Source organism: Lepisosteus platostomus, chromosome 17 (assembly GCF_059453375.1).
Source record: "Lepisosteus platostomus isolate fLepPlt1 chromosome 17, fLepPlt1.hap1, whole genome shotgun sequence".
Lineage (NCBI taxonomy): Eukaryota > Metazoa > Chordata > Actinopteri > Semionotiformes > Lepisosteidae > Lepisosteus > Lepisosteus platostomus.
Window position 1 is genome coordinate 13,178,857 of NC_142627.1, and position 70,822 is coordinate 13,249,678.

At 36.5% G+C, this 70,822-nt stretch overlaps 1 long non-coding RNA gene across 1 annotated transcript; it reads right to left on the reverse strand.

Annotated features, from left to right (window-relative positions):
- Positions 1-667: 667 nt before the first annotated feature.
- Positions 668-37,226, reverse strand: LOC148646174 (uncharacterized). The gene is made up of 4 exons (XR_015927908.1): positions 36,963-37,226; positions 28,731-28,778; positions 4,691-4,795; positions 668-1,234 (listed from the first exon to the last, which is right to left on the reverse strand). It is a non-coding gene; the product is annotated as an uncharacterized LOC148646174 (long non-coding RNA).
- Between the last annotated feature and the right edge of the window lie 33,596 nt (positions 37,227-70,822).

A 70,822-nucleotide genomic window follows, 5' to 3' on the forward strand; every position in this document is an offset into this window, starting at 1 on the left:
GTTTGGTTAATTGTTACAAGGCACGTCTCCCAAACGATACTATGTCTCTAATTAATGGTTATTAATAATAGTCTAAAACGACAAGAGTTATAAAAATAAAATGATTACATGATCAAATAAAAATTCCCTAATATTTTAAACTCAAGCCTTGTTTATTAAGCCATTTATTAAGTCATAAAGAAACAGTCAAGTGATAACAAATAATAAGTGAAATATAGGAATATTAGAAAGTACATGTATTCCGTGTTGTTTCCATTGGAAGTATTGCAAATGTCTGAATTATAAAGCATTTACACCAATAAAGTGTGGCAGTAGAATGAGAGTATGCCCGTCCTGGGTGTTTCAGAGCCAGTACTTGTGCCAGTGCTGCCTCCAGGCAGCTCAATAGAATGTTTGATCTACACAACTAAAGTGGATTATGGGATGCTGGACTGGCTAAGAGAAAGCTCGTGGGTCTGTTTATTTTACACTTTTCTTGCCTTAGGGAAGTCTTTATCCTGGTGGAAATGTGTCCTAAGAGCCCCTGTGCACAGGACTGAGATTAATGCTCAGTTTGTCACAGATGCAGGGCGGGAAAGATAATCAATATCCTTTGATAGCTACTATTAGGATTTTAACAAGCTTTTTCCTCACGCTGCTGTGCTTCACAGAAGAGAGAATGTCAAAGTTCCCCTTGCAGTGTTTAATTCTGTGTTACACAATTATTTTTATACTGTTCTGCTACACTCATTCACACAAGTGCATTTCTTTTTCTAAAGAAAGAAATAATCCGCAAACACTTTCATAACTAGCCACAAACACCCCAGTGAGACCTCTCCTGTTTTTATTTTTAATAACATCTGTGTTTTTGTGCTCTGAGTAAAATAGTGGAAATTGCTAACTACTGGAAAACCTAGAGGGAATGCTAATTTACATGGTAATTATCTAGGCAAATTAAAACAAATTAACTATCTTTTTTAGAAAAGCATTGACATTTTTTTAAAAATCACTTAATTTACCAAAGTTGTTTTCTAATTAAACGGGATTGCATGTCCAACAGATTTGCTTCTACTGTAAGTCTAAATGGTGCTCTGAAGCTAATAAAGTGATTCAGATAATTTAGCATTTGATCACGCACCCTGTTTTCAGCACATAAAAAAATAAAAAAAAATAAAATAAATCTCTGCGAACCAATAAGGAAGAAAAGGGCTGCCTTTCCCAGATGTTAGAGTTTCTTGTCCCTCATTTTCACCACCTATGGATAAGAAAGCAGCAGTGAGGACAGTAGCCAAATGACTGGCAGCTTTGGTAAGTGATTAATTCCAGCTGATTTTGCCACCAGCAGATGAAAAATCTTGACAGCTAACCTGTTCTTCACAGATTCGCTGGTACAGGAGGTATGACGTTCCATACCCATAAGCAAAACACAGATGACAAGTATATTTTGAATGCACAATTCCCTCCCAACAATAAGTTACTGTGTGTGAAAGTCTGGAAATAATTTGTGGTGCTGATTCAGTTTTATTCAGTAGCAAAGTTATTGTAACTCTACTTTCGCCAGCTGTGATGTCATGCAGTAAGGTAACAGAAGCCTGAGCACATCAGTTCAGTTCATTTCGTGCTACAAATACAAATGTATCAGTGAGATTTTCTAGACTTGAATTTTATTTTTAGATCATATCAGTTTCCTCCATGACCTTGTGGCCCACAGATCATACAGGACACTTAATGACTAAATAGCCTCTCTCTTCAGAAAAGCTTTTTGCAACAGTTTACGTCTTTTTAAAACATTTTGTTCTGTAAGATGTGTAGAATTGTGCTTGGGTAGTATCTTTTCTATACTTTCTGTATAGCTCACCTACTTCTCACACGCTATAAGATGTGAACTTGTGAAATGTGTTTTTTTTCTTTTTTGTTAATTTAAACACAGTGCATAAGTTAGCAGCTTCCAGAGTTAAGGAACCACCGCTAAATGTTTTCACGCAGCAACCAGTAGGGGAGCTATGAACTAAATCTAATTTGCAGCATATGCGTTTGTCAGATCATTAAAATAATTGTTCCCATTTTGGCTGTTTCCCTGCTGTTTTTCCGTCAATTTCCACTACCAAATGATTTGCTCGTCTGAAAGCTCATCTGTGCTCTTCTTAAATTATGCACTCACTTAGAACACATGATGCTAATGACAATAATTAACCCAAAATGGTGCCTAAATAATTACACATTGAATGGGACTGCTCATTCGCAGTGTGATAAATTCATCGTTTGGTTATAGCTGATCAAGGTGTATTGTGTTTTAATTCCAAGACGTTTCTCCATCATTTATAAGGAAATTATAGTAGATAGCCCTTTATAGCTGTGAGGGCACACTCATATGTGGAAAACAAATTTATGCTGAACTATTCTGTTTGGCCTTGCATATGGGTTGCCTACCTACAGTTGCTTTGTTCTAAGTTGGCACTGACATCCTGGTTGCTCCACTCTTTTTTTAAGTGAACACAGGGCAATTTTTTGCAATGTGGAAACATTTCTGAATCTTATAGAACACTTCATTATTTTTTCTTTCACTTGGCCTTGTTTTCATCATGACAGTTCAAAAGGAGGATACTGCACGCACTACATATTAATTATCCAGAATGTACCTTTAGAAGTTTAAATTCACATTACGTAATCATACAGTATTTATCAATGAAATCCCAACATTGCCAAGAGATGGGGACAAATTGTTCATCAGCAGGTTTGGCTACACTCAATACAACAAGTCAGTCCTGTAACCTTTTTTGCAAAGCAAGAAATTGACAGTTGTTTACATCCTTTCTTTTGCTTATCAAATATTAAATATGGCCCCAAGGCAGTCTACTTTTAACCTTCAGAATGGAAATATCACAACATGTACAATAGATTCTTAACACATTGCATCTGTAGAGAAATAACTGTAAATGCGTTAATATACAACTCATGTTATATTGAAAACAACACTGTCGTGATCATTATAAAAGAGCAAATGTAAATGTATTTTGTGAAAATATTTTTAATGGTACTGACAATATAGATGAATACATATATAAGGAGACAGTTGAGGAGATATGAACATTTTTATCACCTCTCATGTTTTATTAGCTCAGGTGGACTTTTTTCTTGATATCTGCTAGGTTTTTTCAGCCTTTTTCTACTTTCTAGTACAAACCATAAAAAACAGACTTGAAATGAAAACCTACTGTATGTCAGAGTTTAATGTAATGCATGACCATTCACATTATTTTGAGTTAGATCTTATCTTTCATATTAATACAATGAGTACTGCATAATATCCTTGTGTATTTAATTTAGAAACAAAATTTAAAGGGTAGAAAATGTAGTTGAGCAGCAGTAAATGGATTTCACTGGTAGTATTTTGAGAAAGAGCAGATACAAAGCAGTGTGCACAAGCAATAAAACAACATTAGTGGGCACAATGTACAGCCAGTGCACTCAGTACCAAGTAACTATCAAAGTTATCTCTATACTACCAAACTTTCATTCACATCCCATTGGTTTCCATTCTCCATCACATTATCAATTGTCCACTGAGCTCTCAAAGTGGCCAACACAATTGGAGAGGCAGCATGACTGTGAAAAAGAGGACAAGAAACAGTCCTTTTCTGACCTATCCACCTGCCCAGGGAACAGGGGCTCTTCTGAAATTGGCGAAGCATGATAAAAAATGTCCATGCTGGTATGAACAAGTGAAATGAAACATGTACTGTATGATTGGAATTAGCGATGGGAATAATAGAAATGAGACTGCAAAATCCGGAGCCATCTCTTAAACCTGTGTCCGTTTGTCCTCACTATCTAATTCTGGTGTTGTGCGTTATGTGCACAGTCAGACATTCTATGCTTTTGGCTGTTCTCTTCAATATGTTATATATATCTACAACACCGTGTACATGATGGAGCATGACCCAGAGAAGTGCTACACTTGCAGATGACTGAAACTAAGTTATGACAGTAGGGGTGGCATTCTCATATCACATAATAAGCTGCAGTAGCACCTATGTAAGGTAAACAGTATTACTCCACACAAAAGCCTTAGAGGAAATTAGATTATGATGTAGTTGCCTGTATGACATTTTACTTGTGATGTTTACCTAACACACACATGCAGTGTGACCCGGATTCTCTGTCTACTACGGTTTTGCTTTACTCTACAAATGCCTAATCATTCTCCAGTGGAACTCACGTTTTTTTCCCTGTAGCAGCATGAACTAAGTATGTTTTGCCCTCTTTAATACGGGAAAAAAAAGCATTGTAGCCTTATAATTCTAATGATTGTTTTCTGGAAGAGAAACCCTATTGTATAAAACAAGGGATAATGTTTCCTCTGCAGGTTTAACCAACAGCAACACAAGGGGAAAAAATATCAAAGGGAAAAATAAAGTAATGAGAGACAGCTGCTGGGAAATGGCTGATGTAGTGCAGGTTTCTCAGCCTTGAAAACCTGTGCTGTGCTTTGACAAAAATAAAATAAAATAGTTCCCATGCCTTTGCCATAATTCATTAGCCCACGCAGATACCACCCTTAAGCAGGAAAAAAAAATCTGACTGTATCTTATTTGAGAGCAAGACATTGAAATAACTTCGAGTATCTTACCTCTATCAGTTAACATCTCAAAAAACAAATGCTACTAATAATAAAACATTTGTAAGTGCTGTGTTTAATGTGCCTATTCACCTTTAAGAAGCAGTCCCAGAAAGGCCGTTCCGGTGCTGTGTGGTGACAGATCACATGGAGGAAACAGACGCACAGGAGGGCTGAAGACTTGGCAGCTCTTTGTCTCTGTGGGGAGCAGAATGTGTTCAAAGCTTATTGTCATGTATCCGAGAGGCACTGAGCAATACTCCAAGGTGGAGCTGTTTACCAGTACTGCAAATATCTCCCTGGCTGCAAGTGGTGCTGTGGCTAATTAAGAGAACAATTAAGACCAAGGCAATCAGTCAAGTACACTCATAGTTGCCGTTTTCTGCACTTTGAGAAGTAGAGCCAGCTCCCAGAGGGCTAAGCCTTATTCACTCATTCAGAAAATGACAGGAAGAAGCTATTAAATATCTGAAGACCATAAAAATGCAATCATACTGTTCTAGAGCTGAGCAGTCCACCAGAGACCCAACACAAGGCAACTACAGAAACGTGTAGGTCTCTTAGTACATACTGTAGGCTTAGAAGATTAATCAGTGGTGCAGATGAACATTTATACTGTAGCACTGTATATAAGTCTTTATCACCTGTATTTCACATACATGTATATGTATATACTGTAAGTTCAGTGCATACCAAATACAGATACATGCAAATACATAAATATCTAAGTAACACAAATCTTTTTCCTTTGTGGAGGTGCCCTCTAATATCCCCACACATTGAGCGAATGAGATGAGTAATCCTGCTATGCAGTCTGCCCCTGTTCCAGGAATAGTGCCTGACCAATCACCAAACACGAAACCAATGTAGCACGCACTGCAGGGTTATCCCTGACAAATCCTCCGAGAGAGCTTCCCAGGAAATCTATGTCCCAGGATAGGGAGGAGACCAAATTGTCTGCTATAATTTCATATCGCTTACACCCAAATACAATTTTCCAGCATAATACAAATGATATGAGAAATGATATAGAAAGGGGGCATTTCTGAATTCCTAAAACAAAATGCATGTAAGTGTGAGAATGTACAGTAAAATAGTCACGTCTACATGCCTGCAAAGGATCCAACAGAGGTTAAGTCCAAGCTGAATAAAAGAAACAAGAAAAATTGCAAAACATGATACAGCTGTGAAGCTTTTTTTGGGGGGTTGTAAATATAATTGACATGACTTGTAATTACATGTAATATATACAAGGGGAGCTGTTTTAACAGCATACTATTTCCAAAGAAGATAGCAGTCCAAAATCTGAGCTCAATGTATTCTGATTAATAATCAAAATTCAATTTCCTTCAATCTACTTCACACAATAGCAGGTGATCTCAGAAGACAAATGAATTCCCAATAGGAAACCAGATGCACTCTTCATTGATGAAAGAAGTGGTGGAAAGGAAAAACGTACATACTATAGATAGTTCAGGTGGGTAGCTGCATCAGCATGTGTAGGCTGCAAAGGAACAAGTAATAGGTTTATTCCATGCTGAAAAGAGAAGAAAGAAAACACACTGTTTCTTTGGGTGTGAGGTGTTTTCTTTCTTCTCTTTTCAGCATGGAATAATGCTATTACTTGTTCCTTTGCATACTACAGATATGTTTTTATTTTAAAAAATTGTAGCACATCCTTTTAACTTGGCGTAACGTCTTTTATTCAGGTTTTGAATAAAACAATAACGTCCTTAAAACAGAAATTTCAAAGCTGCTTTTTAATGTTGGCTTAACGATATGCAGGATTCAAAAAGTGCCCACAAACACACATGGAAGAAAAACATCATTAAGAAGTAAAAATTCATCTCCATCTGCCCACCTTCACATTCCTCATGCAAGTTCAGTATGTGTGCTCCTTAAAAAAAGAACTCTGAGCTACGCTTCATTGAGTATAACCAAGCAGAAGTAATTCTGGCCTACTTTCCAAGCCTGGATGCAGTCAACACTTTGGCAAAAAATGTCCAATTTGCATGATTGCATGAATGCACTGTACATTAAGAGTGGAGGCTGAAACTAGTTCCAACTGTAATGGCTCAGAATTACTACAGTACATAATTAGCACTGGGGGAAGAAAAGTAAGTCTTTGCAGAAAATATTTTGAATAAATTATTTAATCATTGTTTCCAAAAAAATTGTTTGGAAGTCTACCTGGGAAGTTGCCACTAACATCTGGAGATTGGATTGTCTGTCATAAAAAGTGCCAAGACTGTCTTGAGAATCTGTCTATAATGGAAAACAGTGACACTGACTGCATTGAATATTTTGGACATACATTAAGCGGCACACTTTCAAAAAAGATGTATTGTGTTACTTATGGTGTGATCAGATATTTAAATTGCTTTAAGAAAGTACTGATGGATACAGGATTTTCAAACCTGGAATGATAGCACGGCTGATTTTTTTTAAATTAATGAAAGATTTTGTTGGACAAATTGAATGTTTATTCATAATTTTTACATTTTACGATTTTTACATTTTATGGAATAATATACGAGATGTACATTTAACAAAATAAATAGCAATTTAAAAGGTAACTAGATTATTTAAAGAAAGTCAATAATTTTACATTGCGCAGACTATTGATACAAAACAAAATCATTTTCATTCATGTTAGCTTTTCAAATTCTGTTTTGATCAATGCTTTTGATAATTCCACATATTTCACAGAAATGGCATTGAAGATTGCTGTATAGTACAAATTTGCCTTACACATTACACACATCTTGCTTTATTACAGCATTGTATCTGTACATTTCCCCTAATAATGACTATTATAATTGCATAGATGATACTAAATGTCCTATGAGACAGCATTCTCAACTCTTGTATGAGATATCTAATTCTATTCATTTAGAAGTAAAAGCAGAAGATGTCCAAAATGGCCTAACCCTTTGGTTACTTTAATATCTCCAAGTGTCACTTATTCTAAGCATCTGATGGCTTGTAATGGGCTGGACAGGATAAATGGATTGATCAACAATTTTTCAGGTAGCACTTAGGCCAAAACCAATGTCACAGATGAACTGTCCTTCTACAGACAGGTCATTAGTTTAGTACTTTAGTGTAGATGGCTCATTTGAGAGCTGCAAGATCTTCATCATGCCCTGTCACAGAGTATGATGGACCCATTGACAGATCACTTTTTATTTTGTGCTTCATCAGTTTAATGGAGGGACTGTTGGTGTCAAGAAATTGGATGACCCAGCTTTGACTGATTGGGGCCCTTTCATTAGTACTTTGGTGAACAGCTAAGATTCATTTTTTACCAGAGCTGGGGTTCTGCTTTGCATTAAAGAAAAGGTCCACTGGGAAGCGACTAAGAATCATTGTAAAAGCGCCAGCCCTTCATACAGCTTTGATAAAACCTTTGAATAAAACTTTACTAATGTTTTGACTCAAACTTTAAAGAAGCAATGTTTTGCCTTTTTCTTAGTAAGCATGGTGTCTCCAATCATAGACCAAATACAGACCCGTTCACGAATCCATTTTGCAGAGTATTAGAAAGGACATTTTAGAAGCGGCACCTGTAACACCTCTTCTGTGAAGTCTAATGGCAAAGTGTCACATTCCACATTGTCACCATTCAAAAGGAGAAGCCTAACGCTTAATTGAGTTATCCTTTTCTAACACCTCATTGTCTGGAATGTTTTTGTTTGGCTCAAACTCCCGGGAGCACCGGAGCAATGTACTAATCACTGTACAACAGATCTCAGTGCCATAGAACAGACAAGTGCAAAACATCCTTCAGTCACAATCAATTTTTCATTATTTGGCACTGCATACTATTCACAATGTCTCATCCTATGGTACAACAAAGGGAGTACCTTAAATTCATTCATTATGCAGAATCTGTTCATTTCTTTTTTTTCTGCAGTGAAGTGTCCTTCTTGCATGTTGTTTAGCTTGTCATTTATTTAAAACACATGGGTGAAAAGGCTGCGAGTTAGTGTTCTGACAGTATCCTCAGCCCTTTTGGTATAGCAGTCACAAGACTTCATCTATGGTTTCACCATGTTATAAAATAGCTTACTTTATGTCACAAAATGTTGCAACGTTGAAAAGTGTTTTTTTTCTGTAACCAAATTTTGTCTAATTTTTTACAAATCCTTGTGATGCAAATAAAATTGAGTCCAAGAATCCAATTCCTTATTGCAATCAATGTTAATTCTGTAAAAAAGAAGATATTTCCTTGTTAAAGAGAAAAGACCATTGACAGATTCTAAAGACAATCTGACTGTTACTCACATAACCGAATTACCTCTCTAAGAATGTAGGTATAATGAGAATCATATCAATATATTGTGACAAAACAACTTTGTGAAACTCAATTTAGTTTATTACTAAACATTTATAAGACAGTGTGCTCAAATTAACTTTGCTCTATGTGTTAAATATTTAGTGCAATAGTCTAAATTTGCTGAAATGTATTTCAAAAATCTTTGTGCTCTTAATTGTGATAAAAGCTTTGCATCATCTTAGTCATGGAAAATAACGTTTTTACCACATGTACAGCGATATTATTTTATCCTGCAACAGTTGAAAACTAAAGAAAAAAACAGTCTTATGCAGGAATTTAATAAGATAATTACTCTGGCTCTATTATTTCTTTTATTAGCTGTGCTAAACTGCAATTGTTTATAATTGTACCCACTGGATTAACTGCTATGCTCCAGGCTTATTTGTGTTTATTTAGACAGTTTCTGGTTGAAAGCTCTGAAGAATTTTTCTTCATGCAATATAATTTAATAGTTTTCCATTGTTAATTATTTACTGTAATCCATGTTTTTGTAGTCTCCCTTCCATATTCCTCTTAGCACTAATCACAATACACTTCCAACAGTTCTACTTGAGAATGCCTGATTGATTTTAATACTCACTCTCAGCGCTTGCCAGGTGTAGCAAACTTATCAATGTGACTTCTTCATTAAAATAATTTGCAAACCAAAAGTGACTTCAAAAAGAAAATCCCTGTTTTAATCCTGTTTAATTACTTAATTATTGTATACTTTCGAACAATGCTTGGGTTTTTATTAAAGTTTTAATAACAATACTGATAAACAAGCTTTGCAAGTATGGGATTTGATCCAAGCATGCACCAGGTTTAATATATCATATATACATTGGACTAACAAACTCACTTAAGTACTTCTGCTTTAAGGATTACACAGGAGACTAACTGACAGCTCACAACCATTTCAGGCCTGCAGTGCCAGGGAATAGCGCTATATAATCACAGAATTACACAGGAGGAAAAATGTAATTATCATTTTTACCTCTGCTGCATCTTTGGGGGAATGGCCTTGCAACCTTTTATATAGAGAACAAATTTTATTCTAAACTAATAATGCGTAGAAATTGACGTTACAAAAAAAAAGAAAAAAGTTCAGGCATCCACGGATTATGCCTGAGCAAAGCATAGTCAAGTGAAAACCCTTCTGTATTAATATGCATAATAATATTTCACATTTTAATGCAGGAGACAAAGGGAGGTCTGAAGCTCATTGGGGGTTCCGTCTCCACAGTGTATTGCATTTTGTTTTAGACAAAGCAACATGACTTCCGTCTTGTCTTTGTGGAAAACTTTGAGCTTTGCTGGGACTTTCACATGAGCCTAGCAGTCCTCTATTTTAATTCAATGATAGAAGCATTTCTCCATTGTGGTTCTTTAAAGCTTTGGCTAATTAAACATGCAAACCACCAACCCCCAATCACCATTAAAACAAATCAAACATCTGAAGATCCCATGTATGAAGAGACTGGGATGTTCTTGTTGATACAGCTTTTTCTTGTTGATACAAAGAATCCAGTATTTAAGGCAGACATTTAAGAACAGGGAGCCTCAAAAAGGTGAATCCATTGCAGGCTCCATTTTTAAGACATGGTATAAAATCCATTACTTAATTTTTATGACAGATCATATATCAAGTTTTTATGTACCTTGGAATTAAGAGAGATCATTAGACATGCATGTGAATTAGGTGTAAGTGGACCACGAAAAATATTTTTCACCATACACACTGTATGTTTTCACAGTTCACAGTTCTATCTTCAGATTTGACCATTTCATTTTGTAATTTGTAACCATCATTTGCACCCTCTTGTTTTTTTTGGTCTGGAAACAAGAAATTCAGTTATAGTTAGCAGAACCTCTGACTACAAAATAATTTATTTTCTACCTAGCTTACAGTTCATTATTGAACTGTAGCACAACACTTCAGAACAACCGAGTAGTAAATATCAGTGAATGTCCACCTGCATCACCAATATCCCAATATCTTCTCTTTTACTTTTATTCACAATTTAAACATGGATCATAATATGGCTGTGAGTACTCACTGAGCCAAATTGAAGGTACGAGATAACTATTTATTGTTCTTTTTGTCTCCCTAATAATACCAGTGATACAGTAAGGTGAACTAAACAAATCCAATAATGAACTGTCAGTTATTAGGTCCACAATAGACAAGTATCCTACATGGATCTCAAGACAAGATCTCCAAATCAGAACAATAGAAAATTGAACCAGAAGGCTCTCAATCAAATCACTCATGCAGAATAAGGGTAATAGGAAAAGGGGGTGAGGAGCTCATGTCTGAAGGCATTTACCATTAGGTAGAAGTGGCCTAAGGTCAGCAATGACATGACTAAGGCCCTCAGAAACTGGCCACTTTATAGATTTCATTCACATCTTTTTTTTCCCCAGTTTCGTCATAATACATTAAAACAGAGTGCATGTCATGGAGCAAATGAACCCCGGGCAGCATTTATTAAAAAAAAATAGAAAAATATCCTCTGCCCGATTCTTGGGATCTTATGCACAAGTCAGCAGTGAAATATTAATTGCCAGTGATTTATCGCTGGCTGTCATTAGGCTCTGAAAGCCAGCTGTTCACCCTGGAAGCAGTAGATACAATTTGTTCCAAGAGCTTTTCAAGGCAAAATCTGAACTGGTGGATTCAACCCAGCAATCTGACACTGAACTGTTTTAGCAGGGCTAGGAGTGGGACAAAATACAGCATTTTTATAAAGCTCAAACGTTATATAATAAGGAAATTCTCTTTAGTCACTATTTCTGTTTAACCACACTTTTTTATTAGTAGCACATTTATAGAAAATGAAAATGTTTTGTGTCTCTATTACCCCTGCCCCTAGAAAAAAATAACTTTTAAATTATTTGTTTCCTAAATAGATATTGTTAAAACATTATTCTTTTCAATGTCTGTGGCATTTGTTTGCAGGTATTCCTTACAGTTGGCAAATGACTGAAATGTTTCTGAAATTTCCTAAACTAGGGGAATTGACTTCACAGAAAACTTTTATGAAGTTTATTGTAGGAAGAATAAGACAACATACATAATAAGAAGACCTTCAGTTGGAACAACTAGGCCTTAGTTAAAATCTGCCTGGTCTTAACATAGACTACAGATAATATTGTATCACAAATTCAACCAATTGCTTTGCATAGTTAGAAGACATAGAAAGGGACAGAACAAGAATTTGAGACACATTGGTTGGGGAATAGGATATGACAGCTGTCTATGCAGTAATTACAGTACAAGAGAGATAAAAGGATGTCAGTCCTTAATCTTGCTTTCCATGTCACCTTGTTTTTACCTGTCACTATAAAAGAAGAAATAGTTTGTAAAAATCCATAGAATTCCTATATTTCTGTAATGAATAAGAGATTGCAAGACTCATTTCAATCAAGTCATTTGAATGTTAAATGTCCCAACTCCTTTACTTTCCTGGCAAACAAGTATGTGAACCTTACACTGTAGGCACAAAAAAGCAAAGCAAAGCAGTAGGTTTGATTATGTGCACTCTGTATTTTCTTTAACTTATGTCAGAACCTTGTACTGCCAAAATTTCTATAATACAGTGCCCCTCTAGCTTAATAAATATCTCAGAGTATGAATGGATGGTTTTTTCAAATTTTGTGTTTTGCAATTCAACACAATACTCCATATGTTAAGGCTTTAGATTATTTTGGAAATTGCACAAGGCACAAAATGGAAACATCACATTGCAAACAAGCCTTGTACATGGTTGCTGAAATCTACTGTACTGTTAGGAAGAAAAAAAGACTTTCATCCCTTCACATTAATTGCTTTCCAGGAAAATGTTTGTTACACAAGGGTATTTATTACTTGAATTTCATGTTCGTCCAAGTGCACTGAACTCTCCCCTCTCTTCCTAATATGCTGGAGGTCCCTTTACTTTTAAAAGAATAAAGGAAAAAAGAAAATATCTCTGCTCTTACATTATCAAAATCCCTGCTATTAATAATTGAGTATATCACTTTAGTCTCAGACTGAGCTAGAGTGCTCTCTTCAGCTTGTTACTCTCAGTTCAGTCTCACGGCTAATTCACTGGAGATCATAATTTATGGACAATTGAAGCTGCAGAAACATCTCTTGGAAGAGAACGAGGAGATCCATAGCAACAATTCTTCTGGGGAATATTAATCCCCTGCTTTATGTAGTGCTAAGTGTACAATAGTAATCAGAACTTGAGCAGAAGCTGCTAATCATTAAGGGAAAAAGCTATATAAAGAATTCATAATGGAATTAGCCTGCGGCAAGCAGAAAGGGACAAAATTAAATCACCCATCAAATTGCACCAAGGAATTTTAATTTACAGGTTAATGTTGGATTGTGTAACTAATCACAGCTAACATTTTCAATGAACCAATAAAAAATCCTCTCATTTTACCAGCATTGTTTCAAAAGCTGCACATTTTCATTAGGAAATCCACTCATTTTGCCAGCTCTGTTTCTGAAGGTCCCCTAATGTTATAACTGATCACAGCAAAGGCAAATTGCCCCGGTTCAGATGGCATGCATATAACTTTTAATTTAGAGGCCTAATAATTTGCTTTTTTAGAATTGATTGGACGGGGAATTGCAAGCAGGGTTCTTAAAGTATATGGGAGTTGACAATGTTAATTCTTAGGAAGAAACATGTTTTCCTTTTACCCTTCCTCTATAGATTGTAAATTGCATGATAAGATTGATTGATGCGTCACAAATTTTATTATCCAATGAGGAAGCTCCAATTCCACAGATTACTCTTTTTGTCTAGTTAATAAAGTTAACATTACAGTGCTGTCTTGCAGAACAGACAAAAAAAGACATTGATAAACATTGATCTTTCTAAGAAAGCACAGATTCATACATCTGGAAACACTTACTGCACTTTGAAAGAGAAGACTTGGTTTACACTTTTCACAGTAAGCAAGAACATATATTCAAGAAAGCTCCGATAACCTGTCAGAGTAACACATTTCATTATAACAACTTTAAACTAAAAGCAAAATGTCCTGGATATATAAAACCACCAAGCACAGAGCTAAATAAGTAAGGTTCACTGTAGTATAAAGCCATAACATAAAAATGTTTTCAATTATTTATTTCATATGAGAAATAACTAACCAAAAGTGTAGGGCAGCTCTTTTGACAATCTTAGTTTTTATGTTGTTTTCCCTAATGAGTATGTACAGACGTGGGAAAGCCTGTTTTATTTTATTCTGAATCCTCGTTTCTTTAACAATTACATCAGAGCTAGCAATCTGCTTAATTATTATCAACACACTTTGTCATTTCTGATATGCTAATTTTAGGATTTGCCACTGCAAAAAGAATCAGGCTGAACGTTGTACCCTTCAGCAACCCTGTAATAACTTTACTCAACCATTTCCAATTATAATTATATTTTCAATCCTTTCTTAGCTAGAGGAACTCTTTATCACTGCACTAGACAGAAAATTACTTTATTACAGCTACACCTCGTTAGTCTGAGCGCTCTTAATGAAGCAGCCTCGTAATCAGACAAAATCATGCTGAAGGAAACTTGCATCATTAGTTTGGGCTTTAATTACTAAGACATATAGCTTTTCTTGCTTGACACCATTCCCACTGTTTCTAAACTGAGTTACCTAAGGTATGTTATGGAATGTTTATTTTATTGTTTTCTTCATTAAGCAACTAAAAGGCTGGTGGAGAGGATGTGTTTTCTGTAGTCTTTGCTGATTTAATTGTTACAAAGGGATAAAAGTCTTGATCAGGGTCATTCATCTGATTTATTGTTATAGCTATATTTTTGGTAACCCTCTATTTGTACTGTAAAGTAGAAGTTTAATTTAGAATCTGTGAAAGCAATGTAACACGAGAAAGCTTTTGGGAAACCTTTTTTAAACATCTACTGAATGATTTACTACTTAGAGTTAATTTAAGGTTTTTTTTTTGTTCTGTCTTTGCAAATTTAAACTAAAACACAACAAGGTGCCTGAATTCTGATTTGTATATTTCATTAAAACAGTCTGAGATCTTTTACGCAGCATTAAAGATTTTCATTAGTACCTACCACACAGTATACAACTATAAACATTGCACAGAAGAAAAAAAAGCAGAAGTCTGCAAAATGACTGAAATATTTAATTACATTCTCATATTTCCTTGTCAAGTGATTTATTTAAGACATTATTGCTGTTTAATTATTAGAGAGTTTCATTTGTGATGTGGAGGAGGAGAGCCTGGTAGCAGCTATAATTGGGTATATTTTAGTTTGAGTCTGGGTACTTAAACACTAGGAGGAAATTAAAAAGGCAAGAGAACAGGCTTTATTGCACTTGGATGTGTGTTGAAAAGACAAAAGGCACCATGCATTTTACAGTACAGTTTTTGTTTTGCAGTCCACTCTCTGCAAAAATGCAAAAATGTTAGGTTGACAAATCTGTTAATAGTGTCTATTGCACAGCTGATTCGATTTGAATCACATACGCTATTGCATAGATTAGCACTCACTAATTTAAATTTCACAAGGATGCTCAAAATTCACAAGGCTCAGATTTCAATAAGTACAGAAGAATGCCTAAAGGGCAAATCTCTAAAATGAATGAGAATTATCAATTACATTGCCATGAAGTCATGCTTACAATCATTCAACATCAGGGTACAAAAAAATCTGTCAATAGCTGCCTGGTGCAAAAAACAGGGGGAAAATCATTTTGGTGTTCACTATTGATATTGATGTAATGTTAATTTTGAAACATTCAACGTTGGAATAAGATTTTTCACACTTTCAAGAATGTGCAGGAGGAACTAAGAGGATATAATTCTCTTCAGATCTGAGGCAAATAAATTTTAAATAAATTTGTAGTAATAAACTATTCTGAGAGCACTCCTTTCTATGAATGGTTTCAGTAACTTTGTACATGTTCTTACATACTGATGTCATACGAAAATATCAACAAATAGATGGTCCCCAAAGATCAAATGATTAAAGAGTCTTCTTCATCAATTCCTTACATGTGTACTTGTTATACAGTAACCATTTGTGTATTTGTGCAGATTCCCCTGAGAGATTAGTGGAAAATCTGTTACACCCACATCAGGCTTTGTTATGAAAGATAGTGCACACATATATACGTTCCAACACTTAACAACACATGAAGCGGCATATAATTCTAAAAACAAGCACATTTTATATGGATGAGACTGATCTGTGATACCTTTGATTAGACAAATCCTGTGGGTTGCATATATATGTTTTTACTGCATTTCTGTGAAGTTACTTCTTCACAAATCTTGTTTCTGCAGCCTGAATCGTGAGGGAAATTAAAATGACCTTCATGTGCATTTCATTTCGTGTTCCAATGTGTGAAGCAGTTTACAGTGTCTGCCATTGCGGTTAGTTTTTTTTTCCTGCCTTTCAAATACATTATCTTTTTCAGTCTCATATTATGCTCATAAATTAAAACAATAAAAGGTACGTTCTCCCAGAAAATGAAAGCTGAGTATTGTATGAGGCTGCATTGTTTCTCTTAAATACCATTTTATAAAGCCCACAGCAATACCTTCACCTACAAACTCTCCACAAAATATCAATGTATTTTTAATGTTTCTGTTTTTTAAACAATATTCAATCAATCCATCCACTTGTATTTAATACAACGTCTCTCATACTTGCAACACAGGGTTTCTGAAGGAAAGTGCAGAATGTATAAAAAATAAAAACAATTATTTGGCTGAAAAATCTATTAAGAAACATTAAAGATTAAAAAGAGTAAATTAAAGTGTAAGACGCAAACATAACTTGAATTAGTTCTGAAAAACTGATGCTTCCAGAGTCTCCTCTACATGGGTTGAAATTTTAATCCAAAGTTTAGGAGCACTATAGTCAAGGTTTTGCTACTTCTGATCTTTCAGATTTTTTTTCAATCAATGAGGTTTAGATAAACTATAAAATTCTTGCAGCAGCATTCACTGTTGGTACTGAATGAATTGCTTTGCAATGAAAAAACACATTCAGTGATTTCTTAGTATTCTGGGATAGTTAATAGAAATACATTATGAAAATTAAATGGAAAAAATCAAACAGTATTAATTAAACACCTTAGAGCTTAGAAATTGTTGTGAAAACATAGAACATGGTGAGTTACATTTTATCAATATTATGCATTATACAGTGGTAGCTTTTGTATGAAAATGAAAAGTTATCTAATACTCATGTGAAGAATTTACATGAGGAACTTTACATGATAGGTGACAATCCTTTTTTTGTTTGTCAAAGCTACATGCCCACTGAGACCACTTTGTGCTAATGTACATCCTACTGTTCTTGAAGGAATGTTAACACCTGTACTTACAGCAAGGTCAAGCGCAAGTTCTTTATTTGATCATTGTCTGTCACATTGAGAAATTTACTCTGAGGAACTGTACTGTATATCACTTTGAGATAGTTTGAATTTTCTCCTCAGCCACTGTTATTGTCAAAAATAGCACTGTTGTTATTCCCCATCAGAGTCTTCCACACGGCATTAGGTGAAACACGTTGTTGGTCTGTCAATAGGAGGAGTCTTCATTAGCTACAGTTTTGAATTCCATGTTTCTATAAAGCTGTATTAGGTAACATTTAATTTTTACACCAAAGCTATTAATTCATAATGATAGTTTTCCATAATTATTTCTAATAATGTATATTAAAACACTTCACGTAGGACACCTCCAACAGCGTTAATTGGCTCTGCTTTAAAGTGGGCCATCACTTTGTTTCAGGCCCATTACCTAACTCGCGCTTGAGCTAACAATTAGTTTTCAATTAAGAAAAATCATTTTTATTATTTAAACTTCATTTAACTGGTGAGTCTTTTTGCAAATTCAATCTCTTGACAGTTCCATCTTACCTTTCATGATTACTAAACCAAACATAAGGAAGGTCATGGCTAATTAAAATATAACCAATCTCATATCTTTGCCTTTCATTCATGGGGCATCTACATTGAAAAACGCAACCTGTTTTTACCAACACATAACTATCTAAGGTTTATGTAAACCAAGAAATGCCTTGCTAGATGAAAATAACTTTCTTTTAATGACTTTAAAAGGGTTCCTGAGGATTCTGAGATAGGTACCTGAATTTCAGTAAAGGGACCTAGATGAAGTGTGCACTTCTGCTACCTGAATTAAATATGAAATATTGCTTATGGGGAAGGAAAAATTCTAACTTTATTAAATGGTCCACACATCTAACTTTTTAATGTGAAAAGGAGATGATCGTGAGGTTTCAGTGCCAGCGTCCTTTGCTTGATGCTTTAAAAAAAACAAATCCATGGATAAGATAAGAACTTAGTTTTTAAAGAGTATCTATATTAAGAATTGAAAGGAAGCCTTACTTTAAGCATGGGGCATTAATTTATTAATTCCAGTTTTGATCGAACTTTTTTTCAACCAGGTCTGTCACCTGAGAGCTCTGGATTCTTATATATATATATTTAAGTAATCCTGTTGTTTTGAATGAGATCTTAAACTGGGTTTCTGATTACTTGATCATTAAATATCCCAAAAGAGAAGTGGCGTTACCCCTGCTGCCTAAATATCATGCTGTCTACACTAAAACTGCCTGGTCAATTAATTTAATTCAAAGTAAGTTAACTTGTTCCATTGCTCAGTTGAGTAGGGGGGTGCCAGAGCACAATGATTGCAATGTGTCAACAAGGCCAGTACTGTACATCAGTGGTAGATTTACTGGGTATAGAAAAAGTATAACTCTATGGACTTATTAGTAATTAAAAGTTTAACTGAATTTGGATTTTTAATTTTAGAGTTTTTTTGGACTTTTCCAAACATCTCACCATGGTACACAATGATGCATTTGAATAGTTTAAATAAACAGACTGTAGAAGGGTTTCTATTGCACTAACAGAGCAGTTTCCAATCCTGATCCCAGGGAGCTACTGTTCTGGTTTTCGCTTCAGCCAGGCTCTTGTGATGCCACATGGGTCGGACACAGGACACAGGTTCTAGGCGGGCCCCCAGCAGCGATACACCCCACACACAAGACTTAAATGAAAAATAAGGTTTTATTTTTAAAAATCAAGTTTCTGTTTTAAACTAAAAGCAAACAAGAGCCCACATCAAGGGCAAAAAAATTAACATCCCACACAAGGAAAAATAACACTTAGCCTGAGTGCTGCTCTTCCTATGCCAGCTAGGAAATATAACACTCAGTAGCAGTGTCTCTATCAGAGATAGGGAAAAATTACTCTTAGCAATTATGTCTCTCTTCTTACCAGAGCTCAGAATAAAATCCTTCACAACCAACTTTTCAAGCAGGGATGAGTATGGCCTGTGCTGGGTAAAGGCAGAGTGATCTGACACTATTCCTTTTTGGAACAGCTCCTTGTCAACACCATCTTGTTGTCTGCTCGGAACTCAATTTATCCTGTCTGGTGCAGGATGTGCAGCTGATTGCTGATTGAATGATTGCTGGGCTACACGGGGCCATCTTGGGCAGGGGGAAGCATCAAAAAAGCCACACAGAAACCAGAGGAAAAGCCATGCCTTAAGAGGCACATCCCTACATGGCATCACACTCTTCATCACTGGCTCACTGAGTTCAATATTTTGTTTGGGGCATATTTTAAATCTGCTTTCAGATCTTAAAATTTTGAATGGAATAAGTAATTGGTATCAGGATAAAAAAATATTCATTTTGAGAGTGTCTGATTCAATGTCATTCCCAATTGTGTCCCTTCATCACAAACCGATCATCAATTAATTGAACTCAGAAATAAAGCTATACAAGCTCAGGAGTGACTGCACTTAAAGTTCTTGTTGGAAAATTGCTTGCCTGAAGTCTTTGAATCATATCAACCAAAAGTCTAAACAGACAAGCGCACCAATTAAAGATATCAATTAACACTAAGTAATTTAGAGTTCAGGAGGAGCAAAAGTCAATAGACACAGCAGATCCCCTGGGACCAGGGTTGGAAAACCACTGATGTAACACACAAAGTACAAAATAAGGTATTTAAGGTTTAGTCATATTTGCACTTGTTTAGTTATCATTGTGAATTCATATTCCCCTCTCAGTTAATCAGCTGCACTCTAATTAACTTTATTATATATGGTATATATACATATATATGGTATGCACACATACTATAATGAATATGTATATCTGTAGAGATGTAGGTCAGACTGGTTTTTCATTAAACAAAATAGTATTAAAGTCACCATGAAAACTCTGTTTCACCTTTACATAATGGTATTTGTTTGACTTGGTCTGTAAGAATCCCTTTCAAATGATACAGATGTCTAACCTTTTAAGGAACTTTATCTATGGTATGACTACCAGGAAGACTGTGATAAAGGACATTCTTTCAAAACTCCTTCTGAAAAAAGGTATATAAATGATTAAAAAATCTAAAACTTAATATGAAGAAATAAAAAGGCTTCTTATTCTACCCTTTGTTTTTCTTATTCCACTCCTTCTTAAAGGAAGACAAGAGCCAGCCATTGTAGAATAGTAAGGTTAAATAAAAAGAAAGCACTAATACAGAGAGCTAGTCAAGCATAGTAATTAGGTTTGCCATACTTTTATTGAAAAAAGGTGTAGTGTCTAGGAAACTACATAATTAATTAAGATCTGAACTCTTTACTGAACCATGAATATGAAATAATGTGGAGTACCTTTAAATTAAATATCTTTGTTCACCACTCAAAGAACTTATATGTAGCGTCTCATGAGAAATGTCCATTAATAGTTATTAAACAACACTATGTCATAATTAATCTTAAAGCTTTTATTAGGTGCTAATCTGTACATAATACTTTGCTCTTGAATGAAGCATATTAGAGCCAACTGAACTATGAAGTTCAAGGCCGCAAAGTGTGATGTATTAATATAAGGTCAAGGATTTTTCTTTAATGGATGAGAATTGTGAGAAGCTTTACCATTTACCACATCTACACATGTATCAATACAACAATCAGGAGATTGATATTGAGATGACGTGAAGTCATATGTTTTTCTTCATTCAGTCGTTTCATATTTCAAATAGGAGGCTGAATCTCTTATTCATGTACAGCAGTTAAACTCATTTAATGCAAATAGAAAATAACTAAAAAGTTAACACCTATGGAACCAGCACACATAACATAATTTAAAATAATAATATTATAAAAAATAATTTTGTACCAGTAACTAATTTTTTGTTCAATTTACTGTTTTCAATCACCTCTGCTGTAAGGCCATTATGGTCTTTTAAAAGAGTTATTTTTGTATTATGGTATTCTAAGAATCCAAAATGACATTCTGCAAATATTACATAGTTTCACATAATAGACTTGTGTGTTCAGTTCCCAAAGGAGAGACATTTAAAGTTGGATTTTACTTTTCCAACATAACCTTTGAGATCAATATTTGACCAAATTTTAATTTTTAAAACAGTAGTTAGAAGTCTCAGTCAGAGTTTTATTATATGTTTTAATATAAACCTATTAATTGACTGAGAATGACAACAAGTTTGCAATTGTTGTGCTCGACTTTTAAGAAAGCACGTTTAAAACTGTGCACAGTCCCTTGCTACTGTACATCTTTATTACACTTGCAGAAAATGAAGCAACGACAGAAACAGCAGACAGCTCTGAACCAACATCCTGCTAGAAAGGAAAGAAAATGGGGGGGGGAAAAATCAAATTCAACACATACAAATAAACTTTAAAGACAAAACCTGTCGCACTCAGCAGGAGGGACAGTCGTTTCCCATGCTTTGATACCTTGAAGAGACTTTTACTTAACCCTAATGTGGGGCTTGGTGATTAATTTGCATGTCGATAGTGGGCAGCCAGTGTAGCAGCCTTCAGATTAGGAACATTCCGCTGCACACTAAAAGGCAGAGAGAACAAAAAGTGAATTTCAATCTTGCCCTTCTTTTCCAGTCAATGCATTCCCAGCCCAGGTCTATTGACGAGGGGGCTGGAACAATACCAAAATGCAATGTAAGATCAATCCTGCTGTTTGCTCCTCTCCCCTGAGTGAACAAAGGACAGAAGAAAAGACCTAAACCCAGCAAAAGCTCCAGAGTAGGGAAAGAGGGAAAATGTGCCTGACGGGCAGCTGGGGAGGCTAAGCTCATTTAGAAAATCGACAACCCCAGCTGAGATAAAACCAACGATGATTTGTACTGTATCTTCAGGGGATAAAAGCACTTCTATTGGATTTCATAGGACGCAGCATGAAAAACTGCGGAAAAAAAATACATTCCCTGCCAGGGAAGGAATGAAATTCCCATAATTACTAAGGAGTGTTAAATGTCTGGCTGTGTGGGCCCTACCTCTACTCTTTGTGCCATTCTTAACCCAGCTTCTCAGAGAACTACAGACCTCAGTGAAGACAGGAGCTGAATACTTAGTATTACATTCTTATGTTAGAAATAACGATTTTCCCATCTACTAATACAATGAGCCCAATAATGTGCAAGCATTTTCGAGGTAACAAGAAAATATTTCTAGGAAACTTTATAAAACTATGTGCTTTTTACTATAAAGGACTGTACAGTAGATCAGTGTCTAAGTGTTTTTGATGACAGTTCTTGGGAACAATTTGCTGAAATGAAAAGAAAGAGCTCTCGAAAATTGAATAATTTAGTAACGAAATTTCTTAAGTTTCTTTGCCTTTTGTGGTAGATGCTCTCGGAAGGTAGTACCGATTCCTCTGCTCTATGGCATGATTTTGGAAATCGTCTGCCTGTTGGACTGGACTAATAAAAGCAAACTTCTGTCTGTTTACCACTGACTGAAAGAAAATAATTAAATAAACCTGGAACTGTACAAGCGAAATATGATAAGGATCTGTACTGTTAGCTCCTTTTCCATTTTTTGTGTATTTTACTCAAAATCACATATAATATTCAGAGAACAATGTCTTAATCACATTACTACAGGATTCCTAAGTTTTACAGGAAGACAATCGGCAATAGCCAGTGTGGACATCCGATCCATAAGGGATCATCTTTTTTTGGCAATAAAGCTAGAAAGGATAAAGAGAACACAAATGCCTGACATGGCCCAGTAAAGATGTAGGTTTCTCTGTCCCTTGTAGCCCAGACCACAGCCCACCTTGATCAAGCACTGTTGATGGATGACACCAAACAGGTGAAAAGGGAATATGACAAAGGCCATCAGTGCTCATCAGCACTTCAGAGCCACGTCAAAGGCCCCAGGGTACTCAACAGAATGAGAAACTTTTTCTTTACCACTGATGTTTATTGATTTGTCGAGTTCATAGGGAGCGTCCCTTAATGTTCTGCTTTCATGTTTCTGCTTTGTTGCATGGGTGCTGAACAGAATATTGCAAATTGATCTGTCTCCCTTGCCTTTGTCAGGAGTGAACTCCTATTACATTAGTTTTCTCTGACTTGTCATCTCGTGCTCAGTTTTCGAGGGTATAATCAGCATGGCTAAACACTGAGTCCTGAGCTGATTAATTTCCCCCATGCTCGGCTGAGCCCATTGATGGGATTTCTGTTTGATGATCTATGCAATAAATGGCCACTTTTGATTGTTTGACCTCTGACCCCCACCCCCCAGCTGTCTGCAATAGCACCTGTTTAAGTTAACATCCACAAACACAAACATGGGAATCACAACATGGAAAGATGCGTCGCTTTCTCAAAGCATGTCAGAAAAAGACTGAAATTTCCTTAAAGAAAGGGAAAAAACAACAGATGCCGAATTTTCTTCAACATTACATATTAGAACGCAATTTTAAGGAGGCTAAACTCTTTGAAGACACAGGAACTGTGTCACAGTTAATTCCAATGGCATGAATCATCTGGATTGTCATTTCGTTTCAGAAAATCCAGATAATACATTTTTCAAAAATAGTTATTTTTGCTCTTGTATGTAATTGTGCTTTTAAAAGCCAATCAATTATTGTTAAAAAGTCTTACCAAATCGAACATTGTAAACTTTGTGGCAGTTGTGATTGAGAGAAGCAGGTATGGACTACTTGAAGGGTCCTACACCTGATGACTTTGAAATTATTCAAAGATCAACTTTGGATTCACCAACAAGTAAAGAGAGATAAACAGAAACATACTGCATTAAATACTCAAAGGTACAGATCTGATTGACAAAACAAAGAATCTTATTAATGCAATGATAGATTCTCTGGAAGAGATTTTTCAGTGTCAAAGTCTGACAATGTACAGTGTTACTAATTGAGTTACAGAGTCGTAGTACTGCTGCCTGTGTTTTTACTGGAGCTGACACAGACCTTACAGTCCTGTCTTCCACAGCTTCTTGGAGACTCTCTAGGTGGTGGTAAAGAGGAATCTGTTCCTACCCCTTGTGAAATTATTAGCGTTTTGCATAGTTCAATTTAATATGTAGTCCAACGCAAATCAATAAACCAGCATTCCGTGCTGACATAATTATGTTCACAACAATTCCTTAGCTTTGCAGAATTGCTGTAATTGAGATGGGACCTTCAGTCTCCAGCCTTGGCTCTTTTGTCACAACATGAAGACAGGGGATTTTGGGGGGAGGGGGCTGGGGGGGGGAGCTAGGCAATCATCTTGCTTTCTGTGGCTGAAAGATTGCATGCCATCCTAATTGCTAGCAAAGGGATCTTTAATAAATATTTCATTTACATTCATTAGAATGTAATGCTGTTATTAATCTTTACTAGTAACTTCCATAGAAGAGGACAGTTGCCTGGGTGAATACTGAAACATGACCGGAATAAAGAATGCTTGACAAATATAGTTTTCAGTTGTAGAAAGTTCTCCACAATTTTTTTCTGCTGATATTTTCAGTGTATTGCACTTGATTTGTTAATATTATTAACAAATATATATATATATCACATTGTCTGCTGAGGAATGACATACCTATGCCTGTGCGAACAATACTCTTTTTGTCACAGTTTCCAAATGCTAATTACTTGGGTAAACTGGAGGCTAAGTTCACCACTAGAATGTCACCAAGCACAATATAAGTCTGCAAAAGGCTCCAACATATGACAGATAGATGTGGCTGGGGATACAGGAATGGATCACTAAGCCTGTTACAGAAACACAGCCACCTCCAGGCCTGATGAGCAGCCTCAGGTATCAGTGTTCAGATGTGAAACAGCTGCTTCCCTCTACTATAAAGGCAATGTGGGGTCTACAGCACAGAAGCCAGGTGTTATCCGCTCCTGCACAATTCGCTACCAGCAGCGCAAGTGTCCCATAATAGGCATCCTAGTCATGAGCTTATGCAGTGAACCTCTAGTTGTGTTTTATACGTTTTGTAAACTGTCTTCCTTGTGGGGGTTTATAACAATAAGAAGCCGTGAAAATGGCAATATTCTAAGCCTCCCCTGAAAAGAGATGACATTGCTGCCTGGGTGAGTTCTGCAGACATTGAGTCTCCTATACCACTATCCCAGCGTGTCAATAATGATGCAGCCTCTATGAGTGTGTTTTAAAAATATTCCTATTTCCATGGCTTCTTAAAGCTTAAAAAAGAGGAAAAAAAACATCTTTGTGAAATAGGATTTCAACGTCACAGCGGAGACCAATAACCATCATGTTCTTGATAGCCGCAGTGGGTTTGTGGAACACATTTCCAGCCATGGCCTGTGTTTATTTTAAATAATTCATATTTTTTACTTTGCATAAATGTTTTCTCCTTCTTTTCTATACAATGTCCCTAAAGTGAAGTAACTGCACAATACAAAGCAGGTCGAGTACTTGATGGGTTATTTACATTGCAGCAATGCATAAGCATCTGTGTGTGGGCGTGTGGCTGTGCGTGTTAAATGAGGGACAGTGGCGGGGGGGTGCAGAAGTATTGTTTAAAGCTCACAGTAAGCGAAGCTCTGCAGATAAGGAAGCTTCAACTGCAAACCCTGCATTAGAGAATCATCAATTTAAGTCATGGAAACTTCCAGGTCCAAATAACAAGCTGTGGAATATTTCAAAGCAAATGTAGTTGTGTACTCCCAATTATCTGTCAAGTGTGACAGATAGCAGCAATAATATATTCACATTAAGGCTTTGGATCAATTTTTAATCAAGCTAAGAATTATTGTAGAAGCAGGATAAAATGACCCATGAGAAGCTGTCTTAATTTTCCACCAGGAGCTGCCTTAATTCTCCACCAATCAAATTATAGCCTTTCAAAATAAGCTGTAATTAGGCCTGGAGAACATTCTGCTTATACATCCTGACTAATGGCCCATGTTCTATGCCATGTAAGGGTCAAGAAGTATTGACCTCATCTAGACATTTACTCAAATGATAAGGTGATTAGATATTTCACAAAGTCTGTTCCACATCAGAAGCTCACTGTGGCAATCTCCTTCGTGCTATTAGGGCAAGGTACACAGGGCACAGGGCTTTTTAACAGCAAAAACCAATTTGCAATGAAACTGTTCCTATTTGTAATAAACTGGGAGCCCAGCCTCATAACAAAAGCCCAGGGAGAGAAATACGTCACCAAAAAATATAGATTACCCAGTTTACAAGAATAAATGAGTGTTAAGGTAATTGTAGGCAACAAAAATTACATTTCCAATAAACATTCCAAGTGACCAACAAAGTTCTTGGTCATAAATAAGTATTATTTCCTTTCTCTATGCTCACTTCATACAAAGTGCAGCATTTATACAAGAAGAAAAGATTGTTGTTGCAGAGAAACACTTTTGTCGACTCAAATGCATATTTTAATGGCGTGTAAAAGAGGCAAACACAAAGTATTATGAGTGTCTTCAAAGATTGCACACTGTGCATAATGCATAGGCTTCAAAAGCCTGCATAAGGCAGACATATCATTGTAACAAGATTTTCATACTTGAATTAATGACTGAACAATGTTTGCCATACAGAGTCACTTTCTCATTGTGCCCCATTTTATATATCATGTCCTAATTGATTCAAACCGAGTAGAGATAATAGGATCAATCAGCTTCCTTTATTAAGATGTATGATACAGAGGTTAAATAGTTTAGTTTAAGAGGCAGGTAATGAATAGTGTGTCTTTTAAGATGAAGTTAAACATTAAGTAGACCTAATCTGATATCGAAAACTCACAGTGCTCATTTTTGATTTCCCACAACAAAGTCTTTACTTCACATTCCTAAAGGCAGGGGTATGTACCACATCAATCCATACAAACTAATAATTTGTCTTGGGTTAATCTCGACGTTGCAATCCTGCTCACATTTGCACAGTCTTTTATTTTAAGATTTTATATCCCCCTGTTGTAAATGTTTGGTGCTTGTCTTCTCAACAAGAAGGTAGGGCCTCATTTTGACTTGAAATGGAAAGTGGTTTTCTGCAACACTAGTGGAACACAGCAGAGTATTAGTAGTATAGTTATAGAGTGGCACACTGCTCATCCCTGTGCACTCTGCTCAATAGTCCAGCTCACTGAGGTCCCCATGTCTGCCCAGTTAGTGGAAACTCTGCCAATTCCAAACACCATCACCCCACATCCTCCAGTGAAGGAGAGGTAGTGGTAGAGGTGGCAGAATGTAATGCTATTTTAAGTCTGCCAGCAAACAAACAGTCATGGGAGATTCTGCAGGCATCTGAGTGGAGGTCAGCTGCTGGGATGTGTGTGGGAGGGAGTACAGCCTTCAGATGGAGATCTGGCTACCCTAAGGGAAGAGCCGTGGAAGAGAAACCAGGGAGAAATAAAGCTGCAAAGCCAGCAGGCAGGAACACACCTGTCTATGTGCAACCCAAAATGATAAACCCGCTCAGCAGGGCAAAGGATGATTGTTTTAGACCTGCGTTGTACCTCTAGGTGTTGTGGGTATGTCTCTGGACTTGTAACTGGTGGGCTGTGGGTTTAGGTGCCTGCTTCAGACATGTCTGTTGTCTGTAGTGATGTTCTTTACTCCAGTTGCTCCAGTTCCCCCAGTTGTATAAAAGGGAACCAGTATTGCCGGGTGTAGGCCCTGTGATGGACTGGCGTCCCATCAGGGGGGGCGGGGGGGAGAGTCATGTGCTCTTAGTATCTCTTCCTGGTCCTCCATCCAGGTATGGTTTATAAGTCTCTTGAAATTGCCACCACTTTGTGGGAAAACTTTAAAAAACAATCCAGTTAAGCTAATAATTAGTTAACATAATTGGGGCATTTGGAATGAAAACCCACAGACAGGCAGCCCTTCAGGATGAGGATTGAACACCCCTGTTCAAATGCACCTCTGTGGCATCCCATACTGCTACTAAAGTCTTGAATTTTATATTTCACACTGAAGCAGCAGTTCCAGTCTATTACCAATATCAATACTACAACTGTGCAGCAAACAATTCTTTCCCACAAACAAAATCAGAAAACAATTAATTTAGAGAAAAAAAACACAACACACGTGATATTTTTGTTGAATAACTGCAGTGAAAGTTATACTAATAATAAGCTTGGCAAATGACGGGCACTGTACAGTATGTAAACACACTGTATTCATACCATGAGATTGTTTGAGGGCTTTCACAGCCATGTTACATTGGTGCTACCCTGAGCTGCCTCTCAAGCATGCTGATTCTAAAACCCAACTATTTACTCTTCTGTTTGGAGGACAATTTATCCCTCAGATATTTAATTAACTTACAACATCCTCAATTCTCACTCCTACCTTTCAGCGTTCACAGAAGGACCCCATGTGACCTAAAACAAATATTCTCACTTGTGAAACTTGGAGAATTTGCCATATTTATATGAAGGGGCTTTCTGACAGTAATTGGTGATGGAAGGGGGAGTTGCATCAAAGGCAATAAATAACTGGATCATAAGGAGGTCCTCTTGTGACTTACCGGCTGTGTCTTTGGAGATGTCTGGTGAAGTGTTACTCCTGTGGATACCTGTAAACGAAAATCATAAATAGATAAATAAATAGCTCCTTCTAACTTTTCCCTTAAGCAAAGCATTAATATTCAACTTCTTCACTTTGTCACACCAGACATATTTAAATATGTTTAATCCAATGCTACTTGTTTTTAAAGGGCTAGGAATATGGAATACCGTTACTAGTAAGGGTTTTGCAAAAAAAAAAGGATTTTCAGTAACCCTTCTCTAGAGCTGAAAATTGTAGTTATTTTTTAAAAAGCACATTCTAGATATTTATCTTTTCTGCCTTTTAACCCCTTTGATGCCAGCATGAGTAATTATTGTACTGAAGAATTTTCTCCATCCACAATCTCGCTCAATAAGTAAAAAGTGAATCTGAAAAAAAGCATACTAATTTGACTCAAATGGATCATGCATCAATTTAGTCTAATTATTTGAGAAGCAGCCTGTTCTCTTTTTATGTTTTCGTTTATTGCACCTTATGCCTATTACCACTAATAAACGCAGACAAAATACAGGTCCAAAAAAGGACACAAAAATCATTCACAACATCAAGTCATTCTGAGTCAGAAGTGGAACTCACGTATTTTTTAGTCCTGTAAGCATAACTGTGTATGAGCTGATGCATACTGTAAATCCACTAGGCTAGTTCAGACTAATTACTCATTACTCATTTCACTAATTACTCAAGAAGAGGATGCGTTCACTCAGGTGCTCACATCCTAATTTGTTTTACAGTTAGCTCTCAACATTGCCTCAGGTACAATTTCCACACACCTACAAAAGTTATTTAAAATGGTGGCGTTTTTTGGAGTGGACAACACATTTTTATTCCTTTGATTACATTTCCATAATGTTTGTGTGTATGTTTTCTACCTTTGAACATTTTGCACAATGCATTCAAACAGCAATGCATGACTCCAATTCCCAAAGGCTGGAATCCTAAAGATTTAGGGGTAGGTCTCTTAATGTTTTAACAACATATTCAAGCAATGAAAAGTGTTTAACCGGGCAAACAATTAGTAAAAGCAAAAGCCTAAGAAAAAGATTTAGGAACAGCTAAAATTAAAAATTAAAGTTACTTTTAGATGTCACCTGTGACCCTTAAGTACTGGAATTGTGCTCTTCCCCTGTTGTTTATATATAAATATATCTTTATATGTACAAATAACGAAATTACAAACTCTCCTGTATGAAAAACAACAAAGCAGCTTGGTTCTCCTTTGTGCAAAATTGAAAGGCAAGGTTAGTGTGCCAAAGAAAGGCTTGCCCTTGTGCAGGGGTCAGGTTTGAGGATCTGTGTGACCTTGTGAGTAGTTCAGGTGTAATTAATGGTTGGAGATCAAAGCAGGCAAAAGAGCCGACAAGATCCATACTAAAAAGCCTGCTGAGCAACTCACGCAGAAAGATAACTTCCCAGGAAGTTCAGAAAAGCACTATGAGGTGGGGAATATGGTCGTAAAGAAAACAACCACTCCAAACATGTCCACTCTGGGTTACATTTAGGTTGAAAAATATTCTGTCACGGCTGGTTCATTTGTTCATGGTATATTGAACTATTCCCTTATTCTGCATCTCTCTGCCATAGAGAAAACATGAAACCTTATTATAAAGACATCATGTCTATCATGTTTTTTAATTTAGAAACTTTGACTCTTATTTATTATACACCCACACAATTTGGAATTGCCATATTGCTTCTTTACATCTCAGCTCACAGCAATGACCACTGAGGTCCCTTGGGGTGAACAATGAAGTGCAGACAGACAGCTCCAACCTGCCCACCTTTCAGCTCATTATTCCTCTGATACAGCACAAGCCACACAGCAACACACAGGAGGTCCAGTAACAGTTGCAGGAGGAGCACAAGCCTCATTGATAGTACTGTACGTCTGTAGGTAACCGGTAAGCTTCATGGTCACTGTTCTATTGGGAGCTGAGACAGCCTTGGCTAACTGTTCCCAGGTTCAACCTGTTCTCTGCTGACTGGAATCCCAGCCACAACTCGCTAGTTACATGACCCACCTCGAACCCACAACTCGCCCTCTAGCAAGTTGATCAATTCTAAAACAATTATAAAAGCAGAAAAGAGGTGGTTTAGGAGCCTCTATCAGGAATAAAAAGTCAGTGAACTTCAAGAATGTGCTTTATTCTCGCCCCTGTCTTTGTCTCCGTTTCTGAAAACACATTTGCTTTTCATATTCGAGGTTAGATCTCTGAAGCCCTTCAGCCTCAGCTGAAGCAGATCTCTCTGCCTGTTCATGTGGTGTCTTTCACTCCCCCGTGTTGGTGTCCATTTGCTTCTCTGATCTCATTTTGCAGTCTTCGTGAGTATTGTGCAATGCGGTGACTGTACAGAGATTCCAACAGTTGTGAAAGCAGCATGGCGTCATTTTCCTGTTTTCCATGGGCTGCATGACCACATGAAAGCCATGGTTTGATTTTCACAAGAACAGATGCCAGTCTGCCAGCATCTCAGGTGAGGCAACAGTGAGGCCCCCGGGGATTAGTTGACATCTACCACCAAAAGAAAACAATTAAAGAAACAAAACCTCTTAAATACAGAAGACTAATTTCAATATGTACCACTTAGAATGAGAAGAACAGAGGAATTTTGAGAAATATCTTTATATAATTAATATTTACAGACACATATTAGAATGATACACTCTGCCTTTAATTACAGCTCCTGGATTTGTATTCAGGTAGGGAAATTTGGAAAGGTAGGATCAAAGATGTCTTGTTAGTCTCCTTAAGAAATGTGAACTACTTGATCTCAATTGTTTTTTGCATTAAAAACATAACTTGATAATTCTACATTATTTAACCCTTCAATGTAATCTCTCTTACATCAGTGTGCAATGCGTTTTGAAAACAGCGGGTTTTCACAAGGCCTCACTGTAGCTCAATGGATCAAAAAGATTAGGAAAAGGAATAGTTGAAAAATATTTTAAAACGTTCAATAAGAGACTAAGAAAAATATCAAATAAAACACTTATGCATAACACAGATCATAAATTATCAGTCTTAATAAAAATACTATGTGAGATTAAACCCAAATAAAGCAATCTGATAGTAAATATTAAAACAGACTGTTTTAAAGCAGGTCAACTCAAGCTCAGTATATCTAGTGAAGAATCAGTAGTGTTTCTAATTTGGTATGAGCTTCTTTTTCATCAACACTGCCATGCATTCATATCTGAATGGGCCACTGACGGTCACTCCTATTGCTTTGATGTATAAGTCAGTCCGCTTCCTTTCAAATCACTATCATTTGTACATGTTAAGCCAGCCTGGCTATCAGTTTGACGTTTCAGAATGAAAAGAATTGATTCCTTTGCAATTGATTTCTTGTTGATTTGAGCATTACAAAAAAAGGGAATCTTGAGGTGTTTCTAGAGGTGGTTTGTTTCTTTTAATCAATGCTTTAGACTGCACCAAATTATTGTAGTCAATTCCTATAAACCTCTAAACTGCGTTTATTGCTATGATCCTAGTAGAAGCCACAAGGCAGGGCTAGTGCTGTTGACTGGCAGTAAGAGGTTAGATTAATATCAGACAAATGGCTTCCCTCAGTGCTGAATAAAGCCATAGCCATAACATTGCTTTGAAGCAAGTCATGGGCACACAGACAGCTGAGGAAAGCCTTCAAGTGTTTCAAAGCACACTGCCAACACTCACAAGAAACCCAGGCTTACTTTCTATGCACATCAGTGCAGTATTTTTTTTAATCCATGAGATATTTTTTGTTAGACATTTTAATCAAGAATACCCTGAAGGTAACTGGTTCAGTGTTCAGACCTGGTTAAAATATTGATTATGACCACCACAAAAAAGCATTAGCAAACATGCAAAGATCTCTACCGTATTCTCACAGGGTGCGCTCACTACTATCTGTCTTGCATGTGCTGTTTTTTTCATATGCTTTTTAGAGACATTTTTAATATCTATATAAAAGTTTTTCAGAGGCATATTATTCATAATGTATTAGAAGGGCCAACCTGCCAGGCTAGGGTTGAAGTTAAGAACAGCAGTTGCAATGAATTATTGGCATGAATACTAATTAGCCCTTCACACAAAACTGTAACTGCTGTTCTTAGCTTCACCCATGGCCTATAAGGGTGTGACTTTCAAATACATACTGGATATACAGTTTGTCTGCATTGCTAAGCTTAGATGATACAAAATACCAATTAATATTCATAGCCATAATTTACACATAGCAAATCAGTCGAGATAAAATGCAAGAAAACATAATTTGCTTTCCACCTGGAGAAAATGTGTGATATATTTGAAATTCTATTCATAGGATAGAATTCCTCACCAATAGACCTGTAATGTAGAATTTGAAACTATTTTGCTTTTGCAATAGATGCTGCAAGAAGGACAATTTTATGGGCATGGTGGATAGGATTGTGCAGGTCATTTTTTTATTCCAAAGCAAAAATTCACCACTCCAATAACCCTGCTTCTGAACCGCAAACATAAATTATACATCTCAGAAAATACTGCTTATTATATATTAAACTTAACCTGTAACGAGTGAGGTAATGTAAGATTTCAGTTTTTCCTTCTAAAGGAACCTTAATGTATCGTTGCATCTCTGTTATCTATAACACAGGAGCATCGATTTGTAAAACGTGTACAAGAATAAAAACTATGATAATAATAAAGTGCAACTATCTTATTTAAATCTTCAGCAGTCATTTGTAGAAATTTAACATGAATAAAAAAGAATTCAAATTAGAAGTGAACAGACGTTTTTTTTTTAAACTTTGTCAAATTAATTTTTTGCAGCACAAAAGTTGTGTATCTAAGCAGTACTACTCAGGCAAGCAATTTCCTTTATGTCATTTTGACTTGTTGACCTTTGTCCATATGAAACCCACCGGAATTGACTGTAAAACAAAAGGATTTCCATAAATGCCTTTTCTTGTGTGAGTTTCCAAACTTGGAATTCACAATGTAAATATTACACTGACAATCCCACATTTTAAGCAAGCTGTTTTTAATTTGGACTGAATTTGGCGTGAGTGTGCCTTCATTTTCAATTTTCCAAGTAACTTCCAAGATTTCATCAAAGTCTCAGGCCTGTAAAATGGAGGTAAGTGAATTCATACCAAAAAAAGGCCATATTCCATCCAACCTTCTCTCATTGCTTTGTTACATTGCCTGTAACAAAATATGTTTTGAAATAGGATAGTTTTGCTTGAATTTCCTCCCTTGTCCTAAGGTAGATAGCAAAGGCCTGCCAGACGCGGGTACTGTAGTTTCTTTTTTTTAGGTTGTTTTAGTTTTTTCCACCCAGACAACACAAAGCCAATATCCTGGTCTGCTAATGATAGACTTAGCATATACATATACTATGCATGTGCTATGTATTAAAATTGGGTTGAAAATAATTACTTTGTTCTCTAAATGACCTTGCTACTACAACATAGATCAGCCACAGGGAAGGCTGCTATTTGGAGACCAAAAATGATTTAGTTTTCCTTACTGGACCATGAGGGCTGTGAAATCCATATGGATCTCAGCTAATCTGACATGCAAAACTGGGAAACTCCAATCAGGGGGCACACATTGTATAACATGTAACATGCATTAGTTGAGTTACAGTAATTGTATGACGTCTTTAGCGAATGCTTCAAAGGTTAAGGAAAGAAGTTCAAGTTTAGTACCCTCTTACTTAAAAATCAGAAAATTAGTCTTTTGATTCAAAATCTCAGACTTTGGAGATGCAGGATCCATCCCCACTATTGTGTTCAACATAATTGTCATGCTCATGAGATGGCCACATAACAAAGGGATTCTACACATCCTACTCTGTGCCTAAACCTTAAACATGGACAGCAAACCTGTGATAAAGTCAAGGAATATCATTGAGACAGGCTTCAGTTATCATGTACAGTACAGGTGACGTGTTTCTTCAGATTTCTTGCCTCTTTTGGAATCAACAGAATGTTCCCTGCACTAGTGGTACATATTTTCAGTGCAAGGTCATGGTATGGGTGTTTCAACAAAACACCCAGCTTATACTACATGCATGTTTAAAAACAGAGAGGAAAAACAACTTTAAGTGAAACAAAACTGACATGTTTCAAAATATGCATGTTGCTATTCTATGATAAACCCACAATGGCAGATATGCCTTTTAAAATATAGACAGCACTGGGATGTGGTCTAAATAGTTTGGTAGCGGTTTTCATGGGCATGAAAGACAAAACCTACCAGTGTTTATACTGCATTTTGTGTCAACTACAGTAAAACCACTCAGAATGGAACTCAGATAAACAAAACACTCACTGTACCAAGTCTCACATTTTCACTATGTTATGTTATTCATCGAGAGCTCCTTGACACGTGATGCTTAATGGGCCAGTCTTTCAACTGTATGTGGTGCGTGTTTCGGATGTCGCTGTTTAGCTGAATAGGCTGTCATTGTCATGCAGTTTGCATTGTACCGTCTAAAATCATGTTAAAATGTATTTAAGATGTAAAAATAGTTTGTATAATTACTGATATATTTTAGACTAAATGCGTAATTATTTGTTGATTCATGTATGAATGTTTTTAACGGCATTCATAGATCCTATTCAGCACCTACAGACTATAAAATAAAAGTCTTATCGGTACTTTGCCATGACATAAACTGAGAATTCACAACGTGACATAATGATGCTCTAAAGCGTTTTACGAATCTACCGTTAAGTGCTTTGGTACTAAAATTGTTCTTCAAATGTTCTTAAAATTTAATAGCTGTCAAATGACGTTTTATTGAACCATCTTCAGCAGGTGTGCTACCTAAAGTACAGTAGCTGAGCAGCGAATCGCCTGAAAGGGATGCTGTTTTGTTGACCCAGCTACCTTGTTTTGTAATCAAATCTTGAGACACTGACGGTACCAATGTCTGAAATACTGCAACTGAAAATAACAAAAGAAAACTTTCACATTTCCAGTTTTCAAAAGGCTCATGTGCTGTTTGCATAATTTAATAGAGCGTTGTTTTTACAAGGTTATACTTTTAATGTCAATGGTCTTAAAAGACGTACTGTAGCTCGGCCGTTAGAAGTGCGTTTTTCTGAAGTTTCTAGAATGCATTTTATTTAACACTATGAAATTCATGACAGTTACATTTGACCACTTTCAGGTAAAGTACGTAATACGATAATGGTACTGAAGTAATACTCATGAATACTCGTCACTTGATCATCATTATTTAGCATGTATTACAGTACGTGGGGACACAACTTACAAATTAATAATTTCCTTTTACAGGGAGTTTAAATATTAGGATTTGTATACACGGTAAGAGCTATCGTTAGGTGTTTTGTTATTCTCGGCATGAACATTTTGAAGGACCTCTTTATGTTTGCTTTATTATTCTGTCAGAAGAAATGTATTACTTGTGTGTGAACAGCAGTATAACGCACATATTTGGCTTATTTCTCTTCTTTCATACCGATTCTGAATATGTGCCGCACATATGGTCTGCAGCGAACACATATCATGATTAATTTTGTTCTTCTTTAAAAACGTATACCTACTCAACTGGTACTCTTAACATGAATATTCTTTTGAGAGGTGGGATAAGAAAGTACTGTACTGTAAATGCCGTCTAAATGACACATAGATAATATAAGCTTGATTGCATGCTTAAAATCATTTAGAATTCGAGGAACAACAAATTGTGAAATATAAAGAAATGCAACCACTGCTGTTGTCGATGTTTGTACCAAAAATATTGATAAGTTTCATTCAGATGAATCAAAGGACTGCTGCGGCTTTTTCTCCTTATCTACCATTTTACGGTGCTGAAAAGCATTACTTTGCAATCTTTCCACTCGCCTTTAAACACAACCTGGTGTCTTACAAAATAACCACCTGCAAAGTGAAAGGTGGATATTCAGAAAAATCCTGTACTTTTGCGGCGCTCCGTATTCTTCGATTTCTGCCGAATACCTCGGAGAGATGCGTCTCCCTCTCCTAGGCTCTCACAATCAGGGTGATACTGCCCCCCGGTGGTCACTTGTCAGAACATGCTAGCACAACACAATCAGAGCTGGTTATCGGGCAGAAAGCAGTCCCGAGAGATGGAGACAAAAATCTGTCTGGTGCGGCAATAGCGCTTTAGCGAACTATCGACCTACTGTCTAAAAATCACCACATAAGGTTGCACAAACAACATTCAGTCACAATACCTTGTTCTGCGTCTTTCAAAATCGTTGTATGAAAGCACGTGTTTTGTTTTGTTTTTTTGCAGGGTGTGGTGCGCACGCAAACGTCTGTTGTATTTGATGAAAGCCTTCTCGATCACATGGAGACGTTAGTGTTCATATATTATACTCCGTGCTCTTACCCTTCCTTTAATAAGGAAACTTCTACCGCAGTTTCCTTATTAAAGGAAACGCAGAGCACGCTACGGATCTGATAAGCAACGCAAGCTTAATTATGTGAATTAAATCATGTAAAATGACTTAAATCCAATATCAGTTTACTTAAATATCAGATTAAATGTATCAAAAGACAATGCTGGCATGCTCAGACCGCATGATGCTATCTTCATGCTTTTTCTTTAAATGCAAAAAATAATAATAATTCGTGCTGTCCAAACACGTCGGGGCATGTTTGTTTTTATATTTGCTAAACGTATGTGAAGTCTCAGATTAATAAAGCGTGTCGTGACACGATTCCTTAAAAATAAAATATGAACACGATGAAACTTTCTTCACAGTGTGAAAGGCCAATTTGCTGCTAATTGTTCAACAACTGTTGAAATGTGTTGGTTACAGGGACACCTCAGCCTGTAGGTACTGTAGGCACCAACAGATGCCTCAGGTATTTCTGAATCTAATGTATTTTGGTTTGTTCCTGATGTATCGTGGATAATCTGGTAAATTTTTAGGAATGTCTACACCAAAGACCACCAGAACGGACACATTGGATGGTAGCTGCAATGTTCAAAAATCTATCCAAAGTTTTTTTTTTCAATCTACCAACCTATTACTCATCTGGGTTCTTTCATCACAGCAGAATAAAACCATTCTCAGCCTCAACTCCACTGAGTAATACAGGAATACGACTTGGCCTCAACACTGACCTCAAGCCAAAAAAATAACATTCCAAATAAGTGCATGAACCACGTCTGGTAGCAAGTTCATGATAAATAGCATTCTTTATTGCTGTTGATGTCAATAGGTTAAAATTGTAAGCTTCTCGGTTTCACAGAGGCCCTAAAATTAGGCTCACTACCCTTATATCTTTATTCATGCAAGATAGCCAATTATTAGGTTCTTGGATTATTTGTGATACAGACCAAAAGGTTCAAATCAAGCTCAAAGATATGTTTAAAGTTAATACAAACAAAACGTTTTACTGTTGAAAGTGGTTTTTCAAGCTGATTTCAATTCTGTCAGCTACAGCTCAGCCTAATTAAAATATCTGCAGTTACATGTACAAAAACATGCCCCAGCAAAGTGGCCTAGACTTTGTGATACATAGCAGTAGCTATCTATCACCTTTACTCCTTCATTCTCATCCACTGGTGTGTGACTGGTGATCTACAAATTCGGTGGTAGGCTGCTATAGGTCTCTGGAAATAATCATCACTTTTGAGCAAAACAAATTATCTAGAAAACTGAAAAAACTCAGTGGAACCCCCATGAAAAGAGAAAGCAATCACCAATGTTTATTCCTTTCACCACTACATGATAGGAATTTTATTCTGCAATTATCCTTTAAGGGGATACTAGCTATTTTCTCAGAATGTTGGGGGTTTCATTTACTGATTAGAATTAATCACTAACTGCTAACCACCAAAAGAAAACCTTGCATTTTTTACAAAGAATAACATTTTTAGCTGATGTTATTCCTCGTAAAAGAGCAGGGCCTAGTAAAAGAGATATTCTAAAAGTCATCGATGGAAAGAGGTTAGGTATTTACCACTGTTTTGTGTTTGGGGATATTTCTGGGGGTTTAATTGAAAGCTTTTTGTGTTACATTCACACATTAGCTTGTTAGTTTAGTACAGGAATGAAAGCATGAGGTACTCTAGCTTGGGATATTATATAACTTTGATCATGTATAGTTGTAGTATGAGTTTCCGTTCCAGATTAAAAGTACATTAAAGTCATGTTTGCCCATGTATTTTCCTTGTTCAAGGTTGCAATATAGACATTCTTTCCAGAAAACTGATTTAGTAACAACCCACCTATCCCGCTATTATAGGAACTATACATCTCACATACAAGCAAGCCAAACTAAATTAGTTTTAACCCTGATCGTTTATTTTGTTTCCTTCAATCACCTGTTGTCAAGAAAATGAGCACAGATACATTAGGAAAACAGGAAAACTAGTATTCTATAGTCATTCTTTCTCTGGCAACTTTAACATTCCTAAATATAAAATGTATTAAAGCACAGAAAGGCTTTGCTTCAGTGTGCAGTCAGTCTCATGAAACAGTGACAACAACACTATTCTGAAACTGGGCACTCCAGCAAACCAGCCAGTGGCACACTGAGTGAAAAGAAAACTAAATGGGGCATTTTACTGTAGTATAGCTCTTACAGCAGGGTCAAAACATTCCAACCTGAAATCTTTGCAATAGCCTAAATATCCAGACAGGAAGGTAAAGTGAGTGGCAACTGCCTCATGTAAATGCTTACAGTTGCACAGTGTAATCAAATATGGAATGGTTCACTTCTAACTTCTAAATTAGAACAAGAGGCAGAAGAACAAATGTCTGTGGTGAGCGAACTGCATAAGACAATACAGATGTTAGTGACTCATGCGACTGTTACTACTAAAGCAGAGGGAGGTGATTTTTTTCTGCACTGTATATAAAAGCATAAGACCAAAGATGCTTGAATGTAGTCTGTTTTGTTCCTTGAATTCATTCCACACATGTTTGCAATAAAGGTTTTCTGACTAAAACAAAAGCCATAAAATGCAGCTCTGGACTGGAACATCTCCACCCCAGCTCTTGTGAAAGGCAGGGTCATAAATAATTTCTCCTGACCAGATTCGTGTTGAGCGCGGACCACAGCAGGTGTAAAACTCAAACTGTTCTCATTAGAAGAGTCATGGCCGAGGCAGTTTTGGAGACCAGGCTCTGACAGAAGAACACAGGAGTGCTCTGCAGGCAGGAAGTGTCTTGTAGGAGATGTCTGTCAGGTAGAAACACAACTGAAAAGTACTTCAGTATCTTATTACAACCTCCTCACCCAGAGGTCACAACATTACTAGAGTGCTAATTATTCTAAAAATGAAAGAAACACAGAAACTGTTCTTGTGATCTAGAAGATCAACCAGTTACATCTAATTTTATTTCATAAAGCCTATTTTCTACTTCTTTAGGATGTCTCATGTTGTAACAGGGTACCGTATGTTAAAAATACGGTGTCATTTTTTCAATTGACAACTTCTGAATTACTTACTTTTACACATTCATCCTTTAAAGCAAGTATTTTACATTTAATACTTAATAAAAAAGGATAGTGATTTTTCATTATCTTGGTGAGATAGGAGGTTGTTAACACTAGGAGACTTGCTTCTACTGACCATAGTTCTGTTGGGCTTTTACCACAACACAACTGAGCTTGGCATGACCGGAATTTGAATCCGCATCCAGAGTGACAGTTGGTACAAAACCATTTTTACAGACAGAGGTTATGATGAACCCATGTAAGCAGGCTTGGAAATTTAGGTCATTCTACTAATGGAACCTAGTTCTAGTAGAGAGTTAAGAAAACACATCTCTTACCATTGGCAATTGCCCCACACATTTTCAGTCTCTTTTTAGTCTCTTCCTTCACTGATACACAAAAGATACTTGTGTAATTTCCCAACTCTACAGTACAAAACAAAATCATCAGGTTGACTTATTAATACTATATGATTATATTAATAATTTAGCCATGGAATACTCTTGGACAACTCCAAAATACCTATCATGTGCAGCAGATTGACTTTACAATTGTGCATGTTTTCTATGCAAATTACTTTATCCTTTATATGATCAATAAAATACTGATCAGCAGGGGACAATGACCAAGCAATGTGAGGAAAAAGTGTTTCTGATGAAAATCCGATTACAACCTGAGTAAAGAAATGAAAATACACCGTGTCTTTATTTTGTTTCTTTTTTTTGATCAAAAAAGCAATGAAAATATATTCAATTTGCCTGAAACTCTGAAACTGTAATTATTATCTTCCAGTAGACGAAGTGGAATGTTTGCTTGAACCCAACAGAAGGTAATCATTTGGAAAAACTTTGGGAAAGATATTAAAAGGAAGATGGGTTTGATAAGGTCAGATATGACTACTTCTAGGCATGGCTTTAAGAAAAATATGTAGGGTGATATTCCCATGAATCTATGTCTGTTTCAGAGCTGCACAAAGCTTCCTGACGAGTAAAGTCCAGGGTGAGAGGCATTATCACCAGAGAAAAATCTCATTAGTAAGTGCCATGCCAATAAACAGGATGGAGAATAAACTATTCAAATGTGTGAATATAATGTGTGCGGCTGTCCATAAGAAATAAATCTGCGTGACACAGATTCAGCACACCGAAGAAAGCTTCAGACAGAGCTTTGAAATAAAAATAAACAGAAACTAAGCCATTTGTGAGAGAAAGAAAGAACAAAAATAGCAGGCTAAAGATGTATTGAAGAAGAGTAGATTCAGTTAGTGTATAAGAACAGCATCACAAAACCAAAACCCTTTCTTAAAAGACTAATAATTATGTGGAGAAATTTAAATTTAAATCGGGTTTTCCAAATTTAAAAATTGGTCCAGTGGCATTTATGTGCCTTACAAAATCGTCTCAGAATTTTAATACAAATGAGATCAATGAGCTCAAAAGTCATTTTGTGATTTTATTTCTTTGTAGTGATAAAATTAAGTATTGCTTGTAGCTATCGGTGCAATAGCAACTGCTTTCCCTGAAATTGTCCATTCTTCTTAAATTTTAATTTTATTGGATCCACAGATATTCTGCCACGGGTTTGAGGCCTCAATCTGGATCTTCACCACATATTCCTTTCTGCCGCTAAGAAAATGAGAATTTAAAAGAATAACCTTTCACTATGACAGTCACAAGTTGCATTCATCTCGCACCTCAATTTAAGCTGATACGTACAACATTTCTGTATTAATTTGCTTTTCTATGAACTTCTCAGGGGAAATTTTGTTTTTGTGCTCTGTGAACATGACCATTTATTTTACTTAAATGGCACACTAATTTACCCAGTTTGTAATTAAAATTGTATAGATGACAGAGAAAGTGATTTTATTTAGCAGCTAATTGTAGTGCCACCTGGGGACAGGGCTTTTATGTATTCAGTTTCCAAGAGCTCTATAAAGAATATCTCTTAGTCCTTAATTTGTATTGTGAATATAAAGCAGAAAAGCTGTGCTTAATCAGTGCTGTCTCTTTTGAGGCCTTTCTAGTTAGTTTCTAACAAGGTACATGCTTAATTACAGGTTTCACTTTTAATTCTGTTTGAGGCTGTTATCTTTTTGTTTTTGTTATTGTTTATATTGAAAAAAAAACTGATTTAACCAGTAAAAAACAAATTCCACATAACTACCAACTGGGAAGACACAGTGCTTTCATATATCTCTGAGTACAGTATGTAGTTCAGCCCCTGGAACCTTGGCTGTTTCAGCTACACAAAAAGAATGCTCCTTTGCCTCCAAAATCCTATCCCCATTCTCTGCCTGTAACATAAGGCAAATAAAGCCTATACTATTCAAAGAGCTCCTTATAAGTTATAGCTACTGATCTTTCTACTGATCAGCTTCAAGGAGGTGTGATAAAACCTCTTAGAACACAAGACCAGAGATGGCACTGACACTTTTTCAGCAATGTGTTTTAGCAATTTGAAATCCACTGGTTTACAGGACTGTGTGCGGTTTCTAAGCCCTGCAGTAGAGTAGATTGCGGGTGACTCTTTCTGTTAGTCATATTGCCTGTTTCACAAACTCGCCTTATATACAGCACCGGGTGGAACGTGAAAGTTGGGCTGCTATCTGTCAATATGTGTATCCTTGATTTGCCAAAATTCTGATTTCTATGCTCATGTCTCTTGAGATTTCTTTCCTAGGTGCCATTACATTTATCACATATTTACAACACTGCAAAGGCATCACTCCCTGTGTTATATGTAGTTCTCATTACTATGATGTATTAATATTATTTAATTTTAAAACATAAACTATGAATTTAAAATGCAAAAGTCACATGATACAACTACTTGTTTCTGTACTTCCATTATTTCTAGTACTGCTTGTATTGATTCTAAAACTATGAGCACAAAGATTTAATAGATATTATAAGAATTTAACATTTAAACGTACTCACTGTATGTTTATTAATGTTCCAGTTTAATAAGTAATGTTTTAATGACACTCAAAAAGATAAGTATGGAGAACTATTGATAATACAACAGTTATAAGAGTTTCACGAGGAATAAGAACTTCCAAGAATTAAATGTATTGAAAATGCTTACTGGGAGCTTAGTCATAGTAACATCCAACTTACCTTTCTTGACTGTAGGCCAAATTTCTGACCACAGGACTAGGAGACAGCGGTGCCCTTGCAGTGCTAGCTCTATTGAGGGATGCCTTTTTACTTTTTAATAATAATAAGAAGAATTAATTCCTTATGTGTAGCACTCACCTGGATAGTGCGATGGCTGTACGCTCACCAAACATCAGCTATTGGTGGAGAGGAAAACAGAGTAATGAAGCCAGTTCTTTGATGGAGATTGTTAGGAGGCCATGAGGGTAAATGCCAAAGGGAGATGTGGCCAGGACACTACACTTTTCAAGAAACGCTCTGGGATTTTTAATGACCTTGGAGAGTCAGAACCCCGGTTTTATGTCTCATCCGAAGGATGGCACCTTTTTGACAGTTTAGTGTCCCCATCACTGTACTGGGGCATTAGGACCCACAAAGTCCACAGGTTGGGTGCTCCCTACCGGTCCCAATAACACCTCTTCCAGCAGCAACCTTAGCTTTCCCAGGAGGTCTCCCCTCCAGGCACCGGCCAGTCTCACACCTGCTGAGCTCCAGTGGGCTGCTGTTAACAAGGCAATGCATAATTATAGGCTTCACTTTTGAAAGTGTAGAGTGAGAAGTTAACAAAGGGGCAGGTGCAAAGTTGGAGATTGGGTGGTGGATGAATGCAAAAGATGAATATGAAGGATAGAAATGCCATTCGGTAACAATGCTTCTAGGCAGGAATGACTGTGTAAAATATATGTAAGAATATGTAACTACCTTTTTATAACATTGTAAATTGCTTATTGGTCATTGTTTGAAAGATATATTAGGAAAATCCTACAATGATTCTTTAATGCTATTAAAAATATTACATACAAAAATCATGATTACAATACATTTTATAAGATATCTTTTGTTTTACTGTCAAAGTTCTGAAATGGAAATTTATGCTTTCCTTTAAATGTTTTGCATTGGTGTCAGCTGAAGAGGCGTCTCAATCTTTTCCTGATCTCTTTGTGGTTATGCCTTTTCTGTGCATAGCTATCTTTTTTATTGTTTTGTTTTGTTTTGTTTTAAAAAATAAGATTGTCTTTTTCATTGCTTTCTAAACCTTGAAAAAGCAATGACTAGATTAATAGGATTCAACATTTCTTTTTTCTAAATAAAGCTCATTCCTTTTGCAGTTCAGCTCCATGTATAATTGACTGGTTTATCAATTTTGAAAGACTAGATTGCATGGGAAAAAATGTTATGTTTGGATGATAAGAAGATCCTAGTTCTTGATGACAGAAACTTAATTCACCAATATTGTGTTTCAGATATAAAGCTTTTGGGTCAAACAGACAGGTTGGCACAATGCTGCCTTTCACAGGTGAATTAAATTGTTTTTAACTAGGAAGATGAAACGAGCACCTGGAATTACAGCAGAACATATTGTCATTGTTATAACTAGGCTCCATTCTGTGGTAATGCCAATTACTCCCCAGTCACAAGTTTTCCATCTCTTGATGCTTAAGGCTGTTTCACACCCATGACTGAAATATCCCTTGTGGCCTACTGGCTAATTAAGAGCAAAACTCATCTCTTGATGAAATAATGCTACTGCCGAAATGGATTTCCACAGTTTTTTAATTCCTAATCGGACTAGCAGGAGATCTGTTCTAGCGAGGCAGCATTAAGTACAAGGAGAAGGCTTCCTTAATTGGCAATTAATGATTAAAGAGTAATTTAAAGCATATTGCTGTGACATTTCCAGTAGACTACACTGCATATGCTTATTGTCAGCTGGCATTTGGACAGCAACACATCAGCTCACCGGCGGCACAGATAAACCTGGAGCAGATGAAATTCATAAGTAATTGTGACACTGGTGTGAAATGAGCAGATCAGCCGCCTAAAGAATGTGTTCACACTCGACACAGAAGGATCACATCTCTAACTACGTGAGGTGACACCAATCAGCCAGGAAGGAATGGAAGGCACAACAGTGTCCCTGCTGAAAGGGAAGGGCACAAGCTGCATTTTTAAGCAGATATCCATCCAAATATATTAATAGAAATATACATTTTTAAAAGTATTTCTAAAAATATTGCATTGGATTCTTGTGTAATGTTCTTATAAGGAAAAAACGTCACTGGTATGCAAACAAATTGAAGGTTGTTAACAGCGTCAGCAGGGGGAATTCCTGATTGTTTTCGCTATAGCGTCCCTTGCAGTGGCTGGTATGAGGTCTCAGCTCAACACTGCAATGCTTCAATTTTGCATCGCTGTTTGACCAGCATTACAGTAATCCACCGCTGTGGCTGTCTGCAGAAAACCTTGTCCTCACTGTCTGAGAACACTTTCAGTCTTTGGAAACACACCCAATGAGATTTGCCTTGCCAGCTCCTGTGCCACCACTCCTAGAGAGTGGCTTGCCTGCTTCGTGCCAGCAGAACAATTTTAGCCACTTGTCCGTTTATAGCGAAGCAATTTTTACTTTATCCACTTATTGACACAAGAATTTTATTTTATCTATTTTTTGAAAGACAATCTTGATATTTTTAACGTGACCTCATTCAATCTGTGATTTCCTCTTCTGTCCAGCACTTCTCAGCATGATACAGCTTCATGATTATTAAGTGCATTGAGCACAGGTGAATCCCTGGATATGATCCTACTGCACACCTAGAATCCAATATTCGTTATAGCACAGATTTGAGGGGATTAATATGCCTTAGCAATTCTTCCAATTTTTGGCATGTGTATATCTTAATGTTTACTTTTTCATGCAATTAAATTTTGCAACTTTTTTTTACTACTTTAGTCTGTAGCCATCATGTATTTATAATGGCTCCATGTGGTCCTTAACTCTCCTGACATCCAGAGTAAATCTAGAAATCACTTCAACCAAGCATGCCTCTTCAGTGATTAACCCACAACAAGCATCAATTAATTGATAATCCATTGGGTCTCAGGTGTTTTGTCATCTATATTTTATGCCAATGGTTTTAATGTTAATGCTTCCAGATATTAAATGATAACTCTGTCCTTTGTGTCTAAATGTGCAAATGCACACATTTCCTAATTAGACCAAGATCACTTCTTCATCTTCAAAACCCAAAATACTGCCACAGTGAAACGCATATAGGCAATACAAATACTGTAAATAATTGCTTCCAACATATATGAATAATAATTGTGAATTATTATTTCTTTATATGGAAGAAAAAACATTTTAAGCATAAGAAGATATCTAAGCTATCTATTTCACCACCAAACTGGGTTAATTTATAAGGATAGATTGAGATACAAAAATGAAGCTAGAAAACTAAATGGATTGCTTTCGCAGATATAAAACATTTTCTGGGTCAGATTGTGTTAGAAATGCATTTATTTTGCATGTAAGAGAATCTTCTTTGCCTGTATTTGTTTGGAAAGTGCAGAGTGCTTACAAATTAGAACTGCAAAGCAATTTAGATTTTCCTGCTTAATATCATAACCAATTACTCTGAGCTGTAGCTTTTCCTGAACCTTTCAGCGTTCAAGATCTGACAACCATACAGAGAAAATAGGATACTGGGTTTTGTCACTGATACCGTAACATCTTGCTGACATGTCAGTAATGTACTTGAGGTCTCTGTTACTTTAATAACCTAAAAACATTTCAATAACTACTATTGCAATTATACCTTTTGTACAAAATTGAAGCTTTAATACTCCAGGAAGAAAAAAACATCATTATATTGAAACAGCCAGAATAATGAAGCCATGTGGGCAAAGCAAGATACACCTTGCAAAACAAATACAGTTTCAGGTGGACTTTTTTCAGGTGTCATTCCTTTTTTAGAAATTTGTAAAAACACTGTAGACTGTGTATTCATTCAGTTACATTTTCCTGCGGCATTGAATTCATATTATCTGTGCCTTTCACAAGACTTATTTTATTACGATTCTTATAACTAGTGATTGAAGGTGGTGCAAGACTCACTTATATTTGGGTGACACAGTATCAAAATGGACAAGAAACAAGCAATTCCAGTCCTCATGGATCAGGGTCCAGCAGGTTTTAATTCCCCTTTTTTTGCTTGACACAGTGCTGCTCATGCTAACACATCATAAAGTGTTTGACAGTAAGGAACCTGTATTAAAGTACTACATTAAAACATACATTCAGCGCAAAAGAAACCTCACATCATCTTCCACCCCCTCTTCACAGCCAGTGTGGGAAGCTCAAGAACAGGTCAGACCACCACTCAATGCGCTCCACTCCTGAAGACGCTGGATCTGAAGATGATGACTTTTGGCCGATCCCCTCCTGAAGATGTTGGCCAGGGCTGGCAGCCGAACTTCAGGCAACTTGATAGGCTTCTTCCTTTCTGAGCTTTCTAACTCTGTAGCTGCAAAACCACGAAGCGCATTCAGACCACTGATATCCATCAATTCTCCAATGAAAGACCTGTTGGAACATAGCGCCTTTGAGCAGATTCTTCCACGGTGGTGTAATTAACTGGATCTATGATGACAGCTTGTAAATATTATAGTTCTGAAATTTCTTGCCCTTCTTCTATCCGTTTTGTGAACAAAATGTTAACCTGGAAGCAGTCAATGCTTCTCTGTAGTATTGTACGTGGTGCACAAAGGTGAGTAGATACACAGAACGACCTGTATTCCTACATGAGTGCTAGAGTTTGAGCCCTGTAATGAAGTAAAGATGATCGTCATACCAATGTGGGTGACTTGTAAAAGCTCAGGTGGATCTAACTGTCATGCATCTGGAGTCTTCAACATTTAAGACAGTTTAACTATACATTTGTATAACTCATCTGCATTATTAAATTACACGAGGCAAGGTAATTAATCACAAAAAGTGAGGATCCCTACAGGTTACACATGGATTTTACAGCTTGCCAACAGGGCAAGCTTCTTAATTTACATTTTCTGTTTGAAATTTAATTCAGCTTATGTAGCTGAAAGCCCTGATCCGTATGGTTTTGCCTTGTGATTTATTTCACCCAGTTTACACATGTACAGGGGTAAATTTATTCCGCTAACCAAAGAGGCTAGTTCATCAAGACACACCCCCAAGTCTAATTGAATACTTTTTGCTATGTCATGCTTTGTGCTGTTTCATCCAGTGAAAAAGCAAAAAGACAGTGAATTTCTTCTAAACGAATCAAACCCACCAGTCTAGACAGCTCCAATGATTGTTCAACCTCTGGCAGCCCTACCCTCCCTTCTCTAGAGACTACATTACAAATTAAGCCAAGAGCGGTTTTAAATTCAGCATTTTCTGCGTGATTAAGAACTGGCATGAGCATAACATTGCTGTTTTTTATAGTTCAGGGATGTTTTTAAAAGGTCCACTTTACTTGACTGCATTTTGGTCATTAAGGAGAGGCAGTTTTTAAGTAGCTGTATTAGTTTATTTCAGAGTCTAGAATCTGCAGTGAATATTATGCTTCTGTTCTCACTACTATTTCCACTGGCTCATAGGACATTTCACACAGCGACATGTTAAAAAGGTGAAAATATGCACAAGATAGGAGTATGTGATGGCATAAAGTCTGAAACACATTTACAATTATTCATTTGGCAGATGCTTTTATCTAAAGTGACTTACTGTATGGTCAACATGCAAAAGGGGCATATGACATTAGCAAAATAAGTACAAATTAATTCATATACTATTTTTATTAATATTTCAATAGAATGTCCTCAAGCTGAAATCCAGGAAAAATTCTATCAAAAATGTGAAATGCAGTTTGATATGAGACATTGCAGAGGGAAGGAATAATTAATGTCTTTTTAAAACTCTGTAAGAGAGCTCAAATCTCCAATCACTCTGTTTAGTGGAATGTTCACTACAGTTGTACTTTCCAGTAACAGATGCCTTTAAACTTTTTTATAGTTTCTGACCTACTGTATGGCGTTCACCTTGCTCCTCAGGAACATCAACACTAATTTAGACTCTGTAGAAGAAATTGTGTTATAATTTAACAGCTTTAAGATTGTGTTTGCATTTTACACCCTACTGCGTTTTGTAAATCAAGCCCTCATTCTTAATTTAATGAAGAAGAGGGAATAAATATTAACAACTTATGTGCTTCAGACACTGTATCAGGCACTGAAGCATGCACTTTGTATTGCTATTATTTGCATGGTATGCATTCTTGCTTTAATGGTGTGAAGCTGGTGTATTCGTTGATACAAGAGAGTCTGTGCCCTTCAACAATTATTTCAAAAGCACCACACAGATTAGAATGTTTAACCATAAATCAAACTGTTTTGCACTGGACTAGGCGGAAAACTGGAGCCTACTCTCCTAGAGGGAACCTACAGACTAAACAATCCTGACCCCCAAACTGACCTAGGTGCAGTCCCAAAAGATTGAGCACTCCTAGTGTGCCTGCCCCTCTTCCCCACCCCCAGGCTTCCCCAGCCTAGTAATGGCATGCAAACGAGCCTCTGTCTGCCTATCCCCGCCAAGTTCTGCCTTTGTATATGAGAGCAATTTCCTCAAGAATTCAGGGAAAATGCGATACTTCTCCTTTTATGTACTGTGTTCCCCTTAAACACGGCATATTCACTTGCACTTATAATACATTGAGGAATATGATATACAGCCCCCTCATAAAACTCAACCTCAGCATTACAGGCAGCTCTTTTCACTAAGCAAAACGGTTCTTCCTAAACAGGCTTTCTGTGGCTTTTTAAACACTACCGAGCTCTACTAACATGATGTCGGGGGGCCATCTGATCTGGCGCCTGTGTCCAGCCAAACATCCTTGTTCTCAAATTAGACAGGAAAAAACTCTTTCAACGCTTCTGTGATTCTGCTGATGATTTCTGTATAAGAAGCAAACACCATGTACACAAGACCGTGGTTTATCAGCAAATGTGTTGTGCTCTCATGCTTTGTTAAAAGGGTATGAAGATATACAGTACCTTTACTCCAGGCTCTTTCTGGCTATTAGACTTTTGCTGGTCGTTATCTCTATGACTCTACTGTTAGGAAGTAATTAGAGGTTTCTTTATTAAACTTCCCTGTCAAAAATCATTTTTTCTTTTGTTCTTTTTTTTTGTTTTGTTTTTTTATATTTATCTTAAAGTGCAGTATGCCATGTATGTAATGGAATTATAAATTCATAAAGCCACATTAATTAAATAATATAATTGAAACTGTTGGGTCATTTACAACTTTCTGCTAAAACGTGTCTGTTAGGATTTTAAAAAGAAAAATCAGGTGGCATAAAATATACATTAATGGGTAAAACTACCCAAAAGCAGTGTAAGGCACACTTATATTATAGAATGTTCTATGGTGTTTTTTTGTTGTTGTTGTTGTTGATGATGTTGTTTCCGCACAATGCAGGGATTTTCTGTCATTTTTCTGTGTTTCCTGTAATATCTGGTCAAACCCTCGTTGATGTAGACGTTACCCAAACCGAGTGGCCCAAACCAAAGCATGTAACCCCTCAAAGAGCTCTGACCACAACCAACAGCAATTCATTTTCCTTCCTTCCACACCAGCAGATCTCGTCCTGCTGAAGCCTGTTCTCCCTTTCTGGGGAATAGAGTTATGTACGCACCGTGGAAACAGGACGACAGACTGAGCCCCCATAAGCTATTCTTGTCAGAAGCAGCATAGAGCTGCAAAGTGTTTAATAGATCTGACCACCCCACCTCTGAATGACCACCCCACCTCAGCTGCCTCCCAAAACAAACACTCTTCCGCATGGAGAAAAAAACAGGTATTGAAATGAAGAGATTCCCAATAAGCAGAATCTGCTTTTCCTGAATCTGCTTTATATTATCATTCAAAATCTCACTTTGATTTTGAAGCAAAAAGCTTTCTGATTGAAAGTCATGTACATCTTTGCTAAACAGTTATTTATGTGAAGGTGAAATCCTAATCTATGCCTTCATTAAATGCAAATACATGCTAGTTTTAGACAGTCCTAAGTTGTAGTTAATTAAGTTGTGCCTCTCAGTCCAAGTACACCAGATAGTTTTGAAATCATATCAATTCTTATGTATAAACATGACTTGTAATTTATTAGAATTAATTCATAACCTCTCCAGTCCAAGCACACAAGACAGGCTGACACAAACATTTTTCTTGTAAAATCTATCAACCAAGCTCATTTTTCAAGCCAATTTATGTACATTTGTGGTTCTAAAAATGAGCTAACCAGTAAATGGAATAAGTGGAACCTGTTATTGCCGCTTCACCGCAACAACCAGAAAAAATAAACCCCTAAGCCAATAGATATATTGGGTACCTAGCTCTGAAGTGGACAGGCATCGTAGAACAGTCAGATGCATGGTGTTCTATAATAAATCAAATGAGATGGGAAAATTACATCTGGAAAATACTTGTGCTTACATTAAAGTTCATGTAAAAACATTCTATTTCTTAAGTGATTCTACGATTATGGAAGTCACAAGCAGGGTCCCCCAGTGGTTGACTCAGTAAAGGAGCAATATCTTGTGCGGGTGTCACCCTGTGACCCAGACACCAGTTTCACTGTGACTAAGATTTGCCAGGCACTGGCATGTTTGGCACTGTGCCGCTGGAGTAGGGTGGGTGTCAGTAGGCTACAGCCCTCTTGGGCTCTTACGACCTGCTAGGCTCCTGCAAGTTTGCAGCGATGTCAGAGAGAGGCCTGCTGCATGCAGCCTGTCATGCTGAAAGGCTCCGACAAGTGGAAGTGCTGGAGGACCATGTCTGTGGGCTCTCTTTCTCTCCCTGCTGTTTGGGAGCCCTACTGATACAAAAGAAGAAATAAGAAGGATTACAAACGAGAGGAGGCCAGTTGATGGCTAGTAGCTAATTTATCTCCTTCTGTCATTTCCTGAAATTAGCTTTGACACCATAGCTGGGTAGCTTGTTCCAGACTCTCACAACCTTTAAAGCCAAATCTTAACACGTTCACCCTTCCAAACTGGCTGCATATGAAATGAGCTATCATTTGCAGCTTTAAATTAAAGGAGATTATTCAATCAAAGCCCAAGCAGCACAATCCACAATGTTATTTTAGTTTTCAATAATGGAGCAACAAAACTGCACTGTTTGCTCACATTGCATTGCACTGATCTTATAGTAAAATCAATTGATTTGCCTAATCATTCGCACTTGGCTGGAGCCAACTATCTCTGCGTTTCATCAAAAAGGGTAACTTGCAGAAAAAAAGTCCTGCAAGTATCCTGTTGTAGTTATTCAAGTGACATGGTTTATGTATTTGTGGCATTGCTGAAATAAACAGCTTATCTTCTTTGCCTAATTTCTATAAACAAAATTATACACGATCTACAAACCTTGGTTAATCTTTTTTAGAGTCTCTTTATTTAATGTTCGCAGATGTTAGTTTAAAAGAAAAGTGAAGTTTATCAGATTAGACTTTCAGCATCAAATATCAAAGTGAAAGATCTATGACCTTAATAAACGAGCGACAGCTCTAAACAAACCAGAAGCCCACTGTCATAGGACAGCTTCAAGTGACTGAATTGATGAGGATATATTGATGTTTGGATTAGGGCATGCCTCTGTGATCAAGTGCTCAAACACTAGATAAAAACAGGAGAACACCCTTTAATCCTGCAAACTCTCTTTAAATAGGATTTTAGGAAACAGCAGCTTCACACTCAGGCTTTTAATGCTCCATGGTCTTCAATTTAATTCCAGTAACACCACTGCGGGCTCATTAATATCCACTAGATATCTGATTTTTTATAACAGATTAAATTTGGCAACTTTACCTGATTAGGGTCAATGAAACATGAGTCATAAAAACATGTCTCTCTCTTTTGTACATATTCAACTGCCAGATTACAAAATTGCGTGACTTAGAAAACTAACTACAGACACACGTGTCTCTGCAGTTAGTGTCACACATGTACCATTCCACAAAACAACTTGGGCCATTAGGCTTGATCCCCTAGCAGGGCTAGTTTCCAATTGGCTTCTGCTTTGTTGGCCATTTTTAAAGAGCTTTTAAAGAACTAGAAACTCTACTCCCAGTGACCGTCTTCCACAGGTGTTTATATAAACTTAAAAATAGCCTCCATTTTCATTCATCATCATTATCATCACTATAATTCTTTGCACGTACAGTATATTGTGCTTTTCATCCAAAAGAAGCACCCATCGAGACGTACACAAACTTTTATCTGTGTTGTAGACATTGAAACAATGAAGTAGTAATCATCTTGGGGATCTCATAAATAATTATGTCTGTTTTTTAATTTTATAAAATATGGTTTTATTTTGAGTTGTTTTTGGCATTAAAATACCTATTTTTAGTTTTAAAGAATTAACTGAACTGCCTCCTTAACCCATCTTCATAGTGGAGCGAAGAATGCAAGCTTTGTGAGACCTCCCAACTACAGTGACAATAAAACAATATAAAACAATTAATGTAAAGGGATAATACTAGAAATTAAATTTTAAAAGTGTAGTTCAGGAGAAGGTCAAACCCTAATCTCCCCCTCTACCTCTCTAATAGACCTTTCAGAGCATCCACTCCCTCTGCCCATCTTCACCATTGCAGCAGCTCCCTGGCTCATTCCTTGTAAGTGAGGGGGGTTGTCAGCCACAGCCTTATGGTCAGGTTGCCATTCCCTCAGCCAGTGGAGTTCAGACAATAAAAGAACTAACCCAAATCACACCTCTACATTAATTAAGGCTTCACCTAACTACTGAAGTGTATAGATAATGACTCAAAATTGTTGGCCCATCTCTGTCAGGTTAGAGATTTGAAACTTAGTGTTTGTCTTCTGTCAAGCTGCCTAAAAGAAATTTCAGTCTCTTTTGTTGGAAAATATCACAGATTTGTTTTCCCTTGTTAAAAGCATCCTGAAATTAGTTAAGTATTTTGAAGTATTATGTTAAAATTCAGATAAAAGTGCAGTTTTGAAATTGCCAAGGGTTATGAAAATAATAACCTCAAATCTAGAATATGTAATGGGAAAAATTAAAGTGTCATGTAAAGTGAAGTCAGACAAACAGTGAAGTCAGTAAGACTGTGATCATTTTGTGGTAAAAGTGTTCACTGCTGCTAGAGTTTAAGATTTTTGTTCTAAGAGCTGCTCCCCAGTCACCCAAACCTGTATATCATTTAACAGTATGTAGAATCTGAGCTTCTGTACGAGTATTGAAAATGTTGCATTCATGCATTATACAGAAACTGAGTGTGTAAACTCAAAACTGAAATTGCATTCCCACGCAATGAAACAAGTCGACGTATCTTTAAATCTGTAAACAATATGTGCAAAAAATCATTATGGAAAAGTTACTCATAGCAAACAAACTGGAAAATCATCATTACAGCTGTAATTTCTTACTGCTGTGCAGGACTAAACAGCTTCTCTATCAATGTCAACCCTCTCAGCCACCAGAAGACATTCTAAGGCCAATAATCAGCCCCTTGTAAGAAAAACTTGAACTGAGGAATTGGAAAAAAATGTTTTTCTGCTAAACAAATTTGCATAGCAATATGGGGTCTTGGAAGCTTCACTAGCCACTCTGTCAAACCAAATGAGCCCTAGCTCTGCGTTGCTATGGACTTTGCTTCAACAGGGCAAAGTTTGCCACTGGGTCCTGCGGTTACCGTGACGAAGGGCCCTGGCTGCTGTAGTGAGAATACAGCCTAATTACTCTGTAAACACACTGTGATTTGTTTATGTTAATGTCAAATTAACTTCAGCAATGTAGGAACAGTTGCTGATGTGATATGCTGCACAATCCTGCCACTAACTGCTCTCCTTGTGGTTCAGCTAACTCTGCATCTCCTTTTAATTCATTTTTTTAGTGTCTCCATTAACTCAAAATCAAGAAACACATATGCATTTTATTTAAATTGAGCAGTTTCCAGGATATTTCTTTTTTTTTTCAAAGCCAGAGTGTTGCTGGCTTCAATTTGTTCTCTCACACAACAGAAATAAAAAAAACACAAAAATGAGAATATTGGTTTATGGGAAGTTGCAGAAATAAAGTAAGAAAATACAAAACTGGCTCACCACCGTTTTTCCATCTGAAGGCTTATGGAAAAAACAACAAACACAACCCTAGTGCAATGCCCTTTAAAGGACATTGATCTAAAACATTTGGGTAACCCTGTACTAAAACCGTTTGTTACCCTAATAGGTTTGTTACGTCCAAATCAGCTTGTTTGAATCTCTTTTGAGTGACAAAAAAGGTTTTAAAAATGTATATGAAATGCATGTATGAAAACGTATTTGAAAATATTATAAATGATCAGCATCATTTGTGTAACATGCTTCCAGTACTGAAACATACATGACGGTTATTTACTACTCTTTATGGCTGCAGTGTTTGCTGTTGCATAGACTGTATGTACTCTGTGTGTCACCTTGGATGAAGGCCTCTGCCTAATTAATGGTAATAAAACATTAATTGGACTGACGTTTGTGCTGAATAAACAATAAATTGATGTGTGGTGTATAGAAGAGCATTGTAATATGCATTTGGAATAGGCACATATTTGGAAACCCATTTGCTCTTGCAATGTTTCCTCGGTCAAAGATAAGCACTTTCCTTTTCTTCTGCCACCAGAAGGACAAAAATCCAAAGTCTCTTTTTACAGTCACAAAACCTGCAAGAACCAGATATTTCATTCCAACCTCACAAATAGGTTGACATCACTACTTATGTAGGCACACATACTGCATATTGGTCGATGATTATTCTTTAATTGGGTACTTTCCAAAAGTTCAAAAAAATCATATCATAAGATGCAATTCATTGGTGGTCCTCAGTGTGACATCACCATGGAATGGTTTTATGAAACCATAAAAACTCCTTGCTTGTTTTTGGGGGTTGCTGTGTTAGACATGAGACATGGCTGCCATATTGTGATAGTACAGTCTTACCTTAACACACAAGTCGACTACAACCCCTGAAAATCAACAGTTCTCTTATTGAATCTGAGACCAGATTTTATTTTTTATTTGTTATTATTTATCTTTTTTTATTAGACAGGATTTAAAAGTGCCGTCTGACTTGCTAGATCTATTAACAGCAGGGAGATCATTCTACTGCTTTCTACTGCATTCTACAACAAAACAGGAAGGAGAGTCTCCCAGAGTTCACAGTCATGTTTCAGGAGCTGAAAGAAGGCCAAAGAGTACAAAAGCCATGTAGGTGTATATGGAGATAATTCATCTGAAGTACATAGGCGCCCAACCATTCAAGACCTGAACGGTGAGCAGGGAGCCAGTGCAAGGATGCACGTTATTGTTATGTGTTTTAGTTTTACCTACATACATATTCGGATACAAAGTTAAGCACTGCAAAAAAGTAATTGATCCTAGAAAAGACAAATACTTGCATTAGCGTCTCTGTTGTAGATTGGGAGAGACATTAATGGATACAAGTAATGTGAAAAAAAATAGAACGCATCATCACAACATTTGTACTTCAAGTGCAAGACTTGGGTTAAAGTGGACACCAATATTCTTGACCGCTGTTGGGCTGATTTCACCATCATCAATCATCCGACTAAAGCTGATGCAGTTATGGAACCGATAAGGTGAGTCAATCAGCAAAACCTCAGTCTCATCAATGTTCGGATTTTATCACTTCTGTTGCATCAGATTTTTTAACTTTGGAAATTGTGAAAAGGCTTGATTCGTGTCAGGTAATGCGTGCACATTAATGGGTTTTATCAACATAGAAATACTGTAAATACTGTACCTATTAAGAGTCCAATGCATTGGTAACATATGAGTACTAAAAAGAATGGGACCAAGAACTAAGCCCTACCAGATTTCAGACGTGAACACTTTTTGCTAAAGAACAATGAGCAATTCAAACAAATTGTTTCCTATAAACCAAGACAAGGCAGTTCTAATAATATCAACCACACTCCCCCATCTATTGTGCAAGATGGAATGATTAACAGTATCAAAGGCAGCAGAAAGACCAGTCAGCAGGAAATCATTACTGACCCTATCAATAGCTGTTTCAATACTGTAATGTATATCAGTCTGAACCCATGTATTGAAATGTTTCCAAAAGCTTATTTACCAATAAATGGTCTTGGAACTGAACACCTCCACAGCCAAAAAATGGAAAGTTAAAAAATCAACATATATAATTATTAAGTTTGATGGAGACTGCCCAGGGCTAGGAGACATTTCCAGATCGTAATGATTCATTAATGATCTGCAAGATAATATTGTACAATTTAAAGAGTAAGACAGTGGGAATAGGTTTGAAGGAGCATATGGTAGGTTTCAATTTAATGATATTTTTCAGATATGTTGAGGAAAAAAGCAAAGAAATATTACAAAGTGAAATGGATGAAACGTGAAAGTACATAAACTGCTTTATGAAGTCTCAACATACAGAATCTGACTTCTTACTGTATGTTGGCAAGATTAGAATGATAAAACTTGGAAAGCTGATTTCATAGACTCTTCAAAAGGTATGTTTGTAACTGCATTTGGAACTGTGATTAATTGTGAATATAAAGAACCCTAGGATTACTTTTCCCTACTCCTGCAAGCCTCCCTACAATGACAACATATTGGAAATCAGGAGTTTACTGTTGAAGTGTTGATATTTCTTGAAGGCAAAAACAGGAACAGATACAGTAGGCCAGTATCTTTCAATGTATATCCAACTTTTCAAGATTTCATGGAGAAATTAGACTTCTCTATTTTTAACACAATTAGCTGTGGATTAGTCACAATGATGTAGCCAGAGTCCCCACACAGTACACTAAACTTCCAACAAACAGCAGTTCCTTCAGGAGACGCAACGCGGAAGTCAGAGACATTGCGAAGTCAGCAAAATCCAAATATGAATCTAGGATGTGCAGGATTCCTGAGCAGCAGCCAGGCACAAATCGAGCAAGTCCATGATGACATCCGGACGGCACAGCTTGCAATGTCTCCTAGCAACCTAAAATAAACACTGGTGAGCGAAGAAGAGTGCGGAGCAAGTCCAGTCTGTAGGGACTAATCACAGCAAATAATACTAAAAAGCACAGAGACAGACTGCAAGCACACCTTGCTGGGGTTAGTTGCTATAAAGCAGAGGTGTAGTTGAAAGCTGTTTGAAGAGGACTAGTGATGCCATGTAAGCACAGTTGTTGAGTTTAACCATCATCTGAAACAGAAGACAGTAGCAGAATCAGTATCCGAAAATTAAGCTCCAGCGACACAAGTACTACTTTGAGCATGCAAACAGGGAAACAGGTAGTAATCTCAGCCAGGCAGAGTTGCCCACTGCAATGGCAAAGGTTGCAGCAGACTGTGACATCTTCAGAGAGTCAGACTTGAGCCACACAATGATGACAAAGAGTGATCCATCCCAGCCGAGCAAGTGTAGCCACTCCGAAGTTTGCAGCAGGCAGCCTTAAAATAATCAAATCTGGTTAAAAACTAAACGCATGATAGATGCTGGAAAGTAAAATATGTAAAAACTAAAAAATGAATCTACTTACAAGGGAAACTAAAAAGGAAAACTAACAACGCATGCTGGAGAAGCAGTCAAAGTGCACCTGCGATGTCTCACAACCAATAACATTTCTAAGTGCTTTTCTATTTGTATTGACATTTTTAATCCAATCTCACTTTTCCAACGAAATAAACTTAAGATAAACAATGCTGATAAAAGAAATCCTCAAACCTAATGAAAGTAACACAAAATGAAAGTAAAGGGCTGACACAATCTTCAAAAGAAAGATCAGGATGCATAAATATACTCATCTGATGGCATCTGTACTGATACATGCATGGTACTGATTTTATTTTCAGAACTATTCTGAATTTTCTGTTTCTGGATAAACTATCTGGATAATGAGAAAAAAACAGGTTCAGCAGCACATAACTGAGTATAGCAGAACAGTAAAAACAGCAGTTTAGAAAGGTTTTGTTTGCTTTCCTTGAGATTTAATGAATTCCAAAGAGTTGTTTCTCTACCTAATACATATATCACGATAAAACATAAAGAAATCATTTACTTTCATGCTGATACTTTGACACCCAAATCTGGAAAAATAAATCTTAAATTAGGTGACTTGAGCATTAGAAAAATAAATAAAAGGATAGAGGAAAACAAACACAGGTTGCTATAGAGACAGAATAAGTCTAAGTAAACTTCCAGAATTCATATTCATATAGATGGCCTGAAGCAAGGCTGGTCTCTAGCCAGGGTATTCGTGTTGCTGCCAAATTTCAAATAACTCATGAATTATGCCAAAAATAAAGGGGCGCGACTGCAACAAGTCCAGAACTTCAGAAAGCAAGCTCTAACCCAGAAGGTATAATTTATTTACACAGTTGATGGGTGTACAGACCTTTAACAATATTTCTTGCGACTGATCTACGTCTTTAAGTCTCAAGCTCTGAAAACACCTTCACCTTCCTTCAGCTTCAATTTAAAGGTTACATTACTCCCCCTTTGAACAAAAGCTAATAATTTGTACCTTAACAACTCATGGAAAGTTTAGAATTACATGTTCGATTTTTGTGAGACATTGCTTCAGAGCATATCACCTTGTGTCTAATATATTTCTGTTTTATTTATCACTACAGAAGAATTTGTATTCAACAAACACAAAATAAGTACAACTTTCTTTGCCCCCATTCTGTATCTACCATACTATTTGAGCCAGAAACAAAATCACAGAAAGCAAAAAGAAAGGTTTTAACTGACACTTACAGATGACAAATTCCCTTTTACTGTCTTTTAAAATTCAAAAGCAAACAAAAAAAGGATGGTGGGGACAGAGCTGGCTGCTTTCACTTGTCCTTTTTTAGTTCTACTTTGCAGACAACACTTTACAGTATAAATAATTTTAAAAACAATCAGTTAAAGGGGAGATGTGCCATTAAAATGTTTTGAAGAACAGGCTTTTCTTAGTGTACTGTACATCATTGGCATGCTGTGGTGTGTTGGAAAACTGCCTGGGAATAGAACAAATCTTCACTCGAAACCCCTTTTGGAATAAACACATTCAGGCAGTCGATGCTGTAGAGCTGAAGTCCAAAGCTGAATCTGCAGACACAGTGTTCTCTCTCCCATGTAGCCCAACGTACCCACACTCCAGTGCCGTGTCTGACAGCAGCCTCACTGCACACACATGGATCACCGTGTCCGATGGCCACTGGACGGTTAGGGTCAGTTTGGATCACACCAGCAGTCCGTAAAGGTTATTACAATCACACGGGCTGAATCCCTAGGGGGTATTAGCACTTGAAAATCTGAGAAGCAGACCAGGTCACCACAAGGGGAGGGGGTATGTACATTGGGGGCAGTGTTCTGAAAGCAGACTCTGAATGAGGTCAAGGTTGCTCTATAAGCAGCTATTAGGGTCTGTGCCATGGTAAATTGGCAGTAAAGCAAATTAAAGAGGCTGACCCTTACAAAAGTAATTGTGCAGTATCAGCGCTGTAATAATTTGCGTACTGTTCTACATCAGTAAGACATTATAAAGTATTGTGTATGTTATATATCTATATTTATGTATGCTTCCAGTTACAACTGAGCAATGTGTTCATTTTTGTATTATGCCATTGCTCATATGTATAAATATATATAGGGCTCCAAATTGCCTTTTGAAAAGGCTGAAAGTATAGTTTTGTCATTCAGATAGCATCAGGAATGGAATTCAATTGTTTGTGGATTGTTTTAGTACTGTACTTATGTACGTGTATGAAACTACAGGTTTATTATGTGCATGCTCTGAAAACATATCTTGGATAATTAACACATAAATTATACTGTTAAGTGTTACTCTAATCATCAATTTTAATCATGTTTGTCCTAGTGAAAGTCGTGGTGTGTTATGTTATGTGCTATATACTGTGTTTAGTGTACATGTAATAAAGTAATTTTCCATAGTGATTAACATTTCCTAAAAATTATTTTAAAAGAAGATCTCCAGCAGTATTTGTATTTTTTCCTATCTGTTTTGGTCATTAAGAAATTGTTATTAATGCTTTCAGTTGTTATACCATGTCAATGTATATTTTGTATTAAGCAGAAATATTATAATTAAATTCCCCTTGTAAAACAATCATCATTTGGTGTACAGATTACTTTTATTTGTACTGTTTGACTACAATTAAGTGCATTGCATTAAACAGTGTTAAATAAGAAGGCTGAATAGTACATTTAATTTGCTTTCTTTAATGTCGTTTGTCAAAGGCAGAATTTCAGAAAGAAAATGTGATATAAAATGTTTTCACCTTGTAGGAGGAATTGCCTTTTCTAATTATAGAGTATGATGGAGGTATCTGCTTGGACCTAAAAACACTAAAGGAAAAGTGAGGGCCGCACATGATGATTATCACTTTAATTATATGGCTGCTACATGAAAGAGACACTAGTTCCTTAAGCAAATTGTTATCTCTCTAATATTCCAGCTAGAAATATTGATTGAAGATGGAAAAGGCTGGAAAAGAGCACTGTTAGAACTGACAGCCCTCTTTAAGATATTTCTAAAAGAACTAAACCTATTTAGTCCTGAACAGATCTATGAGGGGATCTGATACAGGTATTCAAAGTCCTCAAAGGCACTGGCAAAGTTAACCCTATGGAGCTCTTCAAAGGCTTGTGGGAGTAGAAGTCAGTACCCTGGTTTATTTCAAGATGAGTTTCTGGACGAGATCCTCAGATCAATTAGCTGTTAACTGCCAAACAAGTTAGATGGGTCACATGGCCTCCTCTCATTGATAACCTTTCTCACATTCTCATGTTATTTTGAGTCTATAAGTTGTTTTGTAGTATTGTAAAGTGGATTCCAACATTATACATAATACAGGCTTCTCTACTGCTTCCTACATTAAACAGAAACAGTCTTGAATCAATTAGAGCAGGAACCTACTACTAAACATAAGCTAAATTAACACATCATAGTTTGTGTTCCTACTCTGTAAAACTGCTAATTCGAGCAGTAGAATCCTAAAGATGAGCCGTACTTTGTTGATTTTCAGCCTTTACCTTTACTTTTCGTACGAAACGTGAAAGTTTTGACCGTGTGAAGTATAAACAATTGCAAAACCAAATGGTATATACAGTATATGCAGAGACTTATTTTGACCATTGTAAAAATTACAGATCAGACTGGTCATCGCATTGTTTTCAGTTGTTATTTTTTGGCATTCTGCAAGAGTATTGAAAGATTACCATGCAAGACTTTTCAGTTCCATTTTATGGTACACGTTTTCATGTCTTAAAATAAATAAAGGGTTCACCATGTAACTTTTTTGTAGTCTATGGCTACCTCTACTGGTGCAAATCCAATATTGCACTAAGAGTTTTATTTTAAAGACCACTTCTTTAAAGAAAATATGAATATAATGCAGACTTAGTCCTGCGTACCATGCCAAATGTAAAATCAAACATGTATTATAAAAAATGGAACAATTTTTCCATTTAAACACAATTCGATATTTATTTTACTATGTTAACTATTAAAGCCAGTGCAACAATCACAGTGGACTAAATTAACTAACTGCTTATTCCTACAATAAACATCTTGTGAATAAACTCAAGAAATACATTTTCTCATACTGGATAACATTTTTTTACATAATGTAACGACAGAGAGAAAAATACTTTAAATAAATCCAGAGCTTTTTTTGAAATCCTTAGAATAAAAGATAGCAAACATACTGCATTAATTACAATCAATCTGACCTTTGACTTAATTACGCAGAGAACAAGTTGGGATTTAAAACTCATATACCTCATTAATCATTCTTTTGGAGGTACACAACTTTTTGTTTCAAATAAATGAGTGTGTGTTTTCAAAGCCGGGCTGATTATCACCTGATTAAGACGTCATTTAGGACTGTATGTGTTTACTGTTGTGATTAAACTCTCCTTAGAGCCTTCAATGGGGCTTTAATGGCACTCCAAGGTGTGCAGAGAGCAGCAGAGGAAGTCATAAAAAAACCCTCTGAATGGCACTCATTGTGCTATAGGCTTAATGTAACAAAAAGGCAGTAATGTTGATTCTCAGAAGAAAAGGCCACCAGCACACATGCAGTTTTGTCTTGTATTTGTTCCCCAGAAACACACACCCTGCTTATAGAGCCTATACCTAAGAGCAGAAACACTACTTCAATTGTTGTATAATACTTGTAAAAAGAGTATGAATTTTTAGATATACTGTGTGAATACATACTGGGCGCTATTTGTAATTCTGAGTATTTCTTTTGGATTTTTCTCCACTTAAATTAAGAACTGCTGTGTTCAATGTAGACATGTTTGATACAAGCTTACTGTCACAAACAAAAATAGAAAACAAGTCAAAAGGCCTTTGATTTTACTTGAGACTGGTAAAATGTAGCAGTTGTCATGACTGGAAACTGTTATGTTTTAAATTCTGCTGGAAGCACAGAACAGATCTACCCCAAAAGTGAGAAGATCAAAAGCTAATTATCGGTATCCCAAATGGTTCATCAAATCAACTACAACAAAAAGAAAATATAAAGAAAGCACTTTGTGACAGAAAGATATGGAAAGGAATATTGCAGTTTTAAAAAATAATAAAATGATCTTTCAAGAACTGTAAAGGACTTGGGCCAATACTGAGAGACATAATAATGAAAACGAAATGGCTGATATACTGTACTGAATAAGGTTTTCACTTAGGAAAAATTCAACAACATATCTTAGTTTTTGTATCAAATAATGTAAAACTAGAAGAGATAGAAGTGCTTCAGTTATAAGATGCACACAAGATTAGTAAATCTCCTAGGCACAACAAGGAAGACAGATTATCTATAAGTCATTGAAGCAACACAACAGTTACTCAAGCAAGTAAGCATAGTACCCATGGGCTGGAGAATTGATAATGTCATGCCCATCTATAAAAAGAAGGACACATTTAAATCAAGTACCTATGAGTCCAACTTCTTTTACATGTAAGTATTTTTAAACAATTACTAGAACTAAACTAGAGGACCATTTGTCCGAAAATGGATCCTTGGGGATGAAGATAAGGCAAGTTCTGCTTATCTTAATTATAAGAGGTTTTTTTAACAAGAAAAAACAATAATAGACACACACAGGGCATATAATATGGTGTATTTCATGTGTATTCATAAGACATTTATGATTGAATTCATCATAGCATTTGGGAAATATGTGTGTCTGGATTCAACCAAAAACTAGGCCAATTCACAGAAAATACCAGGTGCAAACTACAAGGAAATGAATTTAAAACCAAGAACAGGATGCACTTCTTTATGCAAAGAGTAGTGGGATTATGGAACAAGCTATCTGGAAATGCTGTTGAAAATGATACCCTTGCTTCCTTCAAGAAATGGCTGGGTGAGATCCTGGGATCGATTAGTAACTAAATACCAAATAGGCAACATGGACCAAATGGCCTCATATTTGTAACCTTCCTCAGGTTCTTATGAGAATACAAAAGTGTGGAAACTACTCAAACAAGTTTTCTATGGCCTCATTCCTCATCACTGTAGGGGCATTACACTAACACAGAACAAGCACGTACTAGTTTAAAGCCAACACATTTTCACTTATACTTAAAGAGCTGTTTTACCAAGAGCTGTTTGACCAAGCTAAGCCTCTTCTGAACCATTTTTGTGCACCTATACAAAGTCAACCCAGCCATGATCCAGTTACCAAAGAAAAATGACTTGAGATCCATCATTTATCACTGTGTTTTTCACATCTTTTTTGGAAAGGCCTATTCCCTATTATTCTGTGACTGCAAATATCAGGAGAAAAGCATCAATGGAGGAAACATCTTGGACAAGATGTCATGCATTTAAACACCATTTAAACAGCCATTTAGAAGTTTCTGTTGCATAGAAAACCAAAATATCATGCAAAGTAGATATTTAATTGTTATTCTATATTTTAACCTAAGTCAGTGCACAGTCATGTTTTCAGTGTATCCAGTATACAGTATATGCTATTCAGAAACAAACAAGGTCAAGGCTTTTTTCTTTCATTCATGCCTCTACAGAACACAAATTCCATGCAATAAAAAGCCAAATGGAATTTTCACGGAGAGTAGATAGTTCCCGTTGAACCTATCAGTACACCGAGAGCATCTGTATAAATTTATGCGCATTTAAATTGAAGTCTCTGTGTGAGATCTGCACTTCATTCAGACACCTTGTAATTGTCACAAAAAATCAAAAGAGGTCAAGGTGACAACTTTGTTGTATCCTCGGGTCATTTTAATGTAAATCCAATCTCTTGTGGAGGGCAATCTTTATCCTAAAGGCCACTCCAATTTTTAGTCACAAAATTGTGTTGTATTATATAACAACATGTTTCCTTGAGGGCACGCTGTTAAATGGCTTTTTTGTGTCGTAACTTTGCTGTTAGCTGGAACAATCATGAGGCAGCTTCCGATATGTTTACGGCATCACCTTATGGGAAATTAATTTAAAGACACACTGCCTGGCAAATCCATCACAGTCTTATTAATTTTGAATGAAAACCATCCATTTTTTTCACAACATAATTAGTAAAACAGATTCTTCTGTGCTGAGGGCATAAAATGCACGAGCAACAACTATAGTAAAAATGTCCATTCTGTCAAAAAAGCAATCTGGGCAGAATTGACATAGGAATGCATAAATCCCTTGGTAAAAAAATCTCTATGTACCAAGTTAAAGTTTTTTTTATGGAAGATATAACCCCAGTTTACACTGCCCAGCTTTGTGATAGCCTGGCAATTTCAGGACATCAAACCCATTGAACTCGTAAGGGGCTATAATCCCTCTCTCAGCAGGCCAGTTAACCCACTTCCTAGGACTTTGTTACCAATATTATGGAACAGGAAAAAGGACACTTTCACCTTTCATTTTAAAGAACTCAGTGCTACTTAAATCACACAACCTTACATTCACGTCCTTAAATACTAAACATACAATTCTATATAAATGACAGTGTACATTTACTGCTTTATTTTCATGTTTTCAAAGGATCATTTGGGTTAGTTGGACATAGCTGTATTGCAATATAGGCAACAAAGGGCCACCTCAAAGTCTTGAAAACTGTTTGTCACTGGTGAGTCCTGGTGAGTCCCGGTGAGTCCTGGGTCCTGGTGAGTGCCGGGTGTCACAGTATGTGCAGACGCAATACTGTATAAATAAAAAGCAATGACCCAGTATTTGTTTTCTTCTTAGGGGACTGTGTGATATTAATGTATTGCATTATTTGTATATAATAAATATATACAATAATATATAATAAGTATAAAACATACAATAATTTTTAGGTCTTTGCTTGAAGATATTCAAAATAAGATTGATACAAACTATATTTGTTCAGTATGTTCTTCGGGCATATTGTGTGCTTTATACACATTTTTTTTAAAGTAAATAGTATTGTCTAGTCCCACCACATCCCTTTTTTTGCACATTACAAAACAGCCTTTGTACATGTGAAATGTTTATTTTCTTTCAAAGTGATCATTGATGGTGTGTTTCATCCTTTTTGTACAAAATTTTTTTATATATAATCTGAGAGTTCCAATTACTTATCTGTCATCCACGTGAATGGTACTCACAACATGAACTGCACTTATTGTGTCAGTTTATGATTTCCCAGTTACTCCTGTGTTTATGTCAGAGGTCATGTATATATAGAAATCATCACAATATGTTGTTATGAACCCCTTACCTATAAATACTCTCTGATCTTAAAAAGATCAGAAAAGGTCAGTTAGCTTTGTCTTTTCCAAATCACGTTCAATTTATTTTGATTGAAATTCTTTTTGTTGGAGAAAATGTAAACAAAATCAATGCTAACCCCTACTAGATTTATATATTTATGCTTTTCCTTATCTTCTAATGTTTATTGTGATCTTTGAACTATATGAGCTCTGATTTGAGGTCAATAAATTATGGGACTATGCAGTTAAGCTGATTGCTTTTTGCATGGGTCTTAGGTTCTTTTTTTTCCTAATTAATGCTTTGAAAGGCAGCAAGCTTGTTATATGTTTAGAATGTTACTGATCCTTTAATAGCCTTTAAAATAAAGATAAAAAATAATGTAACTGTTTAGCCAGGTTGCTAGTGTTACAGACGTGTTGCAAAAGTCACAGAAGGTTGAAAGGTCAAGGAATGCCAAAGATCAAACAGTCCCAACTGTACCCTGCAGACAGCCTGGTCTTGGGGAGAAATGTCACGTTTTTGATGCCCTTTGGTCTTTTTCCATTTCTAATTCAGTCTCCTTCGGCAACAGCAAAGTGCTCTGCCGTTATGGGAGTTTTATGAAGCAGCTTTCTTTTATAAACGTGTTGACACTCTTCCAGATGCCCTTTGTTTTCCACTCTCTCTATTCCTCCATAAAAGAAAAACATTCAAAAAATAAGATTCGATGGAAAATATATGCACAGAAAAGGGTGTTTTAATAAGTAAACACAACTGAACGGATCATTTCTAAATCCCAGAAACTGGGTTTGGTAGTGTCATGTATGTTTCGTGTTTCTTGGTCTTACGGAGTGCAGTTGTGTAATATATACTGTAGATGTACACAAGAATGCCCCTCAGCAACTGGAGAAAAAGTAACATACAGTATGTGTCAAATGTCTGAAAAGTGGACAGGAGAGTTTATGTGATGAAGGGGGAAAGGAATTTGTAACTTCATGTCTATGGCACCAACATAAGGAATTCAGAGCCTTTTTAGTCCTGAGCAGAGAAAACTACGAGGGCACTTGATACAAGTATTCAAAATCCTCAAAGGCATTGGGTCAACGGTCAATGCAGTGGACTTCTTCAAAATGAACAGAGAAACATGAACTAGAGGTCACAGGTGGAACCTACTGTCCATGGAAGTGCACTTACAACTGAGAATAGAAAGCACTTCTTTATCCAAAGGGTTAGGAGAGTATGGAATAAGCTACCTAGTCGTGTAGCTGAAGCTGAGACTTTGGCTTTCTTCCAGAAACATTTGGATGAGATCCTTGGATCAGTAATCTGCTAACTACCATATAAGCCAGATGAGCTGAATGGCTTTAACTAGCTGTAACCTTTCTTTCCTCTTTCCAGCCTTTTTCTAATGCTCAGCACCGAAGGGGTACAGACAACCTAAAAAACAGAGTAGTGAAGGAAAAAAAATGAACAACCATAAAATTTATGGTAACACAGTGATGTGGTATTAACATATACGCGTATGAGGCAGAAAATATTTAATTATGTACAACTTGAAAATCTGTACAGATTGCAGGGCAAGAAGAATTCCTTCTTTGTTCAAACTCCCCACCTCTTAAGAGGGATTCTGATTTAGAGGCATTCAATGATCATCCCACAGATGGAAGCTCCGCATCAGTGGTTCATCAGCCATGCATGTACAGTATATGACAAATGTACTGTAGCTCTGCTCTGTCCCTGCCCCTGGATTCGACAGTGGTTACTCGCAGATTCAGAGAGCACACAGTGCCAGTACCCAGACAGCAGTGAGGTGCACTACACCAAAAACCATTCTGCTTTAATGCACATGCTGATATCCTGTAGCTACTACTTGAACTTGTTCCATCAATTTCTGCTGCGACCCACTAAGCCATCACACCTGAGAAAGGCTCCACAGCCAAAACATTGTGTTTCTTTTCTTTGCCTTTTAGCATGGAATAAACCTTTACCTCTTTCTTTCTAGCCTATGCTTGGTGACTCAGCTACCTACTCAAACTTCTCAGATTTAAACGTGCTCAGTGCAACAAACTGTGTTGCACACAGATGTCTGAGACTGCAGTTCCTCTCATGCTGGGCAGGATTACTATTGTAACGACACACTAACAGTAGGGTAAACATAACATGTCTCATGCTCCCTATTGATGGGTGAACAGTTCAACTCTTGGTGTAATTCTGTGCAGGGGAATGTCACTAAAACTAAGTGCAATGGCATGAAATGAGAAATACATTTTACCACTACTGAAGTCCTTTATGTGCATAGGTATTGAGACATTCTTTTAAATATTTAATGGAGATTTGAAGAACCTATTGCTGTCATGTATTCAGTTACATTTTTTCAATATTCAAAATATTTTAGTAACCTCTGCTGGATGTGTGTGGAATAGCTATATGTTTAAGCAATACATAGATGTGTCTGCACTCTGCGCAATCTAACTTTGCCCTTCGAGAGTGTGAGTAATCTCTAAAGCAGGGAGACTCTCTGTAATACTTAGCTTTGCACACAGGCAAAAGAAAAGGCATCAAACCTAAATCTTAAATGTTTGGAACACATTCCAAATAGTTTGGGATAATATTTAAAACTATATATATTATAGCCATCCCACTGCTGTACAGTACATTCATTTGTCATATACAGTATGTAAGCTCTTGTCATTTAATTAATGTGATTTTATACCAGGACTAAATGTTTTGTGGCAATAAAACTCTAACAGAGAATTAATATTTACAATGTCTGAGAATCAAAGTTTAAATAAAACTGCTCAATCAAAAAAAACTTCATTTGGTTTTATATCATGCCAGATAAGAGGTTTTACTTTTTGTTAGTTGTCGTTCTGCAACCACTGTGATTCCTCTCTCAAGGCACATACCTGAGATCAAAAGCTACTATTTAATCAGAATTTAATCATAGTTGATCTACAGGATCAGCTATGCTTTTGGTACACAGTTCATTTGAATTGTTAGTGACCAGAGTAATTTGCAGAGTAAGCTAAAGTTATCCATCTTTGTATCTGACAGATTTTCAAGTTGTACATAATTAAATATTTTCTGCCTCATACGTGTATATGTTAATACTATATCACTGTGTTACCATACATTTTATGGTTGTTCATTTTTTTTCCTTCACTACTCTGTTTTTTAGGCTACACCAGTGTAAGACTCTTTATTAGGTTGTCACTGTAAAAAAAAACAATACTATTCTGTCCTGATGAGCTTTCATCAAACATCTTCCTTATGTAGCACTACTTGACCACAAGGTGGAGCACAAAATCCAATGTTTGTCAAACGTATCGCATATTAATGAATTAATACAGTTTCTTAAACTACCCTACATGGAACTATTAAGGTTGTTTTTATTATATGTAAAAAATGATCCCAAAATGATTTTCAAGTAATGGTTTTCAAGTAAAGCCTTTTTTTGTATCACAGGATTTGAAATCCATATTTTGCGTTTTAAATGTAGACATTTTGTTCATCTTAACTTGAAATTGAAATACAATTGATGCAACTAACATAAACACGTTGCAATGTATGACAAAAGCTTTCCCATTACACTCTGAAATTAAAGCTCTCTGACCTTGAACATTACCTCATCTGATTGAGCTGTTTTCCATTCACACAGCAAACCTATTCCAACCCTAAACTAACAGGCAGGATAATACCTGTCTGGTTGATGTAACTGAAAAACAAAAATGTTCAGTAAAATGTCCTCGTTATTAAGAACCAAATTAATAATTTTCTTTTTTGTTACATCATCTAGAACATGCTGAGGGGGGGAATATTTACATAATGCAAAACACCAGATTTATATGATTGTACAGCAGAGTATTATGTATTTTAATGTGCAGTCCAGACAGAACTACAGTTATCAGATGATAGTAGAAGATAGCTTTGTAAAACAACTTTAAAAGAGCATC